Below are 72089 nucleotides of genomic sequence, written 5' to 3'. Positions count from 1 at the left end.
GATGTCACGGTAAACGAAGATGAGAGGTGCGTTCCTATTTTAACAGACATGGATCGATCCGTGAGGTACGATTTGATCCATACAAGAAAGAAACCGTTGAAGCCGAGACGATTAAGCTTAGCTACTGCAATTTGATGGTTTACTTTATCGAAAGCGGCTGAAAAAACTGTATAAATGGCATCAGTTTGGTTTCCGCTCTCCATTTCACGGAGAATCGAGTTGGTGTAGAGAACTAAGTTACTCATCGTTGATCGTTTCGGTGTAAAACCGTGTTGTTCTTCGGCAATCAAATTGGAGCAATGATGCATCATGTATTCTAAAACCAGCTTTTCAAACAGTTTAGAGGCGGCACTTAAGGAGGCGATTCCACGATAGTTCGATATAACTCTTTTGTCTCCTTTTTTAAAAACAGGAAATACATAAGATGTTTTCCAATTCTTGGGGAATACACCGCTTAACAACGATTGGTTGAAAATCGTTGCTAAAGGTAATGCTATCGATGATATGCATTTACGGATTACAATTGAAGGAATCCCATCTGGACCAGGACTCGTTGATATCTTTAGATGATTTCCAGTAGACTCGACCATTTCAGTGGAAATAGGAGATATTTATTCGAAAGCAGGACCTTGAGGAACATTGGAAGCCGCATTTAAGATATTGAGATCGGGAAGGTGTTCAGCAACGAATACGCTTTGAAAGTGTAGGCGAAACAATTATGCAATGTCTCCGACAGAGGACGCTTCCACGTTGTTACACACCATGGTAGACGGAAGACCATCTTCTTTGCGTTGTTTGTTCACATGCTGCCAGAAATTTTTGGGGTTACATTTAAGTTTTTCCTCGATTCCTGTTTGATAAGCGAGATAAAGCCTTTTGTTGAGACGTTTATAAATGCCATTGATTGTAACATAGCGACGTTTGTTACGGGCATTTCGGTGTTTTGTGTAAACCGTTAGAGCATGCCGTTTCTTAGTTTTTAATCTCCTCAAAGCAGAATTGAACCAAGCTGGATGATTAGATCGCTTCACGATCTTAATAGGGACGAATTGATCAATCGAATATAGAACGACATTTGAGAAACGAACAGTCGCAGCATTTGCGTCGCAATCAAACAGTAGTTCGTTCCAGTTGATACTGGCCAGAAATTCATTCATGGATCGATAGTCGGCTCTGTTATAGTCGTAATAGATTTCTTCCACCGTTGCAATTGAGCTCTGCATAGATGCCTTGAGAGCGAGTTGTAGATGAGGATGATGCCTGCTAGTCTTCACCAATGGCGCTGGGGCTTCAAAGACGTCAGAGATATGCAAAAGTTCGTTACTGACAAAGACGAGGTCCAACATTCGGCCGTTACTATTTGTCACTCCGTTGATTTGCGCCAAACCGGCAGTGCTGTAACCGTCAAGTAATTTACAGGAAAGTTTGTGAACAACAGATCGATTAGAATCGGGATGCAAAAAGCCTGAACTGCTTAGCTTCCACTCTATTGACGGAATATTAATGTCACCTATTATCATGATACTGTCATTGATGCCCATTTCATTGAATACCCAGGTGAGCGAATCTAGATGAGCATCGATAAGTTCGGAGTCATGGATACGGTCGGGCGGAAAGTAAACTACGCATACGTACAAGGTCCATCCTGCGAATGTAATAGCAACCCAAAGTTGCTCAACTCCGATGCCAGAAGGAGGGAAAATGATGCGAGACTTAAACATGGAGCTAACTGCTAGAATAACTCCACCTCCTGAACGTTTGACACTATTGGAGGATGAACGGTCACATCGATATACGGAATAGCTAGGACCAAAAATTTGTTGAGAGAGTGTTTTGTCATTGAGCCATGTTTCAACCAATGCGATCATATCGTAGCTAGTATCGCAGCAGGCTAAAGAGTAATCAGCCAAAGTTGTGTTCATCCCGCCGACATTTTGGTAGTACATCTCCAGGATAACTTTGATGGATGACACGCGACAACTTGAAGTAGATCCGGGATCAATAGTAGGAGAAGTAGAATCGTCGTCGTTGAGCTGAAGAAGAGGAATTCCGTTCAGATTGGGTGCAGTATTCTGTCTAGCTTCGGCAAGACATATACCACTGTTCGACTTACCTGACGAAGCAGGAAGGTGTTCAGAGTGGTATGCACGGATGCCTTGCGAGTCTTCAGAATGGCCGCCGGATTGGGTGATGGAAGTGGCAGAACGGTTGATGGGCTGTAAATGTGAAACTCCATTCAAATTTGGTGCGGCATCATCGCTAGCTACGGCAAGACATATACCACTGTCAGACTTACCTGATAAAACAGGAAGCGCGGCTAAGTGGTATACACGGGAATCACGGTTTTCATCGGATGGCGTACGGTCGATTGCAGGACTAACGTAGTGGTTGAGCTGCGGATAGGAACCCCCATTCAAATTTGGCGCAGTATCGACCCTGGCTACGGCAGGACATAAACCACTGTAGAGCTTACCTGACAAAACAGGACGGATGGCAAAGTGGTACGCACTGATGTCTTCAGGATCAACGGATTGTGTGAATACAACAGAAGGATAATCGGTGTGGCAACCAGGTTGTATATTATTCATAGCTGGACATTCGTTTGAAGTGTAGATGCAGTCATTGTTTTGTCGGTTTTGAACAACAGCACGTTCAAAATACTGAAATTTGGATTCTCCATTCAGAAAGGGTGTAGTGTCTTTCCCGGCTTCGGCGGGACATATACTATTCAAACGCTCACCTGACGAAACAGGGAACGTCGCTTGTTCCGGTAAAACTGGATACGGGTGATATAAATTGGTGTTCACTAAGTCCTGGGAAGGCGGGAAAAAACTCCGTTTTTTGGATTTGGCTCGAAAGTACGGACAGATATTCCCTCAGGCCAATACCACGGATCGCCGACCACGTTCGAAATCGATTTACTAACCGTTACTTTGAATGAGACAAATGAAAGGTCGTCGGCAGTTTTCCCGCGTGGAACGAACTTAATCACATTTACTAATGACGAGTGAGTATTTGAAATCTCGCATACATAGAGCTTCACTTCCTCTTCGGTTTCATCCGGTGCAAATGGTGTCACATAAAATGATTCTGATTCATTGGATAGCTGAGTGGTTTTTGCAACTTTCAGTGGAATTGAAGGCGGTTTGGACGAGTTATCACGATGATTGCCACAATTGTTCAGCGAGCTTGCGCTAACAGTAACAATTTTGTCAACAGTAGACTCAGTCGGATTCTGGATTCCATCGGTAGTTTGAGAAGATGAAGGTTTGTTTGAAGGGACAATCGATCGCTTGTCGGGAGCAGCAGGGGTAGACACATTTGTTCGAGATGTATTCCTACTGGTTCCGGCATTGCTGGTTGGGTTCTCTATTATCTGCACTCGTTTGCTACTCCCAACAACAAATTTATCAGGTTGACCCGAGATAGAACTATTGATCTCGTCTAAAACCTTGAAGAATGATGTATCATCACAAGATCGAGAGCGATTGATTGGATCGTCCATTGTATCGTCCAAAGAGAGTTCATTGATGCTATGCAAAAACGAGGATTGTTGTTGGTAACAATTATCTGGCATCGATTGTCTTTGACATCCGTTTAGGCTTTTGCTAATTTTACGAAGATTATCGCCGTAATTTCCAAGTCTCGTGTCTATGGAATCAGTACGAATCAGCAATTCACGTAGAGCCTTCATGATCGTTTTTTCTCTATCATAAACTGCTGGATCAAAGTTTAAACGACAGGACTCCCAGAACCAAAATAATCCAATTTTGGCTGACCATGAGGAGAAATGCGGTTTGGTCATTCCGACGCAACCAAAATGAAACATCTTGCCGCATGCTCCGCTGCAATTAATCAGGCTTCCAGAGTCCAAGCGATTTAACCCAGACAACCAGAATGTACATATAACGAAATCACCTTTTGCGTTATGCGATGCTTATGTGCGCAAAATTTCACATATAAGATGTTGCGAAAAGGCCTTATGCGTACAAAAGTGGAGGCGATATACGTGTATATTTTATATGATGAAAACTAACATGTAATGCGAGTGTGTAAATTTTATTGCGAACTAGTCTGTACTCTTATGCGACTTAATTTATGATAACAAAATTGATTTGACAGCTGCTATGGATTGATCCGACTTTCTTTGTACGAGTATACGGGACGAAACGAAATGTACATATGAACTCTTAAAATAGCGTTTTATGCGAGGAAACTCATCGAACAAACGATATCATCCACCATGTTGTGCGGGTGTGATGAAATTTGTGTAAATAAACGACTTTGTTCGTAGACTGTTATGCGACTTCTGGTTGTCTGGGAAGCAAACTTGACATAAATCCATCCTTCCGAAATTTCTGCAAGTGCGAGAAGCTAGTTGTAACGCCTTTGGGTATGCAGACACCTGGAGCGATTGAACGAATATTGCAAAGTCGCTTGTATGCAATATCTTGCACAGTTTCCAATAAAATCTGGCAGATGGCACTTCGAAAAGAAAAATGAGCGAAAGTGGGTGTTGTAGCGGGTAAACAAAGAGCAATTTGATGGCACAAAATATCACTAGTACAGCAGCCACACACAAAAACGAATTCTGTACGAAAGTAAAGCTTATGGCAAACCGTCCGATTCTATTATTTTCGGTATTTTAACTAGCCGAAAGTATTGTCAAAAACGGGTATAAAATCGAACAAGAAAAACAAACAAACGAACTACGAGCGGCAATGTTCCCAGATTACCAGAATCTAAAATGGTGGACCTGAATTCAAGACGGTGGCCATGAGATGATTAATTAAGGCCTGAAACAATGCAAAATAAGCATGATATTTGAGAATCCAAGATGGCAGACTGTAATCCAAAGTGGTGGCTAAATCTATAAAAATCAAAGCCTGTTTGTATGTTCTACCATATCTTTGGAATGGTTTAACCGATATCCGCCAAACTTTGCACATGCATTCCTTAGAATGTGCAGCTGGTCATAGCAATATTGGAATTCAAGATGGTGGCCTAATTTCCAAAATGATGAAATTTCTACATGTTTGTAGTGTAAACGTAATGTCCTTCTGGAAACCATCCAATATGGATATCTATCGACTGGGCTCGATAAGTAGACAAAGAAAATCGATGGCCGACGGAAATTCAAGATGGCTTATCTAAATTTAAATTTGCGACTCTGAATTAACGCCTGAAATCATGTCAATCCTAGAAAGAGACTAAACCATGAAAATCCTAGAAAGAGTAAGAACAATGCGATGCTCGATGATATAAGATCACGAAAATAAATAATTAGCGGCATTTGGAAATCCGAGATGATGGAGCGAAATTCAAAATAAAAGCCGTGAGATAATGAATTTGGGTCTGACATTATGCAAAATAGATGTCTTTCTATCGGCTTGTTATGCATCAAAGATTCGGCACCATTTGAAACATAATTTAAAACAAAGGAAGTGTGATAGCGAATAAGTCCTGGAACCATGCAGAATAGAAATCCCTCGATTGGGATGTGCATAACATAGAAATAAATATTCGTAGCCGTTATATAATCCAATATTGTAGAATATAATTCAAGATGACGGTCGTGAAACATTGGATTAAAGCCTATAAATATGCAAAATGGTTTAGTGTGGGTGTTTGGTACGAGAAAATTGATATTTTTTCTTTCTTTTTTAAGGCACTCTGTGCTCGTGGCCACTACTGTGCCGGAATCAGTTGATCTGTAGCTTCTTCTTTACCGATACAGATCTATTTTCAATTTATCTATACAGTACTGACCCGATTTTCCCAACTAACAATTCAGAGCCATAAACAAGCATGCATGTTTAATTATTGTTCAATAATGGTAATGGCAGCTGAATAAAAAATTTGCTCTATAAAGAGCTGAGAAGGTGCTTTTTTAACACAAACTTAGATCAATGTTCAACGTTATGCATTAGAATGGACAAAAGTTGAATCGCCATTTATTAAACGTTTCCAAAGATTCTCATTCGACTAGTCAAGATTGTTCTACAAATGAGCTGAACAAGACATGTTTCCTCCAATTAAAAAGCCAATATTCCACTGAACAAATGTATATATATAAAAGGATATCTAGAAGACGAACTAACGTTTTACTTGCGTCGCACTTCAGCTATTCCCACATGTTTAACATAAGCATGCATAAGAGCTGAATAAGTATCTTATAAAATCCTAATTCAGCTTCAGTATATTATAAGAACAGTTGATCCAATAAAGGCACACATTGTTCAGCAATAAATAAGCCTTGTAAAAGCGATCACACTATAGCTAAATTTCATAAAATGGACAAAATATCCGAAACTCGTGTTGAGTTCCGAATGCATTTCAAAGCTCATAAATTATGTTTTCTTAAAACTTTTGAAATAGCTGTTCAGAAAATAAACATGGTCAGTCCCCAGAAATGCAGAATTATTGTGAAAAACAAAATCAAACATTTAAGCAAAGTATTCCGAGTAGGAGCAAAGTACTGACAAACAAAGCGTGATATTGACTTGATTGACATAAGAGATAAAATATCTGAAGATAATATCAAAATTTTGTTTCTGGAACTTCTAAACCTATGAACAATTTGATGTACGCAGATCTAATGAATAGCTCGCAGCTATTGGTAAAATCTTGCAGAATCTAAATATGACATGCCAATTTTGTTCTGGTAGTTTATTTTCATCATTTCCAGATATTTTACATCATACATCTATCAAGTTAATATCACTTTTAGCTATCCATATTATATTTTATATTGCTAAGCTTTTTTCGCCTGGTCGGGATGTTTTTCCGTACAAGAAAAATGGAAATTTCTTTGACAGAATTGATTAAATAAATTTCTATAGCCAGCTACATTTGAAATGACATTTCTTCACAACTGAATAAATACTGCGCTCTAAGAAAAATGATTTACTTGGCCATTTCCGAAAATAAAAATCGCATCAAGATATTCGAATATTTTTCTATTCAGGTGGGTTCTGAGGGATAACCCTTTAAATGATTCAAATATATTCATACAGAGAACTTTTACTTCAATGCATATGTAATAGGATTATGAAAAATACAAATAAAAAAATAATCAAACTATTATTTATAAAAATATTTAGGTCAATTAATCATATTTGAACAAATTAAAACTTATTATGAAATTAGATTAATCATTTCAGGCTGTTTTTACTTTGTGTAAATGAACATTATTTTGACCAACATCGACATAAATTTTCTCACTGTGCGCTAAAAATAGCCGACTGAACTCAGCTTGGATCAGCACTAAACAGCAGCTGAATGATATGCTTGTTCAGTTGTAGATTAGCGTACCATGTGTTGATTAGACGTTGTCGAATAGAAGCTCGAACATGGTCAATATTCAGCTATGAGAAGTTTATATTTTGCACTGGACGGTATTATCATCAATTCTAGGATGGCGCAGATGGCAAGACATACCGGTCACGATTGGAAGGTCTCGAGTTCGAATCCAGTATACAGGCGATTTTTAAATAAGATTGTTATACTATCATAATAATAGTGCACACTACATTTATAAAGTGCCTAGAAATTTTTATTTTGTTTTAATTAGTCTTTAATTATTTTTAGACCAGCCGTATAAAAGCTGAACTAAATGCTTGTAAAAGGTTTTTAAAGCTAAAAAATAAAGTTGGTACTCAACGACATGCTTTAAAGTTTCTCCAAATTTGTGTGAACAATGCTTTAACAAAGGTTGGCCATGGAAATTATTAAAATGTTATAAAACATGATGCTGGATAAAACTGCCATAATGGTGTTTGTTAAATGAGTGAATGTTAGTTGGGTTGTCAGCCCCCGATTTTGTCTACCCCCGATTTAGTCAGCTTTTTGACTCGATTTTATCAGCCTATTTTAAATTTGTCAAAAAAAATTGTTATCGTCATGTTTTACCACGTTTACATTAAAATTGATGATGATGTTTGATGTCACGCACGCATGGGCGTAGTCAGAGGGGGGAATGGCAATGCCTTTTATTAAGCGTTAAAAATCGATATTACCAATATAAGGGCCTGATAAAAAAAACTGACTACTCCCATGTCCATCGCCCTCTTAAAAGTCAATGTAACCATGTAACACGTCAAAATTTGAAAAACAGGAACAAAATATAATGACCCGATTTTGTCAGGGAACCTTTGTCAGCCCAAAATTCATCGAGGGGCTGACAAAATCGGGTCCTTACTGTATTTACATCTTACTTTCACTCTCTCCTACTCTTTTACTCTCACACTGAGCAGTTAGGAGAGAGCTCTGCTGTTAGTGTGGCAGCTGCCTGCGAAGAGGATCAGTTTGTCTCAGTCACCATCTGATACTGACGGAGGATGGATGTGCTCCCCAAAGCACGGTCCTCCGTGAGGCGTCTTCTGGTGGCTGGACGGGTTTTTTGTGGAGGGGCTGGGAATCTAACCCATGACCTTCCGCTTATGAAGCGAAAGCGTAACCTCAAGGCTACAGACCCCCCTAAGAGAAAATTGATATTCGGCTTCATTTGGAAATCTAATAGGGCGTCTGTACCAATGATAATGGCAATAGTAACGAGTTGAGGAATAAAAAATCGCCAGAAAATAACGGAAGCTCGTTTTTCATGTCTGAATACGTCATACGAAAGCTTTTCTGTTCTATTTTACGTAAAAAATATTCTCAGAATTAAATATTATTGAATCTTTCAAAAAAGCATTTCCTCCATCACTGGAACATGTTCCAGAAATACCTTTTATTAATAGTGGTATTTGCTAACGTCTGTTCCTATAATAGTGGTTTACACTGATTTCCCCTTGAAACCCACTATTATAAGAACGTCCCACTATTACTGGTGCGAAGAAGCAAAAAAGTTAAGGTTTTAAATGTTTTCTACTATTTCCTTACTAATTTCCAGACAAATTTTATAATCATTGATAACAAGGGCCATGTTGGAAAAATACACATAAACATAAAAATTGACTATAACACGCTTGAAACAGCTTGAATTATAGGTACACACACTACCACTGGATCAGCCACCCTATGGCGGATCGTAATTAAAAATGGCAACCGATGAATTAGGGTATGAGATTATACACAATACAAAGGTATCGACCGTGATAATTATATTTTGAATTTGTTTATCGGCATATCGGTCTATTTTGCTCGAAGTAAGAGGGAGCATGGAGAAGAAAGCAATGAATACTAGATGGATATGTACCGTAAGGGAATAGCGAGAGAAATTGGATTAGATGTTGAAGAGGGCATACCATATGAAACAGTATTACTTAAAACGTCCTTCCTTGTGGCTAACGTCCCCTATGGGAACGGCTTGGGTGTGTTTTGAGAATGACACTACCAAGACAGCCAAACTGCCAAACTGGGCGTATTAAATCGAGTTTAACTCAAGCTTCTGCGGATAAGCCGCATTGAGGCAAACGGAACTGAGGCGACAAGAAGCCGCTATAGTTCCGTAATGCAAAGTGTTAGCGTTGCATCGACTCAATTGTATACAAATATCCTTGCAAGCATTTGCTCGGTATAATGCCAACAGAGATTGATTTCCCTTTTTAAGGTCCGACGAGCGATAGCGAGTGCGGACAGTAACCGTATGCCCGGTAAAATACAATTATAGTTTGACACGACTGCTATTTTTGAATCACTATAAATCACTCAACCGGATATGACTTCATTTCTTAAAAATAAAAATAAACTGTTCATGGCTAAAAATTCTTATAATGATCATGTGATGACCAAATTTCATATTGTGTATTTTTTGGCTGTTCCGGAATCCCTCTGAATTCCTGAGAATATGTCATTTGAAGTATTTGCTTCTTTTTTATTTTCTTGGCATCAGCCCCAGTAGGACGGATTTTGCAGCTCAGCCTTAGGTTTTATGCATACTTTCACATGTAGTAATCGGGAGCTATCTTTGCTTAAGTTGCCATTTTATCATTCTTTATTATGTACCAGATAAGATAATACTTTATGCCCAGAAAATATATTTTTAAAAAGATTCATGACCGTCCAGAATCAAACCAGATTATTTCTTCACAACTTTGCTTTACATCCCTACACGTTATCACATGGCTACGAAAGAACCAACTTCATACATTGGGCATCGCCTATATATTACGACACGCTTAAGTACCTGACACTACCCTATCAGGTATTAGAAAACCGGTTTCAGAGACACATTCCTCATCAATCGGGATATTTGTTGAAAAGATTAATGTGTAGAAGGCGATACCGAGCTGCTCCAAACAGATAACATATAAGATTTTGTACAACCATGTGAAAATGTCGCTTTTCGTACACAGCACCAGCGCTTTTCGTACACGCAGGGCGATTGCAAGACAAACGGAAGGTTCAGTTTACTATCAACTTCAAAAACGGCTGCTGTTTCAATAGGGATGTAATACCATAAAGCAACTGAAATATTTAGTGTAAGATTATGATGAAAAATTGAGTTAACTCCAACATCCCGAGCAAAGCCGGATAATAGCAGCAGGTAAATACATAAAAGTGACTTTTCTATCGTTGTCATGATTGAAATGTGTTTCATAATATATCCACAGTCTGAGGAATGCATGTGCATGGTTTAGTGAAAATTTAAGCGATTTTCATTAAACTTTCCGGACTCATGTTGGAACAGACCTTGACTTTTATTGATATAAATCTCACGGCCACCATTTCGAATGACAGTTCGCAATCTGGGCTTCGTGGCCTTGCGGTTAGCGGCGTCAGTCGTCTAGGCGTATTGTGCCACGAGGTGTGGGTTCGATTCCCGCTCCAGTCGGTGGAAACTTTTCGTCAAACGAAAAATTCATCGCTGGGCTACTGGGTGTTTCGTGTTGTCCGTTGCCTAATGTTAGTAATCGTTATGTTTGTAATGTAGTCTGTGCAGCCAATGTGCTGAAGACGGTGTAAATTGTCTTTTTTTTTAAATCTTGGATTTTCAAATATCATCGTATAATTAATGAGTGTTATGCTCACCAAACCGGACAGAAAGGTATCCATTAGAGTGGTTCAAAAAATCGTTTTTGCTCCACACCGCTCATTCGATTCAAGATCAAATTCTGAGTGTCCTCCCAAAATTTGAGCTCATTCGGATGAAAACTGAGACTGCACAAGCCCTTGTAAGTTAATATGGGAATTACTATGGGAAAAGCAAACAATTCATTCAATCGGTCATAGTGTTTGCACATGTGCTCTTGGGGATTAGAACTACGTTGATACTGTGAGATACATTAGTCAGCTACAACTTTGCCGAAGACCGTTTTTAAATCAGACGCCCCAGTAATTAGTTATTGGTTTTTGAATAAGTTGTAAAACTTTGGCTATAATTATTGAGCTGTTGTGGAGGCATCACTGGATATATGCAGTAAAACATAGTAGCCATGATTTGTGCGTGCTATCTTTCGCGCCAAGTGCAGCAATGTTGCCTGTTCAGAAGTTAAATGAGCACTGCTGAAGAATTTGTGAATCGATATAAATCAATAACTAATTAATGAGGCGTCCGATTTGAAAACGGTCTTCGGCAAAGTTGTAGCTGATGAATGTATCTCACAGTTTCAACGAAGCTCTAATCATCAAGAGCTCATGGGCAAATACTATGACCGATTGAATGGTTTGCTTGCTTTTCCCATAGTAATTCCCATATAAACTTTGAAGGGCTTGTGCAGTCTCAGTTTTCATGCAAATGTGCTAAAATTTTGGGAGGACACTCAGAATTTGATCTAGAATCGAATGAGCGGTGTGGAGCCAAAACGATTTTTTGAACCACTCTAGTATCCATTTTACATGATTTCAGACCTTAATTCATCATCACATGGCTGCCATTTTAAATTTAGGTCCGTCATCTTGGATTTAAAAATGGCGTCGGACATCGATTTTCGTGTTCTACTGATCAAGCCCAATCGCTAGACCCCATATTGCATAGTTTCCGGAAGAACATTTCCGCTACACTACGGACATAATGAAATTTGAGCCGCCATATTGGAATTTAGGACGCCATCTTGGATTCCAAAAGTATTCGAATACACATACCTTATATTTTATCCAATATTTGTCATTACAGATATTGTTTTGAAAGGTTCGACACTGAAAGTGTAGACTTACTTTAGGAACACGTTGTCTTTAGTGACTTATAAGTGACTATTTGAACTAAAGCTGCATAGATCGTATCACTTACCAAGGTGAATTCTTCCCACTAATGGATGTCACACTAACATTGGAGTTCTCGAAAGTTCACATTGTAAATGGACTACATCTATTGGTTCCTTGTGCAACTTCGATTATTCTGGTTTATCACGAAGTAGCAACTACGAATTTTACGGTCATCAATGCTTATGCTTATGCTGATGCTTAAAAGTTACATAGCGGTATATTGGAATCTAGCCCAGAATTTTAGAAAATTATGTATTGAATTCGTTGAAAATCCTGGCTGAAAGCCCTTGGAATCCTGTTGAAAATTCTGTGAGAATCTTGCCAATGTTTTCCGTCAAAGTCGTGTCCATAATTCTTATTAAAATCCTGTTCAAGGTTTAGTAAAAAATCTGTTTATAATACTGTCAAGGATTCTTCGTGAATTACGCCCAGGTATTGGTAAAGTTTATTTACAGGATTCTGTGAGAATATTAGTCTAAGATTCAGAGTGTCGTATTTCTCATGTATACCTAAATGAGCTAGTGTGCCATGCGATATCCCATATCGCAGCTCACAGATTATGTGAGACACGAGATGCAGATACGTACAAAATATATCTTAGTGAGCGAGTCTCATGAGACATCTCGTGAGGCTCGTCGCATGCGCTTACTTGGAATACTTTTTTTGCAGTTATGTTTGCCTAGTACAACAGCTCCACGGAAGCATACGGCTTCGGTCTATGTCTATGCTTCTTTGGTGGTCAGCACAAGTTTTTCAATTCAAATGCTAGAATCTTAACCGTGTTGAACCGCGTCACACAGTGCTTCGTCCCTTGGACAAAAGTAAAAAAATCAACTTTCATATTCGACCGAATCAAGTAGGCCATGATGTTAACATATGTTTTGAGCGTGTAGTACAGATACTAGAAAGTTCGTGCAGTTTTCAAAACAAACCAAAACACCACGTGCTGACTAGTTGTTTCATCGTTCTATATTATTCATTGTTTTCGTGTCAATCCAGTCCCTCTACAATTCGCTTCATTCCCATCTTTATTATATTTTCAAAATGAAAATAGTTATGGACCGTATTCAAACAAGTAAGTAGGAGTCATTCCATTCAATTTTCTGTGATATATTTTAACAATTGTTGAAAAAGATGCTTCTGAGCTACATGTTTTTTAATACAGAAGAAAATAAAAACACTTATCTTCTTTTTGCCCATACAAAAAAGTACCTCAAAGTACCTTTCTGAAATCCACTTAAAAATAAAATTTGAAGTATTTTTTAAATTCTGGAAGTGATTCCAGCTGCATTTGTTTGCCAATTGCATGTCATCTTATGATTTTTAGGATATGCTGCCACAACCATAAATAAAGATTGTTTCGAGCAAAAGTTTTCTGCCGCTCCACCCAATCGGAAAAATCATGTTCTGAATTTAATGTACAATTGTTATGGCACTGATTCATTCTCCAAGATATTTGAGAACGAGCTAAAGACGTTTTGCAAATTTTATTGTTGCGAAATAAACCAAAAGTGGGCTAAATGTGGAAGATCATACAAAATTTTCTTGAAGCAAAACTCCGACTGGTTAGCAAAACCAGTTCAGCTCTTGCGCAATCAGGAAACTGACGATGCAGATATTTCCAGCTCGGCTGCAAAGGCTGGCATGGGGCCTCACAAACCGTTCAATGAATGTTCAAGGAAAGCTAAAAAGGGACGTGTTGCAGATCTTATCAACGAAGAGCTCGCATTCGCTGATAATTTATCAAATTCTTCGAGTGAGGATCAAGTACAGGTCATGACTGCAGCACAGGCATTAGCTTTGAACATTGATTTAGATCTGTCGGAACGAAAGTACAATTTGCTTCGAACCACTTTGAACGAATTACATCCGAACTAGCTTCCTAGCCTTTATGCGCTAAAACAAGAGAAACAAAAAATAATTCTGAAATCGATTTCTGCATCAGAAACAGCTGCTACAGTCGATCTATAACAGCTCATGAATTGTACTGCATCCAGTTTCATGAATGATACCTCGTTGGAAGCATCTACTGCTGTTAAACTGGTTTTCAAGTGGGGCTTCGATGGCAGTTCAGGACACAGCATGTACAAACAAATATTTTCGGAAGCAGGAAAATCGGATGGAAGTTTGCTGACCGGGACCATTGCGACGTTCCGTTGAAAATGATCGAAATAAAAGAAAATAAAACCCTCTGGTCAAACGACATTTCAATTTTCTTTTGTACCAATAATTCCGTTCTCGGATGATTTATAGCTCGTAAATGAATTGTGTTGCTAATAAAAAGATACTTTATTCAACCTTTTTTTATTGGATTTCATTTTGTTCATTGGAATAATCAGTACTTCAATATTTTTTTTTTTATAAAAAGATGGTTATTGAGACACTTTTATGGTTACGCATGTCACATACATCGTTCATGCAAACGACTCAAGTACTTTTTCATGCATTTTCATTTTGATCATTTCTTCCAAGCGAGCACTGTTCTATGGTGTAAAATGTAAAATTTGACATATAAGCCACTCATGCCATCACTTATGTAATATGTGTCATTCATGCCAATAATGAGTTTTTTTTGTGTATAACGAGATCCTCCTCAACATCGTAGGGCAAAACCGTATAAAACATCCCGTTATGACTTTTGTCCCCAAGTGCCATACGTCACTGTGCGTCAGTGCTTACAGGCAGTTTAATCCATGATTTGATCCTTTTCCCTTGCTTTTGGAGGTTTAGGGACAAAATGTCGAAAGACAAAACGTCGAAATCCAAAACGTCGAATGCCAAAACGTCGAATTCCAAAACGTCGAAAGGGACAAAACGTCGAATGGACAAAACGTCGAAAGCAGTCATTTTTCAAGCGAAGGTAAAGATAACAATAACGTTGCCAAGGAATATATGGTTGCGATAGGGGCTCCTGGGGTAATATGCACTGTCGAGGCAAAACGCACCCTGTCAGTTTCTCTGAAATAAACGAGTTTTGAGAGAAAAACACTATGCGGATCGATGAAACGTTGCAAATTGTTGACACCCTGAGAATTTGATACATTTTGGAAAACTTAACAAGGAGATAGAGCAATAAATTCGAAAAGCACGATTCTGATGTAACTTTCCAGATCATTTCACTTGTTGTTTTGAAAGCGATGAATTGAGAATTTTCACAAACTTTCACCATAAAACAGATGATTAGAGACTGGATAAGTTGTTGATTACATGATTTGGCGAAATAACAAAACGATTTCTATTTTACATAACATTTTCTGTTAAGCGCCCGGTTGGGGCAACATGCACTCCATCGGTTGGGGCAGAACGATCCAGCCCAAAATAAACTACAATCACGAAAGTTAGGTTCTTTGAAGTCTTTACTAATGTATTTATGCACAATTATATCATCTTATACACGAAAACTATCAAAAAATCGTGTTTTTACGATAAATAAAATTACGTTTAAAACACGATGGTGCATCTTGCCTAATTGTTGTGGTGCATCATGCCCCTTTGTTTAGGTGCGTCTTGCCTCAATGTTGTGGTGCGTTCTGCCCCAAAAAGCGGTGCATCATGCCCCGCATAAATTCTAATTCACGCAAAAGTAGTGTTTGAAAAAAGTTAAATTTCCCAACAATCTAAATTAATTATGATGAAAATTCACTCAACACCATGTAGGGTGAACCCAAACCAACTAGATTCGTGTATTAAAACACTACATGCATGTTGTTTAGTGTTCATTTCGGCACATTTTCCTTAAGTGGTGCATATTACCCCAGGAACCCCTACGAACGGCGTTGGGTACTGCACAATTTGCAATGTTCATCAAAGTAAGCATAGAACGAATTTTCACAAAAATGTCAATTTTACACCTAGTTCGGACCAGAGAAGAAGCAGTGCAGCACCTTGAGAGGAAGATTGAAAATGAAGCCAAAATGAATACCAAGACATTTATCCTTCTTTCGCCGCACCTCTGGACTCACATAACGGCAGAGAAAATTCACCTCAAAAGCAGTTCACTGTTCATATTTTTTCCTGTTCTTCGTGAGCGAACAAAATCTTCTTTTCTATCAGATGAATCAGAATGCGGGAACTCCAACAATTTTCTGTATTTAGAGCGTAAGCATTTAACCTTAGCATAATTAAAAATACACTCGTTCTTTTAACAAATTGGTGCCGTAAATTTCATCACATTAACAACTGGATTTTTGACAATTAGTGCATTTTTTATTCTTTAAAAATGTACTCTTTCTTCTCTCGAATAGGAATAATTTTAATTCGCTCTTCAGAAACAGAAATCCTTCACCAGGATATCCAGTAAGTTTTTAAACATGTTCTATGAAACAAAATTCTATACTTTTGACAGCATTTGCTTTTTTGTGTGAAGAATGTATATGACTAATTGATAAGAACAAAACAAGCATCAATTGAAAGTTTTAATTCAAAACATTTCCCATGACATGAATCTAGTGCATAGATTGGTATAACATTTTCACCGCAGCTCCAAAATTCAGAGCTTTTTATAATCAAACTTTTGAGTTATCGCAAATCTGCAATTTTGACAGAAATGATAACAGTCTGGAATTTAAAATAATTCTCAAATATAAATTCTTAGAACTATTTGCCCTTCTGCAAAAACAAAAAAAAAATTGATGAAAGTTTGTAGAATAATATTTTTGAGAAAAACTGATTGTTTTCAAAATATTTCATGCTAGTTTTCGCAAAATAGAAGATTTTCAAAAACTTTAAAATTTTTTGTTTCAAATATTTTGGTTTTCCAATTAAGTGAAATTCATGTTATTTCTGAGCTGCGGTGAAAATTTCTCGTCAATCGGTCCACTAGAAGCCGAGATCTATTTGGAATGAAAAATGGCCAATTTGTACTTTATACAGCCCACTACTGTATTTTTCACTGATTTAATTGCTCAAAGCATTGTTTAGTATTTGGACTTTACATTACATTTTTTCGGGTTTCATCGTTTTTTTTTTTGTATTGATCGAATAAGTCGACATTTTGTCAGACAATACACTAATTTCGTTCACGTTATTTTTTCCTTTCGACGTTTTGGCATTCGACGTTTTGTCTTTCGACGTTCTGTCTTTTCGACGTTTTGTCCCTTCGACATTTTGTCCTTTCGACGTTTTGGCATTCGTCGTTTTGGCATTCGACATTTTGTCTTTCGACGTTTTGTCACCCAACCGCTTTTGGAACCTTTGGCAGCGAGTCTCAAATGCACTGTCACATTGAGATTTTCTCATGAGACGGCACATGAGCCAGTGCAGATGTGATTGTTTGAGCTAGTACATTGCTACATGAGATCTAAAAAAATGTGTCTCACCATAGCACGTGCTCAAGCGCGCGGTTATTTTTGTGCGCTCATGGCAAGCTGATCTCAAGCTCTTGATGTGAAGCGCGTATACATGATGTCTGCTAAGATTCAGTGAAATTATGTATGATAATTTAGCCTTTTGTCCACAAGTTTGATTCTGGCTATATATTTTTTATGTCTAAGAAAATCATGGTAAAAACATTGTTGAAACACCCAGAATTTGAAATTTAGGATTTTAATCATGAATTAAATTAAATATATAAAGAGATTATAAAAAGAATTAAAAAAAACAAAAATTTAAATAATTTCCTAGCTAACATACTAGGTTGAAACTCAATTGAAAATTAAATAGTCCTGGTATGTTGTAACTTTGAGTTGGTAGAATAGTCAATGGGCCAAACATGAGAATTATATTCGAACCCTTCGCGGGCCGCACATAATTAGGGCCGTACGTTGGGCAGCCCTGGTTTACACGAAGTGCAATCCCAAAGTTAAACTTATGGTTGCCCCAGCAATTTGTGGGTATCTTGCTTCCCAGGACAAACGTCCTTAGAGTGAGAAGAACCTCCGCAAATCATGCATTTATCATCTATGCGACAATGTTTTGTATCACTTTTGACACCGGCACTGAGTTGGTTTTCCAGAAATTTCGTCCAGGTTTCTAAAGTTGTTCCCATGTTACACGGACATCAAACAAGAGCAGTGACAAGCAAGACTTATGCTTTCTCTAAAGCTTAATATTATTTTAATCACTTTCGTTAAAAATAACTAAATAATATTTGTAACCGTTCAGTTACAGAATTTCTAGGTTTATTTTAATGTTGTGCATTTTGTAGGGTGAACTGTAGTGTTTTTTTAGTTTGTGTTTGGTAAAATTTGTAATTGTTTGTGACAAGCATACCGTTTTGATTTATATTACGGACACTTAAGGCCTCAACGCAGTTTAACTCATCAGAAGGCATATGAAATAAATAATTCTGTAGTCTTCAAACCACTTAACTTTCCAATGGTGTGTGAAAATTTTGATTCCGCAACTTGAATAATCTATATAAATAAAAATGGAATGGTGTTTGTATGTCACGAAATGGCTTGAGAACGGGCTATCGGATTTTGAAAATTCTTTCATAGTTATGTTCCTGAAGTGTTCCGACGTGTTTGTGTATATAAAAAGCAAAGGATATTTCACGGGAAAGTTGAAAAACAGGAGTGAACGGAACTTCCATTTTGAACGAAGCGTTTTTAAACAGCCTACTTGATGGCAAGACGAAGTTTACCGGGACCACTAGTTTTAAATAAATATAATTGTGAGTACTTTTCATGTTCTTCAACCCCAAGAGCTTGCAAGTCCTCCTCGAGCATAGTCCACGCCTCATGCCCATAGAGGACTACCGGTCTTATGAGCGTTTTGTACATCGTACATTTGGTGTATGGGTGAATCTTTCTTGACCGCAGTTTCTTCTGGAGCTCATAGTAGGCACGACTTCCACTGATGATGTGCCTTCGTATTTCCCGACTAACATTGTTGTCAGCCGTCAACATGGATCCGAGATAGACGAACTCGTCCACCACCTCGAAGGTATCTCCGTCTATCGTAACACTGCTTCCCAGGCGGGTCCTGTCGCGCTCAGTTCCACCAACCAGCATGTACTTTGTTTTCAACGCATTCTTTATCTTTATTGGAGCAGGGAAAAGCCCGTTTGAGTAGAGCTTTCTTAAAAGCTCTTTCTCAAATGGGCATAAAACCTCCTCTTCTTTTCACATCAACAGAATACAAATTCCCGATGATACAATTCTTAACGCTAAAGTACACTATAGAACAATACGTATCTTAAGGCTAATCGTTTACATCTACTAACTTAATTATAATGTTACATCAAAATTTTACGGAACTGGTTTTTGTTGGAGACACGGGACAAATGAAAATCGAACGCATGAAAACACTGATTAAAAACGCGACACATACCACTTATAGGCTCGGAAGAACTGATGAGAACGAAGATCACGACGACGAGTATCAACATTTAACATTTCTAAAATAGTTGGACAATCTATATGAGATTGAAGCACATCGGAAATAAACGAAGTTTTGCAAACTTTACGACGATGTTCTAAAAGATCGAGATCGATCAATTTACAACGATCCACATAACTGGGCAAGTTATGCGGATCGGTCCAAGGAAGACGACGAAGAGCATAACGAACAAATGTATGCTGAACTGCTTCGATTAGTTGAATGCCAGAATCGTAGTATGGAGCCCACACTACAACACCGTACTCCAGAACAGAGCGGACAAGAGAACAGTAGAGAGTTTTCATGCAGTATATGTCATCGAAGTGCTTGGCGGAACGAAAGATCAAACCCAAGCATTTTAGCGCTTTTGATGTAATATACGCCACATGATCTTTGAAGCAAAGCTTGGAATCTAGCAGAACCCCTAAGTCTTTGATAGTAGACTCTCGTTTAATAGGTATCCCATTAATGGAATATTCGTAGCTTATGATTGAGTGTTTTCGAGTGAAGGTAATCACTGAACATTTGTCTGCATTCAGACTCATGTTGTTTGTTTTACACCAGTTCGTAAACTGCCCAGAAACGCATGTCAGTCCCATGTTTGCTGGATTTCCTATTCACGTGGGACAGTTATGCGTTTATGGGCAGTAAACGTATCAAGTTCTAACTGAAGAAACCTGGCATCTTCATTGCATGTTATGACATAATAAAGCTTATAATCATCGGCGTAAGAAAGTTTGAAACATTTGAGGACAAGGTTAATATCATTTAAGTAGAGTAGGAACAAAAACGGGCCAATGTGACTTCCTTGAGGAACTCCCGATGGTACAGCAAAGTGTTCAGAAGTTATATTTCCTATTTTAACTGACATCGTCCGTCCTACTAAGTAGGATCTCATCCAACTTAAAAGAGGTTAGGCTAATCCTAGGCGCTCGAGTTTTGCTAACAAGACATCGTGATTTATCTTGTCAAAGGCCGCCGAAAAGTCAGTATAAATTGCATCAACTTGTTTACGAGCTTCGATGGTTTTGATAATGAAGGATGTGTAGCTGACTAAATTAGTGGTAGTGGATCGTTTTGGCATAAAGCCATGCTGAGTTTCAGATACATAATTCAGGCAGTGATGTTTGAGAAAATCCAGTACAATCAACTCAAACAGTTTGGACGTTGCACACAAGGAAGCAATTCCTCTGTAATTCGAAACTTCCCCTTTAGCACCTTTTTTGAAGACTGGGAAAATATACGCATTTTTCCATGCACTCGGAAAACAGCCAGAAGAGAGCGAACGGTTAAATATAGTTGACAATGGCTTCGAAAAGGATGAGCTGCAACTTTTAAGAACAACAGCTGGAATTCCATCAGGACCAGGGTTTGTTGAGCACTTCAACCTGTCACAAGCTAACTCAACTGTGAGCGACGAAATCCTTGGGTGAGGGCCAATAACGGAACGTTGAGGTACCATAGCTGCGGCTTCTTGAACATGATGGGGTTTCAATGTTGTAGTATTGAAAACTGCTGAGAAATGTTGTCTGAATAAAGCAGTAATCGAAGAGAGACTTGAAGCCTTCTTTTCTCGAAGCGTCATAGTTGACGGTAATCCTGACTCCTTTTTTTGATCATCGATATACGACCAAAACTTCATAGGGTTCAATTTGAGGTTGCGCTGGGTGCGGCGGATGTAACTGTGATATAGTCTATCATTCAGCCGTTTGTATTCACTATTGCAGGTCAGATATTGTGTTTTGGTAAGAGCATTACGTTTTTTTGAGAATTTTTTCAGAGCTGACCTTTTAGCTGTTTTTAATCTTTTAAGAGGTTTGGTGGACCAAGGCGGGAAAGAAGGATCTTGATGAGAAGTTTTAGGCTTATTTGGACTAAACCTGCCGTACTGTAATCGTTTAGTAACTGACACTGACTGGTGTTTATTTCGGACTGCTGGTAGTTTGGATAGAGATAGTTTGAGGAACCAGTGGTCCAGCTTATGGAAGACATATTGAAATCTCCTAAGATCAAAATCTTATCAGTCAAGTTCATCTGCGATGTAATCCAATCTAAAGAATCTGAATGTTGAGAGGTCAGTAGAGGGTCGTTGATTCTATCAGGAGGAATGTAGATTACACAGATATACAAGGTATGATGAGAAACGGGAAGTGCCACCCACAACTGTTCTACGGCATGGCAGTTGGGTGGTTGCAGTAAACGACATTTGAGCGTTGAACGAACAGCAAGAAGCACGCCGCCACCGGTACTTTTGGAACTATTCAATGATGAGCGATCGGTACGGAAGACGGAATATACATTACCAAAAATTGTAGAGGAAGGTGTAGTATTCTTGAGCCATGTTTCAGTAAACGCGTAAATGTCATAAGCTGCGTCAGAGCAGGCAAGAAGATATTCAGTAAGTGAAGTGTTAATTCCACCGAGGTTTTGATAGCAGCAAAGTAGGCCATTCAAACTAAAGTTACTCTGTAATTCGGAGCTTTGAACCCTGGTGAAGGTATTTGTTTCCGTTGCACTGGAGCTAGGTATTTCACCGGTTGAAGATTGTGCAATGAATTCGACTGAAGCGAGGGAGAACGTTGATTGAGTAAACGTGGATTTCGAAGAATTGAGCGTAGTTGTGTCTGACTTCCTACAGGTTTGCGGCTGTTGGATCGCCTGTCTAAAAAAGGGGTTATAGTAACTCCCTGTGGCCAAAATCCATTGGCAAGCACGACATTTTCAATTCCAACAGGAAACTTAATTTTAAACGACAAAAACGATAGCGGTCTTGTGTCACTATTTGCTCGAACCAGTTTCTGGCACACTAGGGTAAAAGCACCGGTTTTGGCCAGCCTAAGAGAAAATGTCAATAAAAATTAAATGGGAAGCCCTATTTATACTACAAATATGTCAAATGCAAGCTTTCAATCCATATTATATGTGTAAAATATCAAAACTGAGCCAAAACCATTTTTTCGCTTTGAAAATCCCGTTGGTCAATATAGGCCAACGGAACCAGTTTCAGCCATAGTTTTAACTTCGGTTCCTAAATTAGCCAATTGCATTGATTTCTTATGAGAGTGGCCTAATTAGGAGTGGCCTGGCCAAATTAGGTGTATGGGAGTTAAAATTATAAGGAAAATGAATTGTTTTTCTTATGTTTTGAATCAATTTGGTCGAGTGAATGAATGTAACTCTATCATATGAATGTGATCTACTGGTAAAAAAAAGTTTCATGCTGATTGGCTAAGTAAAACGGTGTATAATCCACTAAGGCTACAACTGGCGTTACATTTCGTATGATGAACAATGTAATTAATTATGTTGCTTTCTGTTTCATGTGGCAAAAATTTTGTGAGATAATACCAGTTATCATTGCCATTGACTGAGATTATATGTGCAGATTGAGCTATTGCTAGGAACGGTCTAGTATAAGAATTACAATTGTTCTTAGTTTGAATATTAGCTACAGAACATGATGATTGATAGCTAGGGATTGTCGGTCCGGATGAACTCACCATGGTGGGAGGGACAGTCATATCGACAGACTCTGATGGCCTGGACTGCGGTAGACGACGATTCTCTGATGGAAGAACAGCTTTACAGACCGTGTTGGTTGTATTACAAGTTGCTGATGAAGCTGGAGCAGAGATCATTGGTGATTGGAGAATATGTTGAGTGGTGCGTGGTGGCTTTGGCAATGCGGAGAAATTGGTTTGCGTGCTTTGTTCGGTGGTGACGGAGGTTTTGTAAGCGGTAGCCGAAGAAGACGAAGTTTGTGTGGCAGTTGTAAAAACAGCTTGCGTAGCAGCGAGGGTAGCAGAGCAGGCCGTGGCGGGTCTTAGTGCAGCAACAGTGGAAGTGGCAAAGTGGCTTGAATTGGCTGGTGGTGGAGCCAGTCTGGTAAATGGTGTAGTTGAGGCGGTAGTGGAGGCGGCAGGGGTGGCAGAAGTGGTGATAGATGTGACGGTGGCAGCGGAGGCATTTTAGGTTGATGTAATGCAATTGATGTCAGAACTGCAAGCTTCGACGGGTTCCGATGGGGAGGCAATTTTCACAGCAGTGGCGTCTGCAATTGAAGGAACTACAATATTTGCTATATCGGACGTACTTATCGGAACATCAACTCTCATTCGCTTTCCAGAATTAGACGATACAAGGTGCGAAGACGATAGGCTGCTTGTACGATCCCTTTTGGCAGCAGAGTTATCATCAGCATCGATGAAAGAGCCGAAGACGTTCGAAAATTCGAGTTGAAGGTTGTTTAGGGCATCCTCAAAATACCTATACTGGGAGGCTTGAGCAGGTACCGAGTTTCTGTTGTTCATACTTGTGCGACAGATATTTTCGCTCAGAGCCCGACATAACGAGCGAGTCACGTCGATTTGTACTCCAACCAGACGTAAAATCGACGCAAGGCGATCCAGTATCAAATTGAGCACTGGATTCATCGATGACTGCTGAAGATCGAGTGGCGAATTTCGACACGCTGGACAGAACCATTCTGCGCCGGGGAAGTCACGTATCGCTTTAAACTGGTTGGATGATAAACCAACGCATTTCAAATGAAATCCTTTTCTGCAGTTTGCACAAGTTATTTTACTGCTTCTAGATGAACCAGTAATACAGTGGGAAGCAGAACATTTTTTCGACATCTTCTACGTCGAATCGATGGGCAAGTCGGGCACCATTAGCCCGACACTTGTTGCTTCTCGTTTTAGGCGGGTGAACAAATCTGCCACCGTTTCAAATTTTCTCCCAATAATATCCATGTCGTCCGCGAAGCAGACAAATTGTCCGGATCTCGTGAAAATCGTGCTTCGACTGTTAAGTCCAGCTCTCCGCATAACACCTTCAAGCGCAATATTGAACAACAGGCACGAAAGTCCATCGCCCTGTCGTAGTCCCCACCGAGACTCGAACGAACTGGAGTGTTCGCCCGAGATCTTCACGCAGTTTTGAACACCGTCCATCGTTGCTCTGATCAATCTTGTGAGCTTCTTGGGAAAGCTGTTCTTGTCCATGATTTTCCATAGCTCTACGCGGTCGATACTATCGTATGCCGCCTTGAAATCGATGAACAAATGGTGCGTAGGGCCCTGGAACTCACGGCATTTCTCGAGGATTTGTCGCACGGAAAAGATCTGGTCCGTTGTCGAGCGGCCGTCGATGAAACCTGATTGATAACTTCCCACGAACTCGTTTGCTATAGGTGATAGACGACGGAAGATAATCTGGGATAGCACTTTGTAGGCGGCGTTTAGGATGGTGATTGCACGATCACGATAATTTTCACGCTCCAGTTTGTCGCCCTTTTTGTAGATAGGGCATATAACGCCTTGCTTCCACTCCTCCGGTAGTTGTTCCGTTTCCCAGATTCTGACTATCAGCCGATGCAGACAAACGGCCAACCTGTCCGAGCCCATCTTGATGAGTTCGGCTCCGATACCATCCTCGCCAGCGGTCTTGTTGTTCTTGAGCTGTTGAATGACATCCTTAATTTCCCTGATCGTGGGAACTGGTTGGTTTCCGCTGTCCACTGTGCTGACGTAGCCATCGCCTTCGTTGTCCTGACCTTCTGTGCCTGTGTTCTCTGCACCATTCAGGTGTTCATCGTAGTGCTGCTTCCACCTTTCGATCACCTCGCGTCCGTCCGTCAAGATGCTCCCATCCTTATCCCAGCACATCTCAGCTCGCGGCACGAAGCCTTTGTGGGATGTGTTGAGCTTCTGATAGAACTTCTGCGTTTCTTGAGAACGGTACAGCAACTCCATCTCTTGGCATTCCACCTCTTCCAGGCGGCGCTTTTTGTCCCGGAATAGGTGGGTTTGCTATTTCTGTATCGTTCCACGTTTTGCCACGTACCATGCTGCAGCATTGCAGCCCACGCTGCATTCTTCTCCTCTAAAACCTCCTAGAACTCCTTGTCGAACCAATCGTTTCTTGAGCTCCGTTCCACATATCCAACAATGATTTCGGCAGCGTCGTTAATGGTTGGTTTGACTGTCCTCCAGCAGTCCTCAAGAGGGGCCCTATCGAGCTCGCCCTCATCCGGCAACGCTGCCACAAGATGCTGCGCGTACGCATTGGCGACATCCGGTTGTTTCAGCCGCTCGAGATTGTACCGGGTCGGGCGTCGGTACCGTACATCATTGATGACGGATGGTTTTGGGCGCAGTTTCACCATCACCAGGTAGTGGTCGGAGTCAATGTTTGCGCCACGATAGGTTCTGACGTCGGTTATATCGGAGAAGTGCCGTCCATCGATCAAAACGTGGTCGATTTGCGATTCTGTCTGCTGAGGTGATCTCCAGGTGTATCGATACGAGAGGCTGTGCTGGAAATAGGTGCTACGAATGGCCATATTCTTGGAGGCGGCAAAATCTATCAGTCGTAGGCCGTTCTCGTTCGTCAGCCGGTGGGCGCTGAACTTTCCAATCGTCAGTCTGAACTCCTCCTCCTGGCCAACCTGAGCGTTCAAATCGAAAAAATTAACTTTTTTATTGTTTATATTTTATTTTATTTTTTTGCACTTGCACATTCGTTCATTGATCGGCCACCACCCGATCACGCGCCTTTGCATATCACCCATCACTATGAAAGTTGTTCCCAGCTCGCGTGTGTTGCCGCAGCTCTGGTAGATGGTATGATTACCTCTAAACGTTCGCGCCAATACTCCTGTCCAGCACACCTCCTGCAGCGCTACGATGTCGAAACCGCGGGTCTTCAATGCATCGGAGAGTATGCGAGTACTTCCAATGAAGTTGAGAGATTTGCAGTTCCACGTACCGAGTTTCCATTCGCTAGTCCTTTTTCGTCGCTGTGGTCTTTGCCGATTGTTCCGGTCCGTATTCTCTCGTTGGCGTTCCTGTGCTGATGTGTTTTTACGGTTGGCTTGCAGGGCCTGACACCAACCCCCTAGATTTCCGGAGGACCATTCCCCCTAAATGTTCGGAGGGCCATAGTGCGCAGTTTAGCTTAGAGTCCTTCTCTGGCACTCGGACGATGATCAGCCGCCCCTGACATGGGGAACGAACGCTGTTGTGAGCCGCTCCTAACATGGAGTACAGACGCTCCAGGTTTGCAAAAGCAAAAGCAAAAGCAAAAGCAAACCCCCCCTTCCCTGTCAGCATACGACCAAAGCTCCCACCGGGGGATGGTTACCCGATCTTCCCCAAGGTTACTCGTACCCCGGCCAGTACCACGAGGAGATAGGGATAGGAGTTGCTGGGCAAGAGGCTAAGGACCGCACAAAGGGGTCTATTTTATTCCTGCAGGTACGCGAGGTACCAATGGTACGCCATGCCCAGCCATTTACCGCGCCGTGTGAGACACAAGTAAGTGAGTTTAAAGCGGCAAAATTTGTTAAGTTCGGTGAACCATTGGAGAGGACATTGAACCTGTTCATTCAGTTCACATTATTCAGCCACGATAATAACAGTGTCCTAATTCCTGTATGCTTTCACACGATTCGGCCTAGATCGGGTATCCGAACTACGCCTAACCGCAAAAGACTACTCTCAGGTCTCGTTCTTACCGACCGTATGAGAGATCCTCGGGCCGTTGAGCCCTAAAAGTAAAGGAGGACCTTTCTCGGCGTGGCCAATACGGTCTAGTCCGTGGTCCGTCGATTCCGACAAAGAAGGAAGACGCCGTTAGCCAAGGCTAGGTCACGTAAGTGGCCGATTCACAGTGGATACGCCATTCCACTTGTCCACCGTCACCAGATCCGATCCTCAAGAACCGATGCCATCAACCGCCATTGCCATCAGCAGTCATCAGCGAGCGCTCGCCATCGCATCGGTATGTACCCATCGATCCTAAACCGCCCTAAAACCAAAATAGCCCAATAAACACACAATAGACACTCCACAGTAGTTTTTCAATAAATTAGATCTTTTTCCTCCAAAACACACACTTCTCAATAGCCAAAGAAAGACCATAGTTCCCGCACACTTAGATCCGCGTAGCCCCTCCGAATTACCCAGTAGCATGCCGGCCCTGCGACACAGTTCAGGGGTCTCATGCTACTGAGCTAGATATCCGGGAGTATTGGTTCTGCCGTAAGCCTATAGAGCTGCATCAGCGTAAGTCTCAGTTAGTCTCAGATTCACGAGAAAGCCCTTTCCGATGATTGCCAGATTGGGTTTTTTTTTTTCATATTGATTACTTGGACTGGGATAGATCCAAGTAAATCATATATTTCATTTTTGATCCCTTCAGGTGACTTATAGACACTTGAGAGACCATTCAAGGTGACCTTGAACAAATGCTCAGTTTTGTCGTCATAAGTAAACAATTTGTGCTTCTTCTCTTCAAGATATTTAAGAAGAAGTTCGCGATCTGTAAGAGTTTCCGGTAAAACGCGACAGTATACTTTCTTTGCGATTTGGAAAGAATCCTTGATTCCCCTAATGGAGTTGAAAATCTCCTGCCTCAGTTCTCTAAATTCGGAACAACTGACAACAACTGTTTCCTAAAAGCTTGCTAAAAAGTAGAGCACCCGGTGAAACCATGAAGTTCCATGTCGGCCTGAATAAGGCCTACGGAGAATTCCTCATGCCTCATGCCATACAACTAGTCTTATTCATACTAATTTAAAATTGGAGAAGGATGTCACTTGGCATTCAATAGTGATTAAAAAAATCACATCAACTTGTAAAGTTACACCACTACTGCTCCTCAGATATATGACGTTTATAGGTAGTTATAAATCAATTATAACTGCACCAATTAAAAGTAATTGATCTCCTCATTATTGAGCTTGCTGTTTGCTTTAGTGAGGAACTTGAAATGACGACGGGTTTGTGATTAATTGTGTTTTCACGATGAAACTATGGAGTGTCGTTATTCTGATTGTATTTGTTGGTAGTTTGAGCTTTGGACAGCTTTTCGATTCAGTGGACGATAAAACTTCAAATTTCATGAGTGAAATGCTTTTACAAATTTTGTCAGAAATTAATTGTACAACAGTTAATTTGAATATGCGTTCACCGAATGGCCTTTGTGAAAGCTTTGCATCAACTTTTCTTAGCATGTATAATGGTTCAGTGAAAATCAACTCCAAGAGTTTCAATAAAAGTGACACTGTCATTATGATCCTTGATTGGCATAGGACCCAATCTATGACATATGATCACCTAAAAGGAATAAGGATGCTTGTATTGATTGCATGTATGACAGATACACCACATATTCGACTATTGATTCCAGATAGTTTAACGAAATCGATCATTACTAAAATTGCATTTATTACAATGGTTCAATCAGATATTCCAAATATTGCTGATATAAATATAACATTTTTGGAAAGAATCAAAACGAGAAATTGTGAAATATTAAACACTAACATTATACCATTGAATCAGACCTTGAGTTACGGATCAACCATCATAAACTCCTCAGTTGGACACTTATCCAAGAATTTTCAAGGATGCTCCATGGATGTTGGAATAGTCCTACTAGCGCCATTCACTGTCCTCTCTCGAAAACATGGTTCTGCAAAATACTCTGGTCTGGAAGTTGATTTATTGAAAGTTATAGCCAATTATTTCAATTTCAAAATACGTTTCACTCCACCACCGAATGGAATGCAGTGGGGTGAACTGCGAGAAAACGGGAGTACTGGTTTAATGGGAATGATACAGAATGAAAATGTAGATTTTGCTGTCGGTTCAATTGGAAGATCTCTCGCTAGAAATACGATGTTACAAGCTGGGGTCGGAAATTTTTACGATCAAGGTATCTTCGCTGTTCCACCTGGGATACCATACACACCTATGGAAAAGTTGACCATGCCTGCAACTACAAATACTTGGGTTTTTGTAATGGTCTCATTCATCATTTTTTCGTTGCTGTTTTCGATCGATATAAACGAACAATTCCTTCGAATCCAATTCGATAAGCGTGAAACATTATTCACGTATGCGTGGTCGATACTGATGGGTGGAGTAATGCACAAAACTCCAGTATCATTTTTCAAAAGATATTTATTGATTGGATGGCTGACAGGCACGCTAATTCTACGAAATGCCTATCAAGCAATTTTGTTCAACAACTTAAGGCGTGGAATTGAATTTGAACCCTTTCTAACCCCGGCAGAGATTGACAAAGCAGGACTCTATTATTACATGTACAATATCTCACAGAGATTTTTTATTCGAAATCCACACATTCTCAAACGGTAAAAGTATACACAAGCTATATTTTAGAATACAATCTGAAACCATATCAACGTGTTTTTGCAGATCTGTTATAGTAAAGGACAATATATCGCTCCCAGGAGTTCTGGAAAATATCGCGGACAACAAATTGAAGGCCGCTTTTCCGTTACCGAAATCAAATGTGGCGTTCTTCAACAAACAACGGGTGTTCAGATCGAAGGTTCACGTCACTCAATACGTCATTGAAACCTACGAGGTAGCAATACACTATCCCAAAGGATCTCCACTGGCTGAACTATTTGGTGCAGTGATTTCACGAGTACGAGCAGGCGGTCTTCATGAATATTGGATACGGCAATATCAAGGTCCGAAACAAGAACCGTCAAAAGAGCCTAAGCAATTGAGCGTTCACAGTCTTATGGGAGTTTTTACGATTTACGCAATATTGTGCGCATGTAGTTGTATTAGTTTTATAACTGAAATGATAGCTGGTAAAAATAAAAGACTAATCTAGTCAAACACAATCTATAGATATTTCAAATAATAGTATTTTGAATTTATTTTATAAGCTGAGTTTGTAACGGAAAATTCCTTGGCTGCCTTGGGTATAAATTATACGGATGAAAATACGTCACTTAAGTTCAAATAGTTAAAATTCAGGAAAAATATTTAGTTAGCTTCCGATTTTCCAAAACTGAATTGAAGGCCCCGCTTGACTCCTTCCACCAGATTTTGTACAGCTACCTTCCCAAAGAACCAAAATGTACGCATAACGGATACCCTTTTGCAGTATACAATGCTTACATGTGCAAATTTCAACGTATATGATGCCGTGAACAGGTCTTACACGTACAAAAGTGAAGACGATATACGTGCACATTTTATATGATGAACAATTGTATGCCATGCGATAGTTATTGGTGTACCTAATTGGTTTAATTAGCTTACTTTTCGATATGCATTTAGTAAAACTCAATTGATTTATCAGATTAACGATTATCTAATCATTTGATTATAGTTTAATGTTTTCATAGAATCACAACGTAATATATTTGGTCAGCATAAGGAAAAAGAAAAAAACAAAACATGGGAAATTCTTGAGCTAACGTATGCCAACTATGTTAAACTTAAAAATTAAATGATTCGAAGGCTACTTCTGTTAAAGCTCTTCGACTCGATTACTGATTCGATCGCAGCAGAGAATACGATGGCGATTCAATATCGGATTCGCTGGAAGACTCAAAACTGTGTTCTGATTCAAAATCTTCAGTGATTTTCAATTTTTCGATTCTGGTTTCCTCGGTTCGATCCTGAGCAGGGCCGGATTTACAAATGTGGGGGCCCTGGGTACAGAGTTTTGTGGGGGCTTTTTTCCCAGAATACAATGTTGATGCTATAGTATGTTCTCATAGGCAATTTCCCTTATAAGTTTCATGCTTACTGTTCTGGATAAGGTTTAAATTACCAGAAGTTTGATTTGAACTGCTTAAAAACCCTCATCCTGCTTCTGAGAAAAACGGCTTTGAATATTTTTTAGCAATGTTGTACGTTGTGAAAATTGAATGAAAGGTGAAAATACAAACCATTCTTTTACGCATTTTTACATTTTTAAGATGGAATTACCACTTAAAAAGACTGTTAGAAAGTTTGAAAACAGTACAATATTTCAACACATCAAACTCAAAATCAAGCAAAATGTTATTTTCGCTTACTTTGGGCCCCTCAATTGTAATTTGATATAGCTTATTTGAAATATATCAAATTATTGTTGGATATTCTTATCTTTCGACGTATTTGTTCTTTGAAATTCAAGTAATATGTTCAACGCAGTAAGCCTACATAAAGTTTTGATTTAATTTATTTTTAGATCTATGTGTAAGAGTATCAAACAAAACTCGTAGAAACAAACAAAAATTCTTAGATCGTAACAAAAGGACAATCTACAGACAAGCCTAAAAGTAATTTAGATCTCAAGCCAAACGATTTAAAAATAGAAACCTTAAACTTTCAAACCCTTCGACGTGATTAAAAAGTTTGGCACCATTCCATCGAGTTTTAAAATAATTCTTAAATGTTCAATAATGATTATTTAAGTCGAATTTTGTGGGGGCCCCTAAACTGTGGGGGCCCGGGGGCCATGGCCCCCTTGGACCCCCCTTAAATACGGCCCTGATCCTGAGAAACCATTGGTTTAGGAGCACTTGTATCAGAACGCAGCTGGTTCGTTGCGTATTGCATTTCCGTTGGCTCGTCTTGTCCTGTATTACGTAGCTGCTTTAACTTACTGCATTCTGGCTCAACTTCTGATCGCTTGTTCACAATTTGTATTGTACCTTCGCGACCTTTTGATTGCTTTTTAGTTTCCCTACGATGCTTTGCGTAAATCCTTCCCTTAGCTGCGGAAACCTTGCCCGTAAATATCTTTTCTGAGGTAAGGGTGATATTATCTAAAATTATATTATTTTAAATATAGTAAAAATAGTTCTATCTTGCTTATGTAAATATACTCACTGATAGTATGACGAACGAAATTTATGTTTCTTATTTCATCCGCTCTTTTGTACCGTTTTGACTCATATTCCGAACACTTAAGGCCAACAGTGACTTCAAATGACTCTGATTGACATAAATTGGATGATATTTGTGTAAATTTCAATTTCTTCGCAAAGGCTAACTGTTAGCTGGTAGGTGTACAAATAATAATGTTGGTTTAGTTAGTTTTAGTATTGTATTAACGTAAAAGTAGGTAACAACATTTTGATTCAAATGCCGAACACTGTGCTTATTCTGTCTCATATTCCGAACACCTTGATTCAAATTCCGAACAGCACTAATAAATCGTATTCAAATTAATAATTTTGCAAATAAATTTATCTCAGCGTGTTCTACTGGTCTCAAACTAGAGAGTCTTCACTACTCCCGCGGTAAAAATTATATTGGAAACGTTAAAATTGAATTGCAATGGACTGCCATTTCCTTATTATTTGGTGACATATTTCAACGAAACATTTCAACCAAATCGCCATACAAAAACCGAGTGTTCGGAATATGAGTCTGTCTGAATTTGAGACAAAACGGTATTCATTCGTCGTATTGTCCGTCAAAATAGCACGAAGCTGTAGTAGATTCGGGTTTCATGATGCATATGAGAAAAATCATAAAGAACATCAGTGGGAATAGTTTAGCGTGTCTGACTATCTCTGCCATAAAAAATAGAAAAACTATAATAAGACGATGAAGAAGTTCCCGCGTGAAACGATTATGGTCGTCTTTCTCTGCATTGACAGTCCGAATTCGCGACTACGAAACAAAAAGAGATTTACAAAGCACTCGCACTTATGGAAAACCTCGTAAGGAACTGTCACCGTGTGCGTGAAAAAAAAGCAAAAAATATATCTCTCCTTGTTTTTCTCACAGAAAACCGAAGAAAACATCAGCAGCTTCGTAGTCCCGAATAGGATTTCGGGATTGGATTGTGTTCGGGTAGAGACCAACACATCGGCACGCTAAGTGAAGAGCTACATGAAATCATCAGGGCGTTCGGCTTCGGGTGGTTAGAAAAAGCACCAAGTGATTTGGTTTTCGATTTAATTGGAGTGTATTTGGATTTCAATATCAACAAATGCAATTAACTTTGATTGTATGGGATAAAAATGATTTTATTAATATTCGAAGTGAGTTGAATTTAAATTGAATTCTGAGATGTTTTGGAACAAATTTGAAATGGTATTGATTTTGGAATAAATTAGAACTGGATTTTGATTGGACTTTGATTGGATTTGGATTGAACTTAAATTAGCTTGGATCGGATTTTAATTGAAGCTCAATTAGTTTTGGATTTGTTTTGGGCATGATTTTTAATTGGATTTGTATTGGAACCGACTTCTTTGAATAAGATATGAATGTAATTTGGTTTTATTTGTTATTCGTATTTGGATATGAATCGAATTTAAATAAGCTTTGTATGGGATTTGATTTTGATAGGCATTGTATATGCGTGGAATTTGAACCGGATTTGGGTTGCAATTCGTTAAGATTGTATGTGGATAAAATTTCGATAAGATTTAGAATGAATTTGGATTGCATTCTGATGCAATTTGAAATAATTATAAATTTGGATTGGTTTTTAATTGGATTTCGATTGAATCTATTGATTAAATTTAAATAAGGATTTTTTTTTATTTCAATTGAATTAAAATTAGTTTTAGATTAGATCTGGGTTTGATTGGATTGGATATGGATTTTAATTTAAGTTGAATGGAATTTTAATTGGATTTGTATTAGATGTGAATTGAATTTAAACTAGATTTAGATGGAATTCAAATGAGATTTAGATGGATTTTGATTTTGATAAGGATTAGGTTGGATATGGATTTGCATTAAATTCTAATAAGATTGGAATTTAATTACAATTAGATTCAGATAGATGTTTTTTTTTTCAAGGATTGGATTGGATATGGATTTGTATTGAATTTTTATTTTATCTGAATGAAATTATAATAAGATTAAGATGGGAATTGGTTTTGATTTAGATTGTGTTTAGATCTAATATAGATTGGATTTGTTTTTGGATTGGATTTGATTTTAGATTGATTTAGATTTGGGGTTTGATTGGATACAGGATTTGAATTGGATTGGGTTTTGAATTGATTTTGATGAGATTTGTAGTGGATTTGGATTGGATTAGATTGGATTGGGTGGAATTTAAATCGAATTCTGATATGTTTTGAATTAAATTTGAAATGGTATTGAATTTGGAATAAATTAGAACTGGATTTTAATTGGACTTTGATTGGATTGGATATGGAATGGATTTGGAATGGATATGGAGTGGATTTGAACTGGAATGAATTTGGAAATCATTTTGGTTTTCATGGAGATTGGTTTGGATTGAATATGGATTCAAATTAAATATAAATAAGATTTGGATATAATTTGATTTTGATTAGCTGTGAACTGGGTTTGGTTTTCGATTGATTTGTACTGGACTTTGATGAGATATGAATTTAACGAAGTAGGAATGCATTGTATTTAGATTTCAATATCAGATTCAATTGGGTCCTAAAATTTTTAATGAAATTTTGTTTTTATTCAATAACACGAAAGAGCATTTTACTGCAACTACTTTAGCAATATTTCCCGCTCAAATAACGGCTATATCTTGTTTAAACTTTAATTTAAAAATTGGGTTCATAAATGAACCTTGACACTTAAGATCATGTTTGACGTTCGCTTAGTCGACAAAAACACCACAGGGGTTTTAGTTTTACCACTGGGGTTGTTCCTATCTGACATTTCGGAAGGGACACGGAAAACAAAATACACCCAAAATTTGAGTTTAAGCCAAGGAGTGTGACAAAATCTAATAAAATGTTTTTTGGACTCAAACCAACGGAAAACATTAGAAAATTGAGTAAACATGTGTTATTGGCCTAAACTTAAGCGTTTGGCACTAAAATTTGGACAGGGCTTTAGGACCCTATTAACGTGGATCGTATGTGGGCAAAATTTTAATTAGATTTGGATTGGATTAGGAATGAATTAGGGTTGGATTGGATTTCGATATGACTCGGAATAAATTTGGATTTATTTAATTAATTTTGGATCTAATAAGAATTGGATTTTGACTGTATTTAGATAAAATTTGGATATATTTTGAATTGGATTTGAATTGAAATACGATTGGGTTGAAAAGGACATGGAGTTAAGTTTGATTTGGATTGAATTTTATTTGGACTTGAATTGAATATAAATTCGATTTAGATAGGATTTGGTTTTGATTAGGATGAGATTTGAGATATGGATTGAATTTGAACTTGATTTGGTTTTGGATTTAATTGGAGTGTATTTGGATTTCAATATCAACAAATGCAATTAACTTTGATTGTATGTGATAAAAATAATTTTATTAATATTCGAATTCAAGTTGAATTTAAATAAATTTGAAATGGTATTGATTTTGGAATAAATTAGAACTGGATTTAAATTGGACTTTGATTGGATTTGGATTGAAATTAAATTAGTTTGGATCGCATTTTAATTGAAGTTCAATTAGTTTTGGATTTGTTTTGGCATGAATTTTAATTGGATTTGTATTGGAATCGAATTCAATTTGAATTGGATTTTGATAGACTTTGAATAAGATATGAATGTAATTTTGTTTAATTTGGAATTTATATTTGGATTTGATTCGAATTTAAATAAGCTTTGAATGGGATTTGATTTTGATAGACATTGTATATGCGTAGAATTTGAACCGGATTTTGGTTGCAATTCGTTGAGATTGTATGTGGATAATATTTTTATAAGATTTAGAATGAATTTGGATTGGATTCTGATACAATTTGAAATAATTATAAATTTTGGTTTGAATTTTAATTAGATTTCGGTTGAATCCATTAATTTAATTTAAATAAGGATTTTTTTGGATTTCAATTGAATTAAAATTAGCTTTAGATGCGATCTGGGTTTGATTGGATTGGATATGGATTTTAATTTGATTTGAATGGAATTTTAATTAGATTTGTATTAGATGTGAATTGAATTTAAACTAGATTTAGATGGAATTCAAATGAGATTTGGATTGATTTTGATTTTCATAAGGATTAGATTGGATATGGATTTGCATTGAATTCTAATTAGATTTGAATTGAATTTCAATTAGATGTTGGTTTTGTTAAGGATTGGATTAGATATGGATTTGTATTGAATTTTTATTTTTTTTTTTCGGAATGGAATTTAAATTAGACTAAGATGGGAATTGCTTTTGATTTAGATTGTGTTTTGGGGTTTGATTGGGTTTGATTGGATATAGTATTCGAATTGGATTGGGTTTTGAATGGATTTTGATTAGATTTGTAGTGGATTTGGATTGTATTAGATTGGATTGGATTTGGATTGCATAATGCAATTGCATTGGATTTGCAATGGATATGGACTGGATTTGGACTTGGATTTGGATTGCATTTGAACTGGAATGAATTTGGAAATCATTTTGGTACATTTGTTTTTAATTGGATTATATTTAGATTGGGTTTGGAATTGAATTTGATTGATTTTGGACTTGAGTTTGACTTTGATTTGGAGATAGTTTGGAACCGTGAAGATATTACTTTGAAACGGATTTAGTTAATTTTTATTAAGAAATTTCGAATTAAAACAAAAGAACTACGATATAATCATTCATCCCTTATATTAACAAAGAGAGACTATAACTTTCGTGCAATAAGATCATACGAAGAATATTTTTTTCAATACATTAATCAATCGTTAGTTTCAATTTCAAAATAGAAAAAATGGGAACAACGAACAATAAGTTTTTGTCTCACGTAAATAATATCAAAGAGAGTACAGGAGGGGAACATTGTAGTACATTCGGGTTTCATGATGCATATGAGAAAAAACATATAGAACATCAGTGGGAATAGTTTAGCGTGTCTGACTATCTCTGCCATAAAAAAAAGAAAAACTATAATAAGACGATGAAGAAGTTCCCGCGTGAAACGATTATGGTCGTCTTTCTCTGCATTGACAGTCCGAATAGGATTTCGAGATTGGATTGTGTTCGGGTAGAGACCAACACATCGGCATTACGGGTCAAAAACGAATGATTCCACTGGATTTGGTATGTACAACGAGTTTCATAGCGCCGCATATAAACTTCAGAATCCTTGCTCCGTATATGTCGCGGAATTAACGGCTATACATTATTGCCTCTCTTCCCTCTGATCAATATTTCATTTTTACGGATAGCCTTAGCTCCATACGATCTAAATTGAGTGCTCTATCGAATGATTCATATACTATCACCTTGGTTTGGGTCCCTTCACATTGCTCGATCCCGGGCAACGAGAAAGCGGACTCGCTCGCCAAGGTGGGCGCTATGGAAGGTGATATTTTTGACCGACAAATTGCCTTCAATGAATTTTTCTCAATTGCTCGTCAACATGCATTGGTAAGCTGGCAACAAAAATGGGATGCCGGAGAATTGGGCAGGTGGTTACATTCCATTCTCCCGCAGGTATCGAAGAAGCCGTGGTTCAAGGGGTTGAACTTAAGTCGAGACTTTATTAAGGTAATGTGTCGACTTATGTCCAACCACTACTCTCTAGGCTCTCACTTCTATCGAATAGGGCTCACAAATAGCAATCACTGCAGCTGCGGAGCAGGTTATCAACCACGTAGTTTGGGAGTGCCTCGAATACGGTATTGCCAGATCTAATTTTTATACATCCCTCAGGGCCCAAGGGAAACCAGAAAAGGAAGGCATTAGAAATGTGTTGGGTAAACTTGACCTTGTGTACATGAAGCTTTTGTACGAATTTTTGAAACAAGCTAACATCTGTGTTTGATTCCTCTATCTCGTCGGTCTACTTGTCCACCTTGTGTCCCCTCGAAATTCGTCTTATTGTATCGTTACAGGTTGTCATTGTCCACTCCACGTTCGACCAGCAGCAAAGTAAACACGTCACATCTTCAAGCTGCTGAATGTCAACGGAACGATCCCACTGTCCTATCCCTTCCTTGAAATTATTGTTACCCCCAACCTCGACCAAAACGCGAGTTTTACGGTTCCCCAAAGCTAACATAGTATATTAAGAAGACATCATGAAATTGTTAAAACAATCAAAAGAAGTCGGCTATTAGGCATTACGGCGCATGAGCCTAGTAAATAAATGATTAAGTAAAAAAAACACATCGACACGCTAAGTGAAGAGCTACATGATATCATCAGGGCGTTCGGCTTCGGGTGGTTAGAAAAAGCACCAAGTAAATGTATGACATGCAAGCATACACGCTAAACTTCATGCGCTCAAAAATGAGTGCCGAGTACACAAAATCGGCCTTTCTTCATGCAGCACAGATTCTGTGCAAAGAGGGCTGTACACAGTTTTGTGCAAACGGTGGTAAACAAACCGAATAAGTGAAATGCGCACAGAGGAGGAACGTTTGAAATGCGGAATACGCTTCTATTTTTGTTTTTGCTTTTGAAAACATTGAAAGTACATTCAAATTTTAAAGTTTTCAGAGATTTTTTAATTCGAATAGCCGAAGCGGAAGCAAATGGGGAAAAAAAACTTCCGCATTTGCGACCATCTTCAGCCTTTTCGCTGAAAAAAATCCCAGAAAACTCCCCATCTTACCAACGGCCAACTGTTTGCTGCCGTGCGGGTAATGACTGACAGTTCCATTTCCATCGATCCGCGCACAGCCAATGGCCAACACATCGGCTACACACAGCATGAGTGCGACTTACACAGAATTTTCACTCAGCCAGAGAGTCCTGCATTGGTTGCCTCATTCTGTGTAGTTTCAACACATGCGCTGTGTTGAGCAGGCTTAGCGTGTAGGAGTGTGAGAAGGAAGGAGAGCGTGTGAGCTGCTAGAGCGTTGGTCGGTACCTCTAGCCAGGCCCGAATTTGGGGGGGTGCCGAGGGGGCAAATGCCCCGGGCCCCCCGATTAGAGGGCCCCCTGAGGAAGCAAAAAAAAAAACAAAACAAAAAATGTTTCGAAATACTTTCCAATATTTTCTCTTTGGACACATATTTCTAACGGTGAAGTCCGCATTAGAATATTTTAGTAGATTTTTTATTCTTTTCCTGATAAATGAATCTCACAGTATCGTTCTGTCATAAATTATTCTTTAATATTTTACAAAATTGCATGATTTATTTTTCAGTGCCTGCAAAAACGTATTTATTTGATGTAATCTAAGAAACATTTTGTGTGATCTATGAAAAATTTATTGGTGATATTAATAGAAAAATTAACTAATACTTATACTAATATGATTCAAAATATTTTTACATTATGTGAATTTGTTTATATTCATGACACTCAAATTTCTTTGAATAAACTAATACATAGTTTGTACTTTTCCAACAATCATTTCAGTGACAAAACTAATGCAACAACATACACATAATATCGCATGAATCATAAAAACTCCCATGAGACTCTGTACACTCAATTGCTTAGGCTCTATTGATGGGTCTAGTTTCGGACCTTGATACCGTTGCATCCAATATTCATGAAAACCACCTGCTCGTACTCTTGAAATCACTGCATCGAACAGCTCAGCCAGTGGAGATCCTTTGGAATAGTGTATTGCTACCTCGTAGGTTTCAATGATGTATTGAGTAACGTGAACCTTCGATCTGAACACCCGTTGCTTGTTGAAGAACGCCACATTTGATTTCGGTAACGGAAAAGCGGCCTTCAATTTGTTATCCGCAATATTTCCCAGAACTCCTTGGAGCGATATATTGTCCTTCATTATGACTGACCTGCAAAAAATCGTCGAAACGGCATCACATTGTTTTCTTAAATCAAGTAGCTTATGTATACTCTTACCGTTCGAGAATGTGGGGATTTCGAACAAAAAATCTTTGCGTGATGTTGTACATGTAATAATAGAGCTCCGCTCTATCAATATCTGCTAGATTTAATATGGGTTCAAATTCAACTCCTCGTCTTAAGTTGTTGAACAATAATGCTTGATAGGCATTTCGAAGAACTAGCGTAACTGTCAGCCATCCAATCAATACATATCTTTTGAAAAATGATACAGGAGGTTTATGCATAACGCTACCCATCAGTATCGACCACGTATAAATGAATAATGTGTCACGCTTATCAAACTGGATTCGAAGGAACTGGTCTTTTATATCAATTGAAAAAAGTAATGAACAAAATATGAACGAGACCATTACAAAAACCCAAGCATTCAAAGTTGCAGGCATAGTCAACTTTTCCATAGGAGTATATGGTATCCCAGGTGGAACAGCGAAAATAACATGATCGTAAAAATTTCCTATCCCAGCTTGTAGTAGCGTATTTCTAACAAGGGATCTTCCAATTGAACCGACAGCAAAATCTACACTACCAACCTGTATCATTCCCATTAAACCAGTACTCCCGTTTTCTCGCAGTTCACCCCACTGCATTCCATTCGGTGGTGGAGTGAAACGTATTTTGAAATTGAAATAATTGGCTATAACTTTCAATAATTCAACTTCCAGACCAGAGTACTCTGCAGAACCATATTTTTGAGGCAGGACAGTGAATGGCGCTAGTAGGACTATTCCAATATCCATCGAGCATCCTTTGAAATTCTTAGATAGTTGTCCAACTGAGGAATTTATGATGGCTGATCGGTGACTCAAAGTCTGATTCAATGGTACGGTGAAAATGTTGAATATTTCACAATTTCTTGTTCTAATCCTTTCCAAAAATGTTATATTTATATCAGCAACGTTTGGAATATCTGATTGAACGATTGTAACAAATGCAATTCTAGTAATCATTGATTCCGTTAAACTATCTGGAATCAATGGTCGAATCTGTGTTTTATTTGTCATACATGCAATCAATATGAGCATCCTTATTCCTTTTAAGTGATCATATGTCGTGGATTTGATCATATTCCAATCCAGGATCATGATAACAGAATCACCTTTAGTGAAGCTTGTAGTGTTAATCTTCACTGAACCATTATACATGGATAAAAAGGTTTTTGCAAAGCCATTACAAAAGCCAATCGATGAATGCATATACAAATGCACCGTTGTATAATCAGTTCCTGACAGAAGTTGTATTAGCGAATCACTCATGATATTCGAAATTTTATCGTCTTCCGAATTGAAAAGCAGTCCAAAGCTCAAAGTAATAACAATTACGAACACAAAATCTCCACTCCAAACTTTCATCGTAAACGCAAAGGTAACTGCGAACGCATCGTCATTTTGCGCTTCTTGGATAAGCAGAATGAACTCAATAATGAGGAAATCAATTATTTTTTAATTGTGGCAGTTAAAAGGGATTTATAACTAAGAACATGTACACCACACTTCTGGTGTATATATCTCAACAAATCATTCTGTATTTGTTCAGTCGCCATTGAGAGCATAGTGACAATTTTTTACTACAGTCACCCCACAGTTATGGATCAGCTAAGCGTCATGTTTTAGAATAAAATATGATTACAAATCATGGCGGCCTTATACAAAACAAATTTACCCGGCTGGCAATGCCAAATATAATTATTTTCGAGAATCCACATAAAAAATCTCGATTATTTACGAAAAAGTGCGATTTCGAAAGAAATTTCAAACGTTGTCCATCCCACAGATGTGGATCAGTGGAACAGGAGGGTCCTTATTGTGGATCAAATCGACTCATATTATGGATCAGAACACTATAAAAGCAATTTATCTGTGAAGCAAACGAATGGTGTGTTAGTGAAAGTATACGTTTCGGCGTTTCTTTCGGAATCGTCTTATCGTTGATTCATAACTGTGGTAGGGGGACTGGGGTTAGTTTGCCCACGTTAAGGAGAACAGCGATTTTAGATGTGAAAAACATTATTTTATGCTCTTTTGACGTAGGACTACGTCTTTGTTTTCTATATTGGGGTGCACTTTAAAAGTACGGAAAATGAGACATGTAACGAAATTAGGGGAGATTTTGAACGTTAATAACTCAGTTGTTTATGAACCAATTATTACGATTTTAGTATCATTCGATCAGAAATGTATCTACGCATCGTTAGTAATATATCCGATAAGTGAATTTTGTTGTTTAACTATTGAAAATTTGATAAATGTTGACCCCTTTCTTATCCAACCAATCACGTTCGAGCACTTTTCGACGGTGTCGCTTCCCACTATAAAAGCAAATGGGTCCCTGCTTCTTCCCTCAGTCTTCTTTTTGCGGTCGGACTGTGAACACGATCGGGCGAGTCATTCTCGCTTTGCTTTTGCACCCGCGTCACAGTCCAATTTGTGTCGTCGGAAGAGGAAGACGCAAGATTGATTTGCGGCGGCGTTGACGACGGCTTGGGCGCTTCTCCGAGCGGCAAACTACTGCTGCTCGGAGAAGCGTCCATGCCATCGTCGTCGCCGCCGCAAATTTATCCGCGCTCCCAGATTTCGACCCGTGATAAATTCAGCATCGGCGGTCAAGAAGCAAGCCCGATAGGAACCAGATACCAGAAGCCCCCAGAATTGCTGATCCGAGGAGCTGCTGCTAATCGAGCGTCGGAAGCGCTCGAGTTTCCAGATTTCGACACGTGCCCGTGGATCCACTACCCGTTGCTGTTTGCGTTGAGGATTTCCCGTTTGACCATGGCGATCAAGTGATAACTTCCCGCAGTGCTATTCATCTGCCATCGGACCTTGTCAGGACCATCAAATTTGTGGTAAAGAGTTGAAGGAATAATATTTCCAACCTTATTACATCTTATATTCCTCAATCAATCTCGCAGTTTCGTACAAAATTTAATTTGTTATGAATAATTGATGGCACGTCAATTTGAGACTATTCGTGGACGCTGCTGCAGTGCCGTCGGGGTGAGTGCTCAAAATTTCATAACGATTGTAAACTAGAGTGGAATTTCCGACAGGGTCTTTGATTTGCCATATTTTATGAGAACACTTCGATTACGAAAATGATCACATGTAACAAAATTGCGACATGTTTAGAATGCTTTTGAAAAGAAATTCCCATTGAACAATTTTCATAATTTTGGCACCATGGATCAGAAATTTACCTTCATATTAAAGAAAACTATTGATTATCAATAGCGATCTATTGAATATTTAGTAATTGTCAACCCTTTCATTCATGTTCGACCAATTTCTCACGCATTATCATTTTTCGCAATTATCAAGTAATTCTAAGTCCAACTCATTATTGGCACATATGCATTTCCCAGATTGGTCGATTAGAAAGAGAAGAGCACGAAGGGGAGGAGCATAATCTGCTAATCTAAGGGTATATAGCATGCTCCCTTCGTTGGATTCGGTTTCATTCCGTTTCGACTTCCGAGCTGGCAAGAGCTCCTCCAAACCGGCTCAGCTCCTCGCTACCAGAGGCAAGCTACGAGATGGCTGAAGAACATCGACCAAAGCCGCTTGTTGAAGCGCACATCGTCATCCGCACCGCAAATCTCATCGGGCGAGGAGGATTGCAACCAGTGCGCCGTCAAAGTGTGTCCGATCAGCAAGCGGCGGCAAGTTTGTACGAGATGGCTGAAGAAAATCGACCAAAGCCGCTTGTTGAAGCGCACATCGTCATCCGCAACGCAAATCTCATCGGGCGAGGCGGATTGCAACAAGTGCGCCGTCAAAATGTGTCCGTGTTACGCAAATTCAACAGTTCAATCGGCCCTTTTCAGAGCCAACAAATGTGTTTCAAAGAGTTGATTGTGTAATATTCCCTAATTTGTTCGAGATGATCGTCATCCGCACCGCAAATCTCATCGGGCGAGGAGGACGCAACAAGTGCGCCGTCAAAATGTGTCCATGTTACGCAAATTCAACAATTCAATCGGCCCTTTCCGGAGCCAACAAATGTGTTTTAAAGAGTTGATTGTGTAATATTCTTTAATTTGTTCGAGATGGCTGAAGAAAATCGACCAAAGCCGCCAAAATGTGTCCGTGTTACGCAAATTCAACAATTCAATCGGCTCTTTCCGGAGCCAACAAATGTGTTTTAAAGAGTTAATTGTGTAATATTCCCTAATGTGTTTACCACATACTTGCTATAATTTCTTAATTCATCTCATAGCAGCATACAATAATTGATTTATTACGAATAATTGACAATACGGCAATTTGAGGATGTTTCCGAAGACGCTGCTGCAGTGCCGTCGGGATGCAATAACAGCATAATGCTAATCTTGTAATTCCCTTACCCAGACATCAGTTTCATATAGCCTATTTCCCAGATAAGAAAACGAAGAATTTGAAAGGAGGAGCATCACCTGCTATTCTAAGGGTATAAAGCATCCCTTCTTCGTTGAATTCGGTTTCATTCTGTTTTCGCTTTCGAGCTGGTAAGAGCTCCTGCAAACCTGCTCAGCTCCTCGCTACCAGAGGCAAGCTGTTTGTACGAGATGGCTGAAGAAAATCGACCGAAGCCGCTTGTTGAAGCGCACATCGTCATCAGCACCGAAAATCTCACCGGGCGAGGAGGATTGCAACCATTGCGCCGTCAAAGTGTGTCCGTGTTACGCAAATTCAACAACTCAATCGGCCCTTTTCAGAGCCAACAAATGTGTTTTAAAGAGTTGATTGTGTAATATTCCTTAATTTGTTCGAGATGGCTGAAGAAAATCGACTAAAGCCGCCGAAATGTGTCCGTGTTACGCAAATTCAACAATTCAATCGGCCCTTTCCAGAGCCAACAAATGTGTTTTAAAGAGTTGATTTGTAATATTACTTAATTTGTTCGAGATGGCTGTAGAAAATCGACCAAAGCCGCTTGTGGAAGCGCACATCGTCATCAGCACCGAAAATCTCACCGGGCGAGGAGGATTGCAACCATTGCGCCGTCAAAATGTGTCCGTGTTACGCAAATTCAACAATTCAATCGGCACTTTTCAGAGCCAACAAATGTGTTTTAAAGAGTTGATTGTGTAATATTCTTTAATTTGTTCGAGATGGCTGAAGAAAATCGACCAAAGCCGCCAAAATGTGTCCGTGTTACGCAAATTCAACAATTCAATCGGCTCTTTCCGAAGCCAACAAATGTGTTTTAAAGAGTTAATTGTGTAATATTCCCTAATGTGTTTATCACATACTTGCTATAATTTCTTAATTCATCTCATAGCAGCATACAATAATTGATTTATTACGAATAATTGACAATACGGCAATTTGAGGATGTTTCCGAGGACGCTGCTGCAGTGCCGTCGGGATGCAATAACAGCATAATGCTAATCTTGTAATTCCCTTACCCAGACATCAGTTTGATGTAGCCTATTTCCCAGATAAGAAAACGAAGAATTTGAAAGGAGGAGCATCACCTGCTATTCTAAGGGTATAAAGCATCCCTTCTTCGATGAATTCAGTTTCATTCTGTTTTCGCTTTCGAGCTGGAAAGAGCTCCTGCAAACCTGCTCAGCTCCTCGCTACCAGAGGCAAGCTGTTTGTACGAGATGGCTGAAGAAAATCGACCAAAGCCGCTTGTTGAAGCGCACATCGTCATCCGCACCGCAAATCTCATCGGGCGAGGAGGATTGCAACAAGTGCGCCGTCAAAATGTGTCCGTGTTACGCAAATTCAACAGTTCAATCGGCCCTTTTCAGAGCCAACAAATGTGTTTCAAAGAGTTGATTGTGTAATATTCCCTAATTTGTTCGAGATGATCGTCATCCGCACCGCAAATCTCATCGGGCGAGGTGGACGCAACCAGTGCGCCGTCAAAATGTGTCCGTGTTACGCAAATTCAACAATTCAATCGGCCTTTTCCGGAGCCAACAAATGTGTTTTAAAGAGTTAATTGTGTAATATTCCCTAATGTGTTTACCACATACTTGCTATAATTTCTTAATTCATCTCATAGCAGCATACAATAATTGATTTATTGCGAATAATTGTCAATACGGCAATTTGAGGATGTTTCCGAGGACGCTGCTGCAGTGCCGTCGGGATGCAATAACAGCATAATGCTAATCTTGTACATCCCTTACCCAGACATCAGTTTCATACAGCCTATTTCCCAGATAAGAAAACGAAGAATTTGAAAGGAGGAGCATCACCTGCTATTCTAAGGGTATAAAGCATCCCTCCTTCGTTGAATTCGGTTTCATTCTGTTTTCGCTTTCGAGCTGGTAAGAGCTCCTCCAAACCGGCTCAGCTCCTCGCTACCAGAGGCAAGCTACGAGATGGCTGAAGAACATCGACCAAAGCCGCTTGTTGAAGCGCACATCGTCATCCGCACCGCAAATCTCATCGGGCGAGGAGGATTGCAACCAGTCAAAATGTGTCCGTGTTACGCAAATTCAACAATTCAATCGGCCCTTTTCAGAGCCAACAAATGTGTTTTAAAGAGTTGATTGTGTAATATTCCCTAATTTGTTCGAGATGGCTGAAGAAAATCGACCAAAGCCGCTTGTTCAAGCGCACATCGTCATCAGCACCGCAAATCTCATCGGGCGAGAAGGACGCAACCAGTGCGCCGTCAAAATCAAACTCATCATCTGTGGTGCAGTCAAGAATCAAGCCTGTTAGGCACCATTACCACTATTATTAGGCAAATCAAGCGTCCGGCTAGTGAAATTGCTCAAGATTTCAAACTTGAGCCACATTTTAAGATTTTGACTTCAGCCGTGTGGTCCAATACCTGTTGCTGATGTGTGCCATCCACACGACGAAACATTCAGCTGGTTCGTCGTATAAGCACAGAACTTGTTCATTGCATTGCATTGAGGATTTTTCGTTTAACCATGGCAATCAACTGATAATATCCTGTAGTGCCATTTATCTATAACAGCATTCGTGCTAACAAAGCCTTTGGCTCTTTTTAGGGCCACCACATGTGCGTAAAAGAGTTATCGGAGTAATATTTCCGACTTAATTTATTACATTGCCAAGCAATGGATAATATTTCTCTCAAACCATAAGAACTACAAAGCGATGACTGGATCTACTACTGAATCACTACTGTTCTTTCCAATGCTACTGTATATTTCAGAGGAGGTTATTAATATAATTTCAAAATGATCAAACATCCTGAAGTGAAATTTCACATTTTCATAGATAAATATGACGAATGATTGACCAAATTGCAAATCGTTATATGCATTAATATTTACGAAAGTTTCGAGCACTGAAAACAGTATGAAGTCAAAACGAGCAACAACAATGACATCAAATTCAGTTACATAAACCATCGTGGTCCTACGTCACCAGTTCGTACAACCCCATAGGGATGTACCCTTATAGTTTTTCAATTATGGTCGGATAGACAAACATGTTTTCTACCAAATAGTAGTAACAGCTATCCATTTTAACTTTTCTGGGGTTTATAAATTAATTTTTCAAAATTGCTCGCTTAACTGCATATGTATTGTTTTGCGGGGTAAAACGCCCCGCTTGAGTTCGGCGTTAGCCATGCTGTAAACGAACGCACACAATCATGCTTGTATATGAGTTGCATACATCCGGGCGTTTGTTCAGATGTTATTGTTCAATAATAGTATACATGCTGATGCGAAAAATGTACATTTGTAAGGTTTCAATTTTTGCGTAACTTCAACGTGCCATTACGTTTGGTAGAATTTGAATTCAAACGGCTGTTTTGGTGTTATGAAATAGGGGTGGGCGTTTTGCCCCCAGAGTTGATTAAAGTTTAGGTCCTTCAATAAGCTTTTTAAGGGCAAATTTAACATATGTTTTGCACGTAATACAAACTATGACAGTGCACAAGTTGGCTCTCGGCAATAGTTTCATAAATTTGGTTATTTATCGACCTAAAACATGACATTGAAAATCGCACAAAATTGCAACGAAAACAGCGAAAAACGTTTTTATACGATTTTATCGATTTGGTTGAGAAAACCACACAAAAACATATTAGGAAAAGCATTTCTATTCATTTTCTATGATCTAGGCTGGAAAAAAGCATTCTAAAACACATCGTTCGCCCAAATCGATGGTGGCGCGTTTTGCCCCCTATGGGCATATTACCCCCAGTTCCCCTATGGTTTTCAATGCTCCACAGTTACGAATCAACGCTTCTGGGAAAACGATTCACATTTTATTTCCTATGGACGGAAAAAATATGCTTAAGCATATTATAATTGATTTCGATGCTGTACAGATTTATGGTTCACGTAGATAAAATGTGTTCTGCGTAATTGCAACTCTATTTGATGAAATCTCGCATAACTTATGATCTCGCCCTAAAAGCCATTGGTAACCATGTGTGTAGTTCGTTGTTTCTGAGAATTTTAATGGATTTACACCTTATTTAACAACTCTATGGTAAGGAAAGGATCATTCCCTACCTGCCAGTGGTATTTGTTTGTATGCTTATTCATTCAATTGCTCAGAAACAACGAGCTACACACGTGGTTACCAATGGCTTTTAGGGCGTTATCTCAGATTATGCGGGAAATATTCTCCGTTTAAGCCAACTTTGATCCATATCTGTGTGCTATCCATAACTGTGGGGTAACTGTATAATGATTTAGTATGAACAAGAATAGTTGTGCTGAACGGATGTACGATACTGCCATTACGATACTGTATACAACGTCTCTCTGAGTAAGTAAAAACAACTGTAACGTCGTGCCAGAGGCACGAGAAGCCGGTAGAACAGGTTGGACATACCTGGGTGGATTATTGAAAGCATCTCTTTTCCCACGGTTTAATAAAAAAAATCTCAAATGCAGGAGAAATGCTAGGAAATACTAAACGAACTATTGAATAATATGTTACATGCATACTACAGTAATGCAAAATTTAATATTATAGCTCCCCTATCCCGGGCAGACGGAAAAACCAAAATCACATCTCGAGACGAACAAATTATGATCGCATATCTCAAATTGATATTGAAAAGATGTTCGAATATTGTATAAATATGTAGCGCTGATATGTAGCTCAAAATCTGGAAATATGTAAACAAGATCAAAATGAGTTCTTCGATATGAAATAAAACACATTCGACAGCAAGATGGCGGAACTGTGTGACGTCAGGACAATCTCTAGGAGCAATATGTAGTCTCAGAAAGCGAAGGTAAGATGCTCTTACTTTATACGCATAGCCGAATGGTTACATTCTCTGTGTGTAGATCTGAAGATCGAGGGTTCAATCCTGGTTGCCCCCTCTTGATTATTTTTATTCTCCGCCATCTGTCAGATCATATATAGATATTGATTTATTGGTCAATCAATAAACTTGCCAGATATTGTTTTGATCTTATAATCTTAACAAGATGTTGTTCAATACTTCTCATTATTTTTTTATATTATTTTTGATCTTTTATCTCTTATTTCCAACAAATTAAAAGCTGATTATGATCGTCAGTAATTATTTTAGAACAACAAATTATGATCTTGGTCAGCTTTTTCCACGTGCTCGGGATGCTTAATTGATTTTTATTATGGTAAATATACATGATTCGGATGAAATTTGATTGTGCACAAGCCATTTGAAGTTTAAATTGAAATTACTATGAAAAACGCCAACCTTTTGTGTTCAGCCCTCTATCTCGTCGTCATAATATTTTATGGAAAAGTGAACAAACTCTTCTCATGTGAAAACTTTTCAGCTACAACTTTTCCGACCACATTTTGATTGGACGCCAGGAAAAATTATTATTCATCATCATGTAGATTTACATGCAGAATGCTTCACTAACTGTTCGGTAGGCAGCAGTGGTGCTCCTGGCGGGAAAAATAGATCAAAGTAATCAAGGCTACTATGTTCTGCAGCAAAAAAGCAGTGTTGCTCTGAAAGTAATTAAATGATCATCTCGCAGCATGATTTTGACTTTGTTATCAATAATAACAAATTATGCTAACTAGACGGGGTTGGTGGTCTGATGGCTACCGCTTCTGCTTCATATGCAGAAGGTCATGGGTTCAATCCCAGACCCGTCCCTTTCCTCGTACTTTGTAGTTGTATATCTCTCACTTGCTTCTATCTTCCATTCTAAATATATAACACTCAAACTATTCGTTCATAGCAAACGCTAGAACCAGAGACGGACAAGAAACCGTTTCCCTAACGCTTCCTACTTCCACGCGCATGCCTTTCTTACGCCTGATACATAGGCAGTCTGCTAACCACAAAAGCAAACCTCTCTGCCCCATGCCTTTTCCCCAATCCATACACTCCCGCATGAACTGGCGTGGATGCAGTGGAATATACGGTCTACTTGGGGTCAGTTCAATGCATCATCAATTCCTCCCCCTTCCCCTAATTGGTCTGCATTCTGACGTGGCAGGTGCCATTGTTGCCTTAAAATAGAAGATCACCAGCACTCATACACTGAGGATGCCTGTTAGTCCCAAGCAGTCATTCGGTTGGTTCCTTGTGTAAGTGCAGCTGATCTGGCGATACTGGAGTAGCATCCACGGGCGGCCAATCAAGCTCAAGCTCAATAATAACGCTCTATCAAAATGTGGTCTTCGGCAAACTTGTAGCTGAGAAGATTTCGCATGAGAAGAGTTTGTTCACTTTTCGATCTATCGGTGGAAACCGGTAAGCGTCCGAATCTGTGTGTTGAGAATGAAGGGCAAGTTATTCAACTACAGCTTGATTAGCATATATGCGCCAACGAACGATAAGCCCGATGACATGAAGGGTGAGTTCTATGAGAGCCTGGGTAAGACCTACGGAGAGTGCCCAAAACAAAACGTCAAGATAGTCATCGTCGACGCAAATGCGCAGTTCGGAAAAGAAGATTTCTTCCAACCCGTCATTGGAACGGAAAGCCTTTATTCCGTTACCAATGATAATGGCCTGCGGCTAATAACCTTCGCTGCTGCTAGAGGGATGGTAATCAGCAATACCTACTTCACATAAAAGAACATCCACAAACACACCTGGTGCTGGTTGATGGGCGACATTTCACAGATGTCATGGATGTCAGCACCTTCTGAGGCCCTAATATCGACCCGGATCAATATCTTGTTGTGGCTAAAATTCGGGCACGGTTATCCAGCGTGACGAGTTCTAGAACAAACAGAACGCTGCGCTTCAATATACAACGCTTGTCGACTGATGGGGTAGCTGCACAGTACCGCCGAGCAGTTGGGTAGAAAACGTTGCTGGAGATGTCGACAGCCTATGGGACCCTATCCACGAAGCTGGGACAACAACGGCGCGGGAAGTGATTGGCACTGGTCAACGACGAAGACGAAACGACTGGTTCGATAAAGAGTGCCAGAGAGTGACAGACATGAAGAATGTCGGCAGAAGCCGTATGCTTGTGGCCGGTACCTAACAGAACAGAGAGCGGTACAGGGCATCGAGAGCACCAGAAAGAAAAGGCAGCACGAAGAAAGTGTGGTAGCTGAAGCTCAAGAAAGCAAGCACCGGAATGATGTGCGGAGATTCTATGCAAGGGTCAATGGTGCGCGGCACAATACCGTACCAGTGCCCGTCATGTGCAATGATCGAGAAGGGAATTTGCTGACCGATAAAACGGCGATGGCTGCCAGAAGGAAGGAGCACTTTCAGCAATTGTTGAACGGTGAAAATGGAAATGTAGCGAGGAACAGTATGAACATTGATGATGACGATCAAGCTGTGGACCCACCGACCATAGGGGAGGTTAAAAAGGCTATCAGCGAGCTAAAGAACTGTAAGGCTACTGGGAAGGACGAGATCCCGGTCGAGCTTCTCAAGCACGGAAGTGAGCAGCTTTATAAGTCGATCCACCGAGGTCTATAATTGGAATCGATCGCAGTTCAGTGGAAGAGGCCTTCGTGCCTCTGAAGAAGGAGACAGCGAAGATAGGCCGGACCATTAATTCTACCAAAACGAAGTACATGGTTGCAGGTAGGGATAGAGTCAGGCTTGGTGGTGTAGGTGCTGAGATAGTGTTTGATAGGGATGTGTTTGAAGTTGTTGAAGAATTTGTTTACCTTGGAACACTTGTGACATGTGCCAACGACGTTTCCCGCGAAGTGGAAAGACGTATTGCGGCTGCGAATACGGCCTTTTATGGACTACGTAATCAGCTTAGGTTCCGCAGCTTGCAAACGGAAACAAAATTCACCATGTATAAAACATTGATTCTTCCGGTGGCTCTCTATGGGCACGAAGCGTGGACGTTGAAATAGTCAGACCGGAAAGCTCTTGGTGTTTTCAAGCGTAAAGTGCTGCGGACAATACTCGATAGGAAACTCGAAAATGGTGTGTGGCGTAGACGCATGAATCACGAGATGAATCAAGTGTACAAAGATGCGATATATTATCAAGCGTGTAAAATAAGCAAACTTCAGTGGGCTGGTCACTTAGTGCGAATATCGGAAGAAAGAATTGCGAAAATAATATTCACCAGGAAACCAGGTAGAGGTCGGCGGCTTCGGGGAAGACCACGAATACGCTGGCTGTACGCAGTAGAAGAGAACCTGGCAACCCTAAGCATTCGGGGCAACTGGAGAAGTTTCGTCCAAGACCGACGAAGATGGAGCTCTACAATACGCCCGGCAATGGCGTGACGCTACGCTATAGCCATCAAGGTATCAAGGTAGGTAGTCAGATTGTGAGTACGTTAAAATTGCATTCTTCCCACATTTCAAAGACAGATCAAAAGTTTAAAAGCATTGTCTATAATGTTGAACTTGGCCGCCTAAAAGAGAGAACGGCTCTCTTACTGCATTCGTCCGATAGCCAACATCGTTTTGCTTTAGATAGAACGGAGATACTCGATACCCACAGACGGTACTCCGCTCTTCCCATCTTGGAAGTGTGCCACATCATCAACACGGACAAGACGGTAAACAAACGAAGCGACTGTGACAGTTTGAGTACAACTTATGCAGGGATTTTACACACATTTAAGACGAAACCCAAAACAAATCACATAGACAGACAGATATCCAATTATCAGACCAATACAAATAATAACGACAATAATACCCAATAGCTAAATGTGCCCCACTGGACTTGCAAACAATATATAACCCTCAACATAACTTTCATAGAATAAGTACAAAATGACTGTTTGAACATCATAGTAAAGTGACGAGTAAGATCGAGTAGTTGTCCAGTGCCTGTAATTTTTAGTTTTTCTGTGTCCAATTGTATAGTTAGTATTTATCAATCATTTTTGTGACTGTAAATCTAAATGTGTGTAATTTGACTTTTAGGAAATTGATGAAAACTGTTTGCTTGACGATTATCTATGTTATGTATAGACCACCAGACAAAGAACGTATTTTTCTGTAAGTTGTTAATGTTTCCATTTGTGCATTTGTTATTTTTAAATTAAGCCTTGTTCAACCTTTTTAGAACCCTTGAAAAAGATGGCATAGCCCATTGAAACGTCGGGCGTAGAAAAAGCATTACGTTTTAATCGCTATCACTAGACTGAAAGCCGAAAAATCCCCCGGTGTTATAAGAATGTCTTCACATTTCACAATTACACAGCGCAACAAAAATGACATTTCTGCGTGTCTCAAGGATCAAATTATGTGCCTCTAGTACATTTGGGGTTGCTGAATTTAATGCCGTTCTCAAAAATGTTCCAGCACGTCAGGATTTTTTGCTACAGGTCGCCAAAGTTGGTTAAAACACTGGTTTAATTGATGCTTACATGAAATTTTAAGTATGATTTATCAAAATTTTTCGTGGTCTAATCCATCAAGCATGCGAAATAGGCCTTCAACTTTCATTTCAGATATAATTTGGTTGAAATCACACGATTAAATTTTGATTAAATCGATTTTTTCAACATACTAACAGTCTCCATACAAAACTTTTCGTTTCTCTTATATGGCAATATACTATACTTTTCTAAACCATCAAAATATAACTTTTGAGCATCAAAAATATTATAATCTTTGCTGATAAGTATTGTTTTATACATGCAGTATGAGTTCGGAGGCAAATTAAGCAAATAAATTGCCAGACAAGCTGGCAAAGTTGCATGCAAGTTGGCTGAAATAGTCAAATTTAGTATTTTAAACATCCAACATCTCAAAACCTAGATGTGCTATGATGTTTTTGAAAACGTCAATGGATTCAGCATCCCTTAATTAAGTAAAGAGTAGTATTTTGGTGCTTGAGACAAAACCGTGTTCCGCAGTGTTATTTGTGTAGCTTGTGTAAATGCATTGTCAACCCGTATAGGCCTGAGTGATTAGAGTCCTGGGGGACCTTACATAGCCGAGTGGTTAGAGTCCGCGGCTACAAAGGAAAGCCATGCTGAAGGTGTCTGGGTTCGATTCCCGGTCGGTTCCTTGACTTCCCTGGGCATAGACTAACATATCGTACCTGCCACACGATATAGGGGAAGTGGTGGCAAAATGAACAGGGATGGTAAAATGAATACCGTGCCTTTTACCGAGAAAAAACAAATTTGATAGAATTTTAATCACGCACGGACTATTTAGAGTATAAATCCGAGTGTTCGGGTTGCTGCGGAGGTCAATTGAAGTGAACATATCAACAAGAACTAAGATTTTAGATAACCACGTTTGAAAATTATAACTGACGTAACTTTTAGCTCGGGAGTCTTAAGGTTTTTCAGTGAGGTAAATATCGTCGTGATATGATGTCAAATCTGATATCTTCATATTTCTTTTTGAGTGGGTTACAATCATTTATAGATATATTTTCGGAAATGCTACGAAAATTTTCAGAAATATTAAATTTGCTCACGTATTTGCATGCAGGTAACATGAAGATTTGTATCGTTTTTTGCTAGCAAAAAAAATAATATAGTGTTCATTTTACCTTTTTGCTAGCGACCAATATATGTAAAAATTTACCCGTAACGCGGGTTGATCACCTTTACGAGGTACCACGGGGTAAGATCTACCATATTGTACTCTTGTTGTACGATTCCGAATCGGTGGAGTAGCGAACTCTTAAATTCTAAAATAAGCTTTCTGTTTCAAGGAATCTAAATGTCTCATGCGATGAAACTTTACAGTTTCAAAAAACGACTTTGCATTTTGTAAGTAGAAGTAATAATTTGATACGCAAGAGTACCGATGCATGGTCAAAATCAGTATCATTCAACCAGCTTGGTGGCCGAACCTGATTAAGGGACGCGCTTTTGAGAGTTTAATGGTGACAAATTGTTTTCTCCAAAAGGTATAAATAGCGGTATCTTTTTCTAAAGAGGCTCTATGCAAAATGGTAAAGAATGATATTTGTATAAAAAACGACTGTTTCATTATTTAGTACCTAATAGTAATAGTAATGGAGTAGAACGACATGCACTAAACAAAGGACACGGGTATACCACAAAAGATCAAAGAAAACTGGTCGCAGTGGTTCATCCCGAACAGAAACAGAAAACAAAATATGAAAATTAGGCTATTTCACTGTGAATTCATGTCGCTGCTATAGATAACATCCCTATTTTTGATGCTATGGGATAAAACATTACAAATTCCTCGTTTTTCTATCAGAAACAAGATGATTTCCTTAGGATGTTCATTTTACCACCCCTTCCCCAACGAATGAGAAATGACAACTATGGCAAAGAACGCTCTCAGTTAATAACTGTGGAAGTTATATGCACTAAGCTGATAAGCAGACTCTGTCCTAGTGAGGACGTAATGGCAAGAAGAAGAAAAAGGCCTGAATGAAAGCAAAAATGCTGAAACCCTCACCACTCAGCGAATACCAATTTTACTCATATTCCGAACACTTAAGGCCAACAGTTATTTCAAATGCATCTGATTGATATAAATTGGCGGATATCTATGTAAATTTTAATTCCCTCGCTAAGTCTAACTGTTAGCTGGTGGGTGTACCAATAAAAATGTTGATTTAATTAGCTTTAGTATTGTTTTACTTGAAAGTATGGAATAACATTTTGATTCAAATACCAAACACTGTGTTCATTCTGTCTCATATTCCGAACACCTTGATCCAAATTCCGAACAGCATGAATAAATCGTATTCAAATGAATAATTTCCCTAACAAATTTATCTGAGCTTGTTCTATTGGTCTCGAACTAGAGAATCGTCACTACTCTAGAAGTATAAAATAGATTGGAAGACGTTAAAATTGAATTACAACTGACAGCCATTTCCTTGAAATTTGATGACATATTTCAGCGAAACATTTCAACCAAATCGCCATACAAAAACCGAGTGTTCGGAATATGAGTCAGTTCGGAATTTGAGACAAAACGGTACTTAACGGATTCAAATAATTTTTCATCAGTATACTGATACACAAATCTAGTTTCTAGAAGTGGCCAGAGAAACTCGAGAATATTCATGTGGCCCTAGTTATTCCGGTTAGTCGAGCAAAAAAGGCAATTTTTGGGACTTTCCAAATTATCTTTGTTTATTTTCAATGACGACTATTTTAATTTGCATAAATCTTTAAAATATTAAACATTACAAATGAAGAGGTTTGCACTAGAGTGTCCATTTCCCGGCCATTTTGCTCGTCCCGGGATTCGGGACAAAAATCTATGCTTGTCCCGGGAAATCCCGGGATCCCGGGATTTATCAATTTTTCAATAAAACTAGCATTTTGGTTGAATGGTTTGGTTGGTTGAAAATGTAAGTTCAAATTTAAAAATACAATGTTTTTTCAATGAAATAAACAGATAATGTAAAATAATATGTTAATTATAGAAAATCACATTTCAGATATTCTGGTGAAGAAACCTAACAAAAATCAGAACCTAGTTTGACGAATCTTCTAATGATCTTTCAGCTGCACTAACGAGAAATCACTTTTTGTTCAGTAAAATTAGGAAAGAACACCAAGTCGAATTGTCCCATAATGAAAAGTTATGGCATGTCAGTTCCACAGCAGATTTTCGCATCGTGTCACACAAAAATGAATCGTTATTTGGTCATCTTTATATTTTTCTTGTAAAGGTAACGAGGTGAAATGTAAATTATGAAAGTTTCATTGAAATCGAAACATGTTCCAATCTCCTGTAATTTTTTGAATATTTGCATGGAAAACGGGATTGAAAACTTCTCAGACCATTTTCTCAATGCCTACTTTTTACAGATGGTACCGATTTGCGATTTCCGGCAGTTTAGGTGTACTTTCAAATTTGTTATCTCAGTATAGGCTTATAAAAATGGCTAATGTTGAAAAGATAAGCATTAAAAATTTATAACAAGACAAATAAAAAAATGTGTTTCTTACTTATCAAATAAGGTTGATAGTGAGGAAAAATGATATTGTTTTTCATTGAAATTTGATGGTTTTCATCAAATTCTACGTACATTTCGGGAATCCCAGGATTTCCGGGATATCAGAAATAAAATCCCGGGAAACGTGAAATCCCGAAATTTGTCAAATCCCGGGATTTTTTGTCCCGGGATGTCCCGGGATGGACACTCTAGTTTGCACCTGAGACGAGACTCGCGAAGACGGTCTTCTTTTTCTGTGATTGCTGAGTTTTTTTCTTATTCCACTATGTGTTTATACCAATTATGCGCATGCTGTTCAAATCCTCACATGAACCTCTCAGCAAAAAATGATTGAGTTTGCATCACATCGAATCATAAAAAGCCATTTTAGGGAAATGTCATGCCAGCAAACGTAGCAGACATTAGAAATAATTAATCTTCTGCTTAGATTTATCAGCAACTTTGGAAAAAACTGCTCCGCCGACAGAGGTTTTAATAACAGTTTACTTTGAACACAATACTTTTCACTTTTTCAGCGGTGGGCTGCATTTGACGTTTCGTGAGAGGGGAATCTGGGCTGCATATGACGTTGATATTTTTCCTCTTCGCGAGTCTCTCTCAGGTTTGCACTAGTTAGAATGTACAAGATGTAGCCATTCGGACTTGATGCCCTGAACTATATATGAAACGGCTATAGTTTTGACAGATACTAAACCGTTTGAATTCTCGAAAACTAGTGATCAAACACAATAGTTCACTAAAATGCGTTCACAATTGCTTGGCATAGATGTTAAGATACAAATTGGCCACTTTATCGTAAATTTGAGGCATCCCGGGACCCGAAAATGGTCATTTGTAGGGTCAATCAAATGCAGGACACATGGTTATCCCATTCAATCGTTTGTGAAAAGGTTTACGCTGATGCGTTTTTTATTTCAAAATTCCGTAATATAGTGGCCACATTATAGCCGATTCCGGAAATTATCTGTGCATGTTATTTGCCTACCTACAGTACCCGTTTCACTTTTTGAATTCCAAGATATCTATGTCCACTCTTGTTTCAACAAATTATGAAGTTTGGATGGTTTCTACAGCATACAGCAATTCCCCTTCCGCCGGGATATTCGGTACATGTCCAGTGCAACCAGGTTAATCCTCAATTGTAATTGGACTTTTTTATGCCTACTTCAATGTATAATTTAACAAATCATTAAGTTTGAGGTGCCCCAAGAAGGCCTTTGTTATCATTGTGGGAAGGATCACCTTCATCAAGGCTCACGGGAACAAACGTTGGGTACGCAAAGGTTAAATAATCACACGCCTTATTGACTATAACTTGTTGGTCACAAAAAGAAGCACTGCTCAAATGACAAATTTCCTCTTATTTGTACGCTTGGATGATTATTTGTTTTTGCTTTGGGGCTATCGGTTACTATCAGCATTTCCATTCACCAGACAATCATTACTATTCGGCGAATATCATGATAGCGTTCTTTGAAACTGTCACAGTATGTTTTTAGTGAAGAAATAAAATGATTCTTGTATTGATTGCGCTGTGTGCTATCCTGAAAGGTGCTGTATCATCCGTTTCAACCAATAGTGCCGCTCCAGGAAAAATTTTAGGCCAAATTTTGGACAAATGTTGCACCGATCCCAAACAAACAATAATCATTCAAACATCGATAGACACATTTGAAGAAGAATGTAAATTATCAGATTTGATTAATGATATGCTGACTTACAGGAAGAATCTCATTCCTGTTATTCAAGGACCGAGTATTCCAGCGACTGTAAACTCATTATATTATAATGTGTTCATGGTTGGATCTTACAGTTCTTTTCATAAACTGTACGACACCATGGGACCTTCAAAGTATGATTTTGAGGGCCGTTTCGTTATAGTGTACGGTTACAAATTACCTCAAATGAAGAAGATAACTGAACGAACAATCAAAAAGATGCGGGACAAAAAGATTTTAAACGTTATCGTCGTAGTCGTGGATGATTCTTCAGTAGAAGTGTATTCTTACTTTCCATACCACAAAGGAAGATGCAACAATTTTGACCCTGTTCTGGTCTCCAACATAAGTTTGACCGAGAAACATCTTGATTATGATTATTTCCCTAATCGCTTGTTGAATATGTATGGATGTACAGTGAAAGTCGGGACGTATTCACTAAAACCATTCACAATCATTGAAACAAAAGCAAATAACGAGACAGTCTACAAAGGCACTGAAGTAGATATAGTGAAAACAGTTGCAAGGTTGCATAATTTTTCAATCGAATTCTATCTGCCGGAAAATGGATCAAAGTGGGGATTTATCAGATCTATTGATAGCACCGGTTTGATGAAACTGATTCAAGACGAATCTGTTGATTTGGGTTTTGGAAGCATTGGGATGTCGGTTGAGCGGAATTTCTTCCTGAAAGCCGGAATGTCCCATTCAACCAGTACATTTGTGTTCGTTGTTCCTCCTGGCCAATTGTATACGTCTTTTGAGAAGTTATACAAACCATTTACAACGGACTCTTGGGGATACCTTGCTGTGGCCTTTGCGTTTGGACTTACTTTTTCACAATTATTTTTTGGTGGACATAGAATAACTTTCTTGGATATGTTCAAAATAGAATCTCTGGAAACCCCATTGATGAACATGTGGACGCAAATTTTGGGAATACCTTTACCAAAACTTCCGAAGAAAAATATCACCTTGGCCATTGCAATTGGTTGGATGACTACAGGGCTACTCGTAAGAACGCTATATCAAGGAGCCATGTTCAAGTATCTCCGCTCTGGTGTGCAGAAAAGCTCCGTACAGACTTTGCAAGACATCAATTCCGCAGGGCTGCATTACTACATGTATGATGTAACTCGAAGATTTTTTGTGGATTCTCCAGAAATTTTAGAGAAGTTAATCAGATACAACTCATTGGAGACGCTGTTCTGAAATTATTCATTTTTCAACAGCACAAAGCAGCTACCGGAACTGGCAGACACGGACGAAATGATGCGTCGGCTACATCGTGGAGATCTGGATGGAGTGTTGGTCCTGCCCGCAGCTATGGTGTCCTATTTCAACCTGAAGAATGCCGGTCGAGTGCATGTTGATATAGGGACGGATATCGTAGCTACCTACATAGTTTGTATTTACTATCCAAGGAATTCACATTTTCCTGAAATATTTGATCCGGTTATTCTCAACTTGCAAACTTTTGGAATACTTAGCTATTGGCGATCCAAATACGGAGACGTGTTTTATAAGGAGATCATTTTGAAAGAGCCCATCCCCATAAAGTTGAGTTCTATTTATGCAATATTTGTCATTTGGTTTGCACTTTTAATTGTGTGCGGAATTGTGCTCTGCATTGAGATTTACCGAGGTAGAATTTTGATAAATCGATTAAAAACTGTTTTGCCACATGCAAAGATCAACATGATGAACACAAAAAACGACCTGTATTAGGCGCCGTCCACAAATTACGAAGTGCTCTAGGGGGAGGGGGAGTAGGCTCAAGCGTTACGGTTCATACAAAAGTTTTAAATTTTTCATACAAAAAGTGTTACGGAGGGGGGGAGGGGGTCGAAAATTATCAATTTAAGCGTTACGTAATAAATGTATGCCGCCTTATAAAAACAAGGTAGGGAGAAAAATATTTCAAAAACGGTTAAACAAGTTAGTAACAAATAAAGACAACAATATACATCCAACCTTTTTTTAATCATAAGAACTATGCATCATGGCGTTTGTTCATTTGAATGAATTACGTTCAGCCTAATGTCGTTTGATCCAATTCCATTTGACCAACGTCGGGTACGTAGGACGGGTCGAAGGAACGATTGGTTCGACGAGGAATATAGGCAGATTCTGGAGGAGAAGAATGCAGCGCGAACGATCATGCTGCAGCAAGGGCAGAACGTGGAACGTTATAGACGGAACCAGCAACAGCACACCGGCCTCTTTCAGGAGAAAAAACGCCGGCTGGAGGAGACGGAGTGCGAGGAGATGGAACAGCTGTGCCGGTCTCAAGAAACACGTAAGTTCTATAAGAAGCTCAACGCATCCCGCAACGGCTTCGTGCCGCGAGCCGAGATGTGCACGGATAACGATGGGAGCATTTTGACGGACGAGCATGAGGTGATCGAAAGGTGGAAGCAGCACTTCGACACGAGCACCTGAATAGCGCTGAAAGCACAGGCAATGAAGGACGGGACTACGGAGGAAATGCCTTCGTCAGTACTGCGGAGGATGGAAACCGTCCAGCCTCCACTTTAATGGATGTTAAGGATGCCAATTACTAGCTCAAGAACAATAAAGCTGCTGATAAGGATGGTGTCGAAGCTGAACTCATAAAGATGGGCCCGGAGAGGCTGGCCATTTGTCTGCACCGGCTGATAGGCACAATCTGGGAAACAAAACAGCTACCGGAGGAGTGGAAGGAAGGGGTAATATGCCTCATCTACAAGAAAAGGGCGACAAGTTAGATTGTGAGAACTTTCAAGCGATCACCATTCTAAAAGCAGCCTACCAAGTATTATCCCAGATCATCTTCCGTCGTATGTCACCTATTTTTTTTTTTTTTTTTTGAATTATAGACGCTTTAACCATAGCAGGCCATTCGCGTCTGTCTTTATTTACAAATTGTTATAACAGATTAATTCATTCTAGTTTTTTGACAAATTTGATTACTTTTTCTTCTGCTTTTGTGTCATTTTTTAAAATGGTTTTTAGGTTTCCTGATATTTCATATTCTTTTCGTTTTTTATCCAGAGTGTTACATTTTACAAAGATGTGTTCCACAGTCAACAGATCATTACAGCTCGAACACAGGGGAGCATCTTGATACGGTGATAATAGATAACTGTGTGTTAGTATGTCACCTATAGTAAACGAGTTCGTGGGAAGTTATCAAGCCGGCTTCGTTGACGGCCGATCGACAACAGACCAGATCTTTACTGTACGGCAAATCCTCCAAATATGTCGTGAATACCAGGTCCCAACGCATCACCTTTTCATCGCTTTCAAGGCGGCATACGATAGTACGATACTTTCTTGGGAAAGTGTTTATCGGGTGCAACAACCAGGGTCGCTGGCTGGCTAGGTTGCAATTTGAGCTCAGCATTACGCAACGTGTGCGTTCTGCTGGGAATGGATTTGGTTCGATGACATATGTGAAGGATATGCCACATGATCACCCTTTGGAGAAAAATGATTGAAGATCTTTTTTTTTTTGACTTCAAATACCTCTCACAAAATGCAATAACTATAAACATATTGTTTTTCAAAAGTTTTTCTTTCTTACATTCTACGCTTATCCCCCCTTTTGAGAGGAATGTTTTTTTATTAAAAAAAAATTAAAATTATGCAAAATTAATCGATTTTTATGAACTAATTTTTCGTCTGGATTTATAATATTTTGGGATGTGTTATTTCTATAATTTCAAAGGGACCGGAGTATACTGGTTCCAGTTTTCTTCCTTTTTCCTTCTTCAACCATACTCTATCTTCTATCGCTACACATATTGAATTTGACAATGGTTTGTGTTTTTGAATTCTGTTTTGGCCTTTTCTAACAAAATGTTTGCTTTGGAAGCTTGTTGCAGTTTGTATTTCAGATCGTACAAGTATGATTTATGATAATATACTGGATCGATTGATGTGACATTCGAAAAATTACTCGGTATGTTTGCAAGTTTTCCGAAGACTATTTCGAAAGGGCTATATGAATGGTCTGTATGGGGTGTCCTGTTGTAACAAAATGTGTAGTAGTTGAGCCATGAATCCCAATCATCATGCTCATCATTAATAAAGCTTCTCAAATATTCATTGAGACATCGATGATTTCTTTCTAGGCTTCCTATTGTTTCTGGGTGATAACTTGTTGAAAATTTTTGTTGAATAGATAATAGTTTGCAAACGTTTTCAAAAATTTCATTCTTATATTCTGTACCCAAGTCGGATTTAATCGTATTGGGGCATCCGTATATAAGAATGCAATTTTCTACTAAGGCTTTTGCTAACGTGTTTGCCTGTTTGTCGTGTATCGGAGTTGCAATAATGTACTTTGATAGGTCGCATTGAATTGTTAATGCGTATCTATTTCCATTCACAGATTTGGTAAATGGTCCAATCATGTCGATAGATATGAGATCAAAGCATTTGGTTGGGGACAATCGATTCATTTGTTTTCATTTTATGTTTATTCTGACTACATTTCACACATAGTTTAATATAACTCGCTATGGTTTGTTTCATGTTATGCCAGTAATATTTTGATCTTAATCGTTTTAACAATCTACTAGTACCAATGTGACCTCCCGTAGGCGTGTCATGGTTTTCAGAGATTATGTGTTGTATTATGTCCTCTTCATTTCTAATTTTCGCTGGTTCATAGATGACAATTGTTAAATTTTTCAATATTTTGTTGCATGCTTCATGAGGAATGATTGTAAATATTTTGTTATCATTTTATAAATGATAACATTTTCAATTTTTTTTTGGCGGCCATTTCGTCTAATGTCTGCAGACATTTTTGTAAATTTATGTTTCCACTTTGGTAGAATAATTGTTCTCGTGCAAGAATCCTTTTCAGTGTTTTCGTCATAATTTACAAATGTATGTTGTTGTCATTAAAATCAAATCACTTTCGGCATGTTAAATGCGTCAAGGTTGTTTACCGATTCATAGGCCTTGAGGTGATCAGTCTCGTTGGCAGATGAATTAGCTTGTGTGTCATTTTCACACATTCACATTTTTCGATTATAACACGGGATAAAGCGTCGGCGCCAACGTTCTTCGTTCCGCTTATATGTTCGACATCAAAAGTAAACTTTTCTAAGTCTATTCGCATTCTGGTCAATTTTGAGTTTGGATTTTTCATTGAAAATAGAGTGGTCGGTGGTCTGTTTTCACCGTAAAACGTCTACCGTACAAATATGGTCTACAGTAGTTGATTGCCCAATGTATAGCAGTCATCTCTTGTTCAATAGTTGATTTATTACTTTCACCTTTTGTGAATGTTTTGCTTGCAAAAGCGACAGGCAATTCAATGTCGACGTGCAGTTGAGATAATACGGCACCACATGATATCTTGGATGTGTCTGTGCTTAAAATGAATTTTTCATTGAAATTTGGAAATTTTAAAATTGTTTGTGAAAGTAGTTTCTGTTTTAAATAGTTAAACGCCTTTTTGCATTTTTCATTCCATTCAAATTGTACACCTTTACGTAGTAACGCATTTAAAGGTGCTGTAGTCTCGGAGAAGTAAGGAATAAATCTTCTGTAGTAGTTACAGAATGCAGTGAATCGTTTCACATCATCCGCATTCTGCAGTTCAGGATAATTTAGTATTGCTGAAAATATTGACTTGTCGGGTTGAATTCCCTCACTAGATACGAGATGGCCTAAGAAAGTTACATCACTTCGAAAAAACGTGCACTTCGATGGGTTCAACATTAGGTTGAATTCTCGAAGTTTTTCAAAAACTTTTTCTAGATTGCTTAGATGATTTTTAATAGAACATCCCACAATAATTATATCATCAATATAAAGGAAGGCGCATTCCGGAGGGAGACAACTCAAGGCTATGGTCGTATTCCTCTGGAAGCTGTTTGGTGAAATATTATGTCCGAAAGGAAGCCTATTGAATTCATAGTGACCTTTAGAAGTGTAGAAGGGGGTATAGTTTTTTGAAGAATCATTTAACTCTATCTGGTGATAACCAGACATTAAGTCTAATGACGTAAAATATTTAGCTCTACCCAGTTGATCGAGTATATCATCAATTCTAGGGAGCGGAAATTTGTCTGCAATTATCTTTTTGTTCAATTGTCGAAAATCGACAACTAAACGTCATTTTTTTTTTTTTTTTTAATTTCTTTATTAGTTTCATTCCAAACATTACATTCATTATTTCTTATATCTAGGTGTTCTGTGTTATTAGACAACACTATCATCCTAATTTGGTAAAACAAATCTAAGATTTTATTAACATTTTGTTAACAACATATTACATTTCATTTGCCGTAGCAGTTCAGATTTTTTACAGGTGAGTTGATTTCACCTGCTTATAAGAGAAAAAAAAAGTTTTTAATATACTTAACCTAAACATATAACGCATTAATCGTGGCAATAGAAGATTGTAACGATCTTTGCCTGAAATTATTGATTATTTTATTTGACATTTGTTCCAATGTTTCAACATTGGATATCCTATGTAATTCATTGGTACTATACCAGGGAGGAAGCCTCAAAATCATTTTCAAAATTTTATTTTGAATTCTCTGCAGAGCTTTCTTCCTGGTATTACAACAGCTAGTCCATATTGGTACAGCATACAACATGGCTGGCCTGAAAATTTGTTTGAATATCAAAAGCTTGTTCTTAAGACAAAGTTTTGATTTTCTATTAATAAGGGGATAGAGACATTTTACATATTTGTTACATTTGGCTTGAATGCCCTCAATGTGATTTTTGAAAGTTAAATTCTTATCTAGCATGAGCCCTAGATACTTAACCAATTTATTGAAACCCCTCTCATCGTGACAACATGTCTACTTGAAGGTTTCAAATAAAGAGCTTTTGGTTTATGTGGGAATATTATTAGTTGAGTTTTGGAAGCATTAGGAGAAATCTTCCATTTTTGCAAGTATGAAGAAAAAATATCCGAACTTTTTTGCAATCGACTACAGATGACACGCAGGCTTCGTCCTTTGGCGGAGAGGCCTGTGTCATCCGCAAACAAAGATTTTTGACATCCCTGAGGTAACTCAGGTAAGTCAGATGTGAAAATATTGTATAATATTGGTCCCAAAATGCTGCCTTGGGGAACACCAGCTCTTACAGGAAGTCTTTCAGATCTGGAATTCTGATAATTAACCTGAAGTGTACGATTTGACAGATAACTTTGAATTATTCTAACAATGTATGTTGGAAAATTAAAATTTTTCAATTTTACAATCAAACCTTCATGCCAAACACTGTCAAATGCTTTTTCTATGTCTAGAAGAGCAAGACCAGTAGAATAGCCTTCAGATTTGTTGGAACGGATCAAATTTGTTACACGTAAAAGTTGATGAGTGGTCGAATGTCCATGGCGGAATCCGAACTGTTCATTGGCAAAAATTGAATTTTCGTTGATGTGGGCCATCATTCTGTTCAAAATAACCTTTTCAAAAAGTTTACTGATGGAAGAGAGCAAACTGATTGGACGATAGCTAGAAGCTTCTGCAGGATTTTTGTCTGGTTTTAAAATTGGAACAACCTTAGCATTTTTCCATTTGTCAGGAAAATATGCTAATTGAAAACATTTGTTAAATATATCAACTAAAAATGATAAGCTACTTTCTGGAAGTTTCTTGATGAGGATGTAGAAAATTCCATCATCGCCAGGAGCTTTCATATTTTTGAATTTTTTAATAATAGTTCTCACTTCTTCCAAATCAGTCTCCCAGGCATTTTCGAAAACGTTCTCTTGATTGAGAATATTTTCGAACTCCTGAGTAACTTCATTTTCAATTGGACTAGTAAGTCCTAAATTAAAATTGTGCGCACTTTCAAACTGCATAGCAAGTTTTTGAGCTTTTTCGCAATTAGTTAGTAATAATTTGTTTTCCTCTTTCAATGCCGGTATAGGCTTCTGAGGTTTTTTCAAGAATTTAGATAATTTCCAAAAGGGCTTAGAGCCGGGGTCCAATTGAGAAATTTTATTTTCAAAATTTTTGTTTCTTAAATCTGCAAAACGTTTCTTGATTTCTTTCTGCAAATCCTGCCATATAATTTTCATAGCAGGATCACGAGTGCGTTGAAATTGCCTTCTCCTCACGTTTTTAAGACGGATCAAGAGTTTAAGATCATCGTCTATAATCACGGATTCAAATTTTACTTCACATTTTGGAATTGCAATGTTCCTGGCTTCAAAAATGGAATTTGTTAAAGTTTCAAGAGCATTGTCAATATCAATTTTAGTTTCTAAAGAAATGTTAACATCAAGATTAGAGTCAACATACGTTTCATATATATTCCAGTCGGCTCGTAAATAATTGAAAGTGGAGCTGATAGGATTGAGAATCGCTTCATGCGATATTTGAAATGTAACAGGGACATGATCAGAATCAAAATCAGCATGAGTAACTAATTGGCTACAAAGATGACTAGAGTCGGTTAAGACCAAGTCAATCGTAGATGGATTTCTAGAAGAGGAAAAACATGTAGGGCTATCAGGGTATTGGATTGAGAAATATCCTGAAGAGCACTCATCAAATAAAATTCTGCCGTTGGAATTACTTTGAGAATTATTCCATGACCGATGTTTGGCATTAAAGTCACCAATGACAAAAAATTTTGACTTATTGCGAGTCAATTTTCGCAAGTCAGTTTGGAGCAAATTAACTTGCTGCCCAGAGCATTGAAAAGGCAAATAGGCAGCTATGAAAGTATATTTACCAAACTGTGTTTCAACAGAAACACCTAAAGTTTCAAAAACTTTAGTTTCAAATGACGAAAACAGTTGATGTTTTATACGCCTATGAATGATGATTGCAACTCCCCCACATGCCCCATCCAGTCGATCATTACGATAAACAAAAAAGTTAGGATCTTTTTTAAGTTTGGATCCAGGTTTTAAATAAGTTTCGGTAATAACTGCTATATGCACGTTATTAGCTGTAAGAAAATTAAACAGCTCGTCCTCTTTACCATTCAGAGAACGAGCATTCCAATTTAAAATATTTAAATTATTATTTGGATCCATTAGAAAAACGTAATCCAATAACAATTTGATTTGTAAATTTTACACCTACTTGGACTGCTTCAGTCATAGTGGTGGCTTTGAACATTGCATCAATCATTAGATTCAATTGTTCAGTTAGAAAGTTAAAATCAGAGGCAGACATATCATCTGATGATTTCCCATTGGAATTTTCGGTAGACGAAGAAGCGGGGTAGGAGTTACCTGTGGCGGTAGGGTTTTTTCCATTTGATTTGAAACAAGTAGAATGGGTACTAATGGAACGAACAGGGGAAGAGTTCAAATTACCTGCTACGATATCGGCAAAGGATTTACCGTGGGTAGATACATTCGAAATTGAAAGATTCGAACGGCTACCCGACGGATTAAAATTTGTTTGTGAATGAGCATGATTATGATCTTCCTGATGGGTATGATTCCTAATCAAGCGATCGTTAACTGAAAAATGAGCATTGTTCGATACTCTACCAGGCAAATTCCGGAAACGACCGTTATCGTAACGGATATTATCCTTCATCTGCTTGGCACGAGCCTCAACGACTCTTTTGCGTGAAATGCATTCCCAAAAGTTAGCTTTGTGAGGGCCCTTGCAATTGGCGCATTGAAACTTTCTGGTATCTTCTTTCACAGGACAGTCGTCCTTAGCGTGAGAAGAACCTCCGCAAATCATGCATTTAGCATCCATGCGACAATTTTTTGTACCATGGCCCCACTTTTGGCACCGACGGCACTGAGTGGGGTTCTGGTAATTTCCTCCAGGTTTCTGGAAATGTTCCCACGTCACACGGACATCGAACATAAGTTTAGCTTTTTCTAAAGCTTTAATATTATTTAGTTCTTTTTTGTTAAAGTGAACTAAATAATATTCTTGAGAAAGCCCTTTCCGAACAATGCCAGATTGGGTTCTCTTTTTCATAATGATTACTTGGACTGGGGAAAATCCAAGTAAATCATTTATTCCATTTTTGATCTCTTCAGGTGACTTATAGTCACTTGAGAGACCTTTCAAGACGACTTTGAACAAACGTTCAGTTTTGTCGTCATAAGTAAAAAATTTGTGCTTCTTCTCTTCAAGATATCTGAGAAGAAGTTCGCGATCTTTAAGAGTTTCCGGCAAAACGCGACAGTCTCCTTTCTTTGCGATTTGGAAGGAAACCTTGATTCCCCTAATGGAGTTCAAGATCTCCTGCCTAAATCCCCCAAATTCGGAACAACTGACCACGATAGGCGGCACTCTTTGCTTCCTCACTTGAATCAAAGAGCCTGGGCTAGAGGCTGCTTCGATTTGGTGTTCGGAAAATTTGTCTAGAGCATCGAACTGATTGCTCATTTCAATACAATTATTCATTTCACCCTTGGAAGAAACTTCGCATTCCGGGGAAGCGTCCTTTCTTCCATTCTTGCCACGTGTAGTGACAGTTTTAAAACCCACTTTTTTGGAAGGAAGTAGTGAATTCAGAGATTCACCCTTCCTTTTGTTAGTTGTTGATACCATGTTTAGTTAATAAACGAGAAAGACGTGACCTTCGAGAGGTTTTTTCCCTAGACGGTGTCCAAGAAGGATTACCACCGCTAGCTTTCGCCAACGGGTCCAACGAAAAATCGAAGGCACGGGTCCAAACAAGGATCGTAAAGGGATCAATAGTAGAAAAAATAGTACTGAAAAGTACTGTTTAAGTAGCACTGAAAAGTACCGTTTTTAATTTTAGCACTGAAAAGTACTGTTTTATTGCTTTAGGTAGTTTTTAAGAAAACTTCCAAGAGCAGAGAGAATTCGTGTACGCACAGCACGAAGGTACGATGCGCACTGACTAAACGTCATTTGTTCTCATTATTGGTCGATTTCTTTGGTACCGTAATCCGGGGTAACATTGATCATTTTTCTGAATGTTTCTTCAATATTTCGTTTGAAAATGCAAATGTTGCAGGTTTTATATTTTTAAAACAAGTATTGTCACCCATAGCTCGAGACTATATACTGTATTTTGTTTATTGAAAGATTTAAGCATGTTAAAAAAATGTTTTAGGTGATTTTTTGATTTAGTTGATATGGGGTAACATTGATCACCTATATAAACAACGTTCGGTAATACTGAAAATATCGTTACTTACTTAAATCATGGCCCCTGAAGCCGAATATGAAGACCAAACGCTTACAAGTCATTTACTTTTTGAGTTATTTTAAAATTAAAAACACCTCGAACCGCGGAATACGCCTAAAGGTAGGAAATTTCCTATGGGAATTTTACATTGCTAACAGTAATTCAGTAATGTTGCCTAATTGAGCATACTTATAAAAGTTTTGACAACGGAATCGTTTTCGGCGATGTCATTTTTAGTAAGAATCACATTTTGCTTGCTTATATCGTTTGCAGAACTCATGTGAGACACGAATCTTCGGTAGTGTCATCCTAAACAATTAAAATAATTATTTCGAAAAGTTGACAAATTCACGCACAAGGTAAACGCAATTTTCACAAAAATATTAACTTTTATTAGCCTATGAATATAAGAAACAGAAGCACCGTTCATGATTTGAAAATGTTTCATCAATAAATGATAATACAAACTTTTGATGAGGTGAGTCATTCCGATCAATGTTACCCCGCTGATCAATGATACCCCGGATTACGGTACTAGGAGCAATGGTGAGTTGTATGGGGATACGGAATTTTGAATAATTCCATCATCTAATAATTTATTGACTTGTTGCTTTATTTCATGTTTATGCGCTTCAGGTATTCTGTAATTTTTATATATACCGGGCTATTATCGCTCAAATTAATTTTTTGCATGTAAAAATTGTTATGTGTTAGAATGTCCGATAGTAGTGCAAAAATGTCATTGTATTTTGCACACAATTTAGTCAATTTTTCTTTAACTTGGGTATCTACTATTTTCTTATCAATGTTCAATTCCTGGAAAAGACATTTATTACGCTCCTCTTGTTTATTGTCATTGAAAGTATAAATTTCATATTCACTTAACGACGTAATCGTGTTTGGGCATGATTTTGGAATTTTTACAGTCTTATTTGTAGTGTTTATAAGCTTTACTATTGAGTTGGTTGGACCAATAAACGCATTTGAACAAAAGACTCCTGGTTTGATTTCTGTTGCTGATAAAACGAATTCGCTATTGCAATTTTGTAAATCTAATTTTCTATAAACTTTACAACATGCGGGGATTATTAACTCTCCATCTAAGTTGTCTTCAATAATTAAATCAAAATATTCTGATAGCTTACTTCCAGTCAATGCACAATGGTCGGGCTCCTTATAAAGGGGCGGCCAAAACTACCAAAAACTTTTTTGAGATTTTTTTTACTTTTTTTACTTTAAAATATACCTCATGTGTTATATTATTATGATCTTCAATTGAACTTGATCTAAAATTTAAATTTCTATGACTTTTATGACGGCAAACCGGCTGAAGTCAAAAAATTTAAAAATGTAACAATAAAATAAAGCACAAAATTTATAGTTTAGGAATGCAATATTTCCCCAAAGTTACCCACTACCTGAAAGCTTATGGTTCAACACTTTTATCGAGCATGAGGATGGAAAAAAATAATTGGTTAAAGTTTTAATACTATTCAATATTACACTTTAGTAATTTTGATGATATTGAACATGAAAAACGACTCTTGTCGCGTCATGTCGCCGCCATTTCGAATATTGCACATCAAAAAGCATCCTTAGATCTTACAAAAAACCTTTAAAATTTTTGCAGAAATTTGCTGATTTGCAAGTTAGAGCTATTTTCATAATTCAATATTTTACATATATTTGGACGATATTTTTCGTACAAAGTTTATTTAAAATATATTTAACCTCTATTCATACACATTTTGATCAAACTCGTTCAAATATAAACAAAATTTGTGCTTTCAGCCCAGTTTGATAACAAATTGAATTTAAAAAAAAAGAAGGTTGTATCTGGTTTTAAGCTCATTTCAATTAATCTTTCAGTAGTTGAAAGTTAGGCTTAGATCAGCACTCTCGTACAATCACATATATGCATGCACCTTGTACCGCAACTCGCCCTGCGCTTAGTGTCTACCACCCAGCTATGTTGAAGAAATACCAAGCATAATTGCAAATCTACTTCAGATAGTTAAAACACCAACTTTATCAATT

The 72089-nt window shown here is 38.4% G+C and overlaps 3 protein-coding genes across 3 annotated transcripts; 2 read left to right on the top strand and 1 right to left on the bottom strand.

The window, feature by feature from the left end:
* Window positions 1-28277: 28277 nt before the first annotated feature.
* On the top strand, window positions 28278-30126 carry LOC110678134. Its single transcript, XM_021850742.1, has 2 exons — window positions 28278-29632; window positions 29697-30126. The coding sequence occupies exons 1-2, from the start codon at window positions 28278-28280 to the stop codon at window positions 30124-30126; spliced, it is 1785 nt and encodes a 594-aa protein (XP_021706434.1).
* Window positions 30127-39285: 9159 nt separating this feature from the next.
* LOC110678801 lies at window positions 39286-41322 on the bottom strand. Its single transcript, XM_021852194.1, has 2 exons — window positions 39967-41322; window positions 39286-39899 (listed from the first exon to the last, which is right to left on the bottom strand). The coding sequence occupies exons 1-2, from the start codon at window positions 41319-41321 to the stop codon at window positions 39470-39472; spliced, it is 1785 nt and encodes a 594-aa protein (XP_021707886.1). The 5' UTR covers window position 41322; the 3' UTR covers window positions 39286-39469.
* Window positions 41323-58702: 17380 nt separating this feature from the next.
* Window positions 58703-60152, top strand: LOC5577371. Its single transcript, XM_021850741.1, has one exon. It carries the CDS (start codon window positions 58734-58736, stop codon window positions 60150-60152), a length of 1419 nt encoding a protein of 472 aa, XP_021706433.1. The 5' UTR covers window positions 58703-58733.
* The last annotated feature ends 11937 nt before the right edge of the window (window positions 60153-72089 follow it).

Source organism: Aedes aegypti, chromosome 3 (assembly GCF_002204515.2).
Source record: "Aedes aegypti strain LVP_AGWG chromosome 3, AaegL5.0 Primary Assembly, whole genome shotgun sequence".
Lineage (NCBI taxonomy): Eukaryota > Metazoa > Arthropoda > Insecta > Diptera > Culicidae > Aedes > Aedes aegypti.
This window is presented reverse-complemented; position numbering and strand designations above follow the sequence as displayed.

Excerpts from the sequence above, each read along its gene's own strand:
- LOC110678134 (XM_021850742.1), top strand. The coding sequence starts at position 28,278 with ATGAAACTATGGAGTGTCGTTATTCTGATTGTATTTGTTGGTAGTTTG. Across the intron at positions 29,633-29,696 it reads AATCCACACATTCTCAAACG|ATCTGTTATAGTAAAGGACA; the intron begins GTAAAAGTATAC and ends GTGTTTTTGCAG.
- LOC110678801 (XM_021852194.1), bottom strand. The coding sequence starts at position 41,321 with ATGAAAGTTTGGAGTGGAGATTTTGTGTTCGTAATTGTTATTACTTTG. Across the intron at positions 39,900-39,966 it reads AATCCCCACATTCTCGAACG|GTCAGTCATAATGAAGGACA; the intron begins GTAAGAGTATAC and ends GATTTTTTGCAG.
- LOC5577371 (XM_021850741.1), top strand. The coding sequence starts at position 58,734 with ATGATTCTTGTATTGATTGCGCTGTGTGCTATCCTGAAAGGTGCTGTA.